Raw genomic sequence first — 72089 nt, forward strand, 5'->3', positions numbered from 1 at the left:
TTACAACCAAAAACTCCAAGGTAGTGTGCACAGGGTTTCTTTCCAGGCCACTTTTCAAGATGTATTATGTCTATTGCTTCGGAAGGTAGTCTGTTCTGTGGGTATTTGGCTGTTTCCCCAGGACTTCTTAGAGAGACCAGCATCAATCAGCAGGCTCATTGGCATTTCTATTAGTGAGCGATACTTTCTCTCAGAAATGCCTTTTTTTTTCTTTGGCAGGGGGCATATATGAAGCAGTGGTTTGATTCTGCATGCCATTCTCATTGAGAAAAATGCTCAACACTATGGTCAGTACCATCATCCACAATTTCACTTTTCTCAGGAACTGTTTGCTGGTAAATGCCGTGTACTTACTCAGTTTTTCTAAAGACTTCTGCTCTATTCTTAAGTAGGTAGACCACAGAAAAGAGACTGAAGTAGTAAATGAATATGTGGAAATATTTGTTTCCTCTGGGCGTAGGAGTTGACATTGGTCTGCACATGTCGCTGTGCACAAGCTCCAGAGGAGAAGATGCTCTGGCCTCACGGACCTTTGGAGAAGACTTGTGTGTTGCTTTAGCCTTGATGCAGGGAATGCACTTCATCTAAATATTGCAGGTCAACAATTGCAAGTCTCTTGTCACTTTAGACAGAGCCTGACTAAAATGTCTTTTTCCCCAGTATCAAGTAACAAATGGAACTATGAGAACATGCCTCATTTGAGTACAATCTTAAGGCTACTGTCCTAAGTAAACTAATTTAGAGTTAGTTTGATTGAAATTAGCAAGTATATCTTCAGAGTATATGTATTTCATTTTGGAGCCACACTCAATATTTTCCCAGTGGCTTCCCTTTCCCTAAGTTTCAAGAAGTTCTGCAGGAAGGAACATTGCTGGTTTCTCCTAAGGGTTCTAAAATGATCGCCATATGTGGCAAGCATATGGCATAGCTTTATAATAGCATTAAGTAGCTAGAACATGGCAGATTTTCATAGACACACCATTATGGGAGGAAGTTGCTTCAATATGACAAACAGCTGCTTCTATAAATGTTGTCCACAGTGAAAGTAAACACCGTTATTTATGATGTGGTTATATTTAGCAATATCAAAGTAAGTAAATTAATCAAGTACAACAGGCCTTGCTCATTTGGATAGTTGTCTGACATAAAACAAAAAATTAAAGAAAAGCTACACAGCACAATGCTTTAGTGAAACCTTTCACATATTTGCAGATTTTTAAAGCCTGGTATATGTGTTCAAATTAATGCATTAGGTTGCGTAAATGCTACCCTTGACACTGAAGTGTTATTTAAAATATATTACCTGCTGTTGTAAAATATGAAGATGCAAAAGTGATGCCAAATTATTACACATAATTATTAGGGCAAATGACCTTGGTGCACTGGATAACCAGGTCTGATAAATGAGAGAGTTTTTGCTATAGAGCTGCCTTTTCAGATGCTCTGGCTTTGAATGTTGAACAACATTCAACAGCAAATGAATTTTAGCACAACACCATTAGAACCTAAGACGTAACCAAGATGATAGGCAATTCCTGAATAGGCAAAATGGCACTTTTCTCTTTACAAATGATTCCATGGGTGAAGCTTCTCCCACTGTTGCACCTGAATTCCGGGAAACATTTCACCTGATGACATCTGCTTGGCACACATCACTTAAAACCAAGTGTTGGTATACTTAAGGACATGGTTGAAGTTTAGAGCTCCAAGGGATCCTTTGCTGGTTAAGCTATGCTATGCGAGTTTCAACAGCATGTGTTTCAATATGTCATTGAATCGCAGCCACTGTCTAAAAGGGCATCTTTCTGTCTGCAGAGCTAACAATGTAGTATTGTAGTATGTATGTAGTATGTAGTATCAGATGGATGTTGGTTTGTACTGATGTTTTTCCTTCTTAATAAAAAAGGGAGGCCTCTTGCAAGCCATCATTTCTTGTCAGCGAGCCTCCCTATCTCAGAGGAAATCATGTAACAATTTTACGACAAATTCTGAGTACAGAACAAGAGTCTCTCATATTATTAAGCTACAGAAATTTTGTGCGATGTGCAAGGCCAGCCCAAGATTGTTTGCTGCCTGAGCCAATGGACAATACGGTCCCTTCCCATCACTCCAAGTATAGAACCTGACTGGATTGATAGGTCAATATTAGTTCAGCACTGGTGATGGGACAGCCTTCTCTTCTGCACCCAAAGGTTGGCTATCTTACAGAATGCAGGTCAAGCCATGTGACACAGATAGCTGTGCTTTCTAACACCTAACTGCTGCTCCACACTTTCCATCTGAGGTGGTTAATGGTAGGGCAGGCCCTGGTGATGTTTGTCTGATTGCATCAAACAATTCTGTTAAATTTTGTTAAGGAAGCAAAGCATTCGAATGCTTTGCTATCTGAAAATGACTTATCTGTTTCAAAAAAAGAAAAGAAAAAGAAAATTCTTCTTGAGCTCTATCTCAGATCATTAAACAAGATTGCATGCACTCAGTGAACCTACAGTATTTGAAATCTGCTGCCATTCAAGCACAAGTTGGAAAAACTGTAGTGGTTTGATCAATCATCAAAAATGGTGTATTCACCATATAAATGGGGGTCTGGGGAATGAGGAAGCATTTTGAAACTCCCAAGAACTTTCCTGAATGCAAAAAGTACTCAAGTGTGGTATGCGCTCCTCCACGTAATTACAATCAACAGCTATTTCAGAGGAACAATCTCAACTTACACTTGCAAGATTTCTTTCCCCCTGAAAACTCCTGGCTTATTGCTTTTTACTCTTTAAATACCAGAACCTTGTTCTTTTCGTTTTGGCGGCTGGCAATAAGTATGTTTCAGCAGTTTCTGTGGGGATCCAGCTCTAATCCTATCTTGTCCTGCTCAAGCATTCTTTTTGATTAAAAGGGTTTCACAGGATTTAAAGCATTCTGCTGGAATTGTTTGAACTTCACCAAAGGCCAGGCTGGTGTCTTCACAGCTGTTTCATCACAACAGAATTTAAGCATGAGGTGGTTTCAGATAAATCATTGCAACACAGGAGGGGAAATGGGAATGGTAGGCTTGTGGAATTAATTTTCACATCAGAGTTGCTCTGTCATATTATAGCTACAAATAAAGTGAGAATACTATGCGGGTTACAGACATTTATAGCCGCTTCTAGGGCTTATTCTCAAACTCTACTTGTAGCATAGTTCTGAGGGTACCACGTGGTGAACCTGTTACTAGATGCCCAGCAAATCTTACACACTAACATAGACTATGTAAACATAGCATGTTAAAGCTGTCAGATTTATTGGGGAATTTTTCAGACATTGTGTTGGTCCGCTTCCCTCCCTGCTTTTATGGCTGTTGACATGAGCATCATCACATGCTACCTTGGAGTGCTCAAATTTTTGTCTCAGCTAGGAATAGTAGTTCCACTCCTACCAAATTCTGGGCAGGATGCATTTGAAAAGTTGATTCAGGACATCCTTGCAGGTTTTGAGCCTGTAGAGGAAATGTGTGTGTGTGTGTGAGAGAGAGAGAGAGAGAGAGAGAGAGAACTTAATGCTGAGGTGAGGATTTCCCCCTGATTCAGAGGTCTTTGTACACGTGAAGCTGATGCCAAGAACTCCCACTCAATACAGGTGTGCTGACCCCTGCATAAGAAAACTTCAGTGTTTCTCCCAGAAAATCATGGAAGGCTTTCAGTGAAGTTCAAATCCCATTTCTCCATATTTCAGTGGAATGGAGAAACTTTGCCCAATCACTATCATAACTATATATTAAAAATCATAATATTTATAGAAGGCATATATGCTGCATGTGCATGGAAGGACCATAGCTTAGTTGCAAAGCATCTGCCTTACATGCAGAATGTCCCAGGTTCAGTCCCTGGCAGCTCCAGCTGGTGCTAGCAAAAACTCCTTGACCGAAACCCTAGAGAGCCACTGCCAATCAGAGAAGGCAATTTTGGGCTAAGTCAACGAAATGAGTATGACTCAGTAAAAGACAGCTTCCTATGTTTCTGTATTCTGATGTTTCAAAAGTAGAGATTGACCCTGGATAAGAATTCACTTCCCCATCAGTGAAGCTGCAAATATGCATCTGAAACATTCATGGCTCCTTTGTGGAAAGGTACTGTATAAAAGCAAGGTGCTAGTAATGAAAAATGTGCATAGATTTTAATTATCTCCTCCACAGTCAATAGAACTAAGGTGAATCTGTACATCTGTGAAAACACTAAAAATGAAACATTTATTACTAAGTGCGATTTACAGCCAGCTACAATTGAGTTACGATAAATGGATTGGCAATTTAGGTCCTGACAGAATCCACTGTAGCGATCATTTTCCTTGTTCCAGGTTAGCACATAATATTTTGTGATGCTGTTCTGGCACAAGGTCCTCTTACAGAGGGCTGATGCACATTCAGCACTATACTTGCTCGCATGCCAACCGCTATGAGATAGATGCATAAATTGAGACTTCAAAGCAAGCTGTAAAACAAACAGTCCAATAGTAGCCATTAACCACATTGACTTAAAAAGCGAATGCCATTAAAATTAATACTAGAGTCCGCTGTTTCAATAAACTGCCAATGCTAATGCAATTCCCCCTGTGAGGATCATTATACAAGGATAGTTCTGTGGCATCATAGCCCTTTGCACTCTTGATCACAATAGGAAAACAATATACCTATAATTAAAAATCTCACAGTAGCGCTAATTAAGACACATACGAAACAAGCCATGTTCTAATGGAATCAAGTCCTTTCATTCTGTACTTAAACAGTGATGCTCTGTCTTAAATGTATGATCAGCTAATAGTATTTTCCTCCCCCTCCCCTTTAAGTCCTTTGACTTACTTGTCACATAGTAAATGTGGCTAGTAAAGAAATATTATTATTTATAATATTTTCATCCCTCCCTGTAACCAGAAAGGGGGGAAATGGCATCAGTAGCTCAAAGTGGCATTTGTGTCCTCCCATTTTCTGGATGCTTGGATACTTATGTATTGTAAGTACACAGAGGAAAGAGGCTGGCATTAATGGGTTGTACAGAACAGCAGAGTGGAAACTGTCCAAAGCCACTGTTCAGATCTGAATGTTTGTTTGTGTCCTTGGTCAGTTTTTATAAATGAGGTAGGCTCAGTTAAAATATAGTTACTCCTGCTAAATAGATGCCACAGATCCACTGACTGTCATGACTTTAGTATTTCCTTTCAAAGTGCTGTCTCGCCGGGTTCTTTGAAAGGGGCTTCTGGTAAAAAAGATAACCTCACCTCCCTTAACACACACACACACACACACACACACACAGAGAGAGAGAGAGAGAGAGAGAGAGAGAGATTGAGATTTTCTAGGTTTACAAAAGTACACGTATTGTCTCTCTTTTCAGGTTGTGTAATTCACTCTACGCGGGGCTGCCATTGAAGCTGTCCCAGAAACTCCAGTGGGTGCAGAATGCTGCAGCGAGGCTCCTCATGGGGTCTCTGCCATGGGAGCATATTCACCCAGTGCTTTTCCAGCTGCACTGGCTCCCGGTGGAGTACAAGGTCAGATTTAAGGTGCTGGTTTTTAACTTTAAAGCCCTTCATGGCCTAGGACCCTCGTACCTACGGGACTGCCTCTCCCGGTATGCCCCATGGAGGACCTTAAGGTCCTTAAATAGCAATACCCTAGAGGTCCTGGGTCCTAAGGAAGTTAGATTAGCCGCAACCAGAGCCAGGGCTTTTTCTTTTTTAAAAAAATAATTTTTATTAAGGTTTTCCAAATTAAAACAAATAAAATCCAATTCATAAACTTTTTCCAATATCCAGGACTTCCCCTCCCCACCCCCTCTTGTGTTCCAAATCTTCCAAAAAAGCAATAATATTCAACAAATTCTTATTCCCAAAATACACTCATCATCAATAACTCAATTTATCCAAATTTCCATCCCCTAAGGTCGACCTATTCCCTTCCACGAGTTCCCCCCTTTCAAATATAGTACAGATAAAAATAGAATAAAAACAAACAATAATTTTACAACCTTTGGATTCCAAATTTCCCTCCCCTCTTTCCCTGTTGCGTTCCTCCTATCCCTCCACTTCTAATGTCTTCCTGATGAACCCACATTTCACTAAACCCACATCCCTCTGGTTCTTTACCGGTCTTTTTTTTTAAATTACAGATGTCCAATCATAGAAGGAGTCTATCAAAGGGGGCCCATTTCTTCTATCCAGATTTTTATATCCAGGAGTATAAACTCCAATTTTATATCCATAAGCTTGTCAAATCTGGATATCCCAAATGTTCCCACTCCAGTTCTGTCCAGTTCTTGTTGTTTCCTTGTTCTTGTCAATCACTCTCCTCCTTTTTACTTCCCTGTTCCCTCACAGAAATGTTCTTTTTCCAAAGGCTTCTAGTGTCTCTACAGAGGCTTGTTATTCAGGAGCAAAACATTACATCATGTTCCTTTCATTTTTCAACAGATTAATCCATTGTTTCCAGTAAAGTGTAGGCCTCTGTAGACAAAATAATGTTCCATTTCTGCAGTTTCCCAGGAGATTAAAAGTTCTATCCAACTGTTCAAGTTTCCCGTCGAAAACACATGCAATGTCCCTCAGCTCCTCTAGGTGGATTACAATAACAAAGTTCCCTTCCAGATCACATCCGCCAGTCCAAATAACTTATAAATCCTTATTTGAAACAATTTATCTCCAATTTATAACAAATGTAACCGGCAAAGTCCTCATAACAAAGTCTCAATTTCATTCTTCCGTTTTGACAGCTCTTTGACAGCTGTCAAAACCTCCGTTATTCTTCTCCAGGCATTTTCACGAATCGCTCCAGGGATTCCGGGGGGGTTGCTTTTTAATCCGAATTCCACTTTTCTCCTCCAGCTCAATCGTATAAATTTCCCTCGCGAAGTTGCTAGTTCGGCAAGATAAGGTTCCTCTCGATCTTAGTTATCCAGTCCTTTGTTTTGGCTCTTCTACAATTTGGGGGGGGGGCTGACTTCCTTTTTTCCACCTCCCCCGTTCGCTCCAAATTCTAAAAATTTATCCCTCTTTTTAGTCCATATTCCAATTACTCACGGGTTCTTCTTTTGGGTCCAAATTTTCAATAGAAGAAGTCAGCGCTCTCCGCCGGATGGCATGCGGCTGCGCTCGGCAGGGATAGCAGAGGACTCAAAGCACCACGCTCCTCCCCGGCACCCGATCCGTAGCCTTTAAAAAGGCTCCTTCACGAATCGAGAGGGCGCTGACGGTGCCAGCCGAGTCTCCATGTCCACGGCCTCCGTGGCCGTGGTTTTTAAGGGTCCCCGCATCGCCGGTGCGGTAGGACCCAGCCCCTGCCGAGCAGGCTCCCTCCGGAGCTCGGAGGGAGCCCGCCATTCGGCGATGGCGCCGACCCGGAAGTCCCAGAGCCAGGGCTTTTTCAACACTGGCTCTGACCTGGTGCAACGCTCTGTCTCATGAGACCAGGGCCCTGCGGGATCTGATTTCTTTCCGCAGGGCCTGTAAGACAGAGTTGTTCTGCCTGGCCTTTGGCTTGGAGTCAATTTGATTCCCTCCCCTTCCTTCTTTTTTCCTTTCTCCTCCTGTGATGAAGCTGCATTTTAATGTTTTAATGTTGTATTTTAATCTTGTTTTTAAGTTGTATTCATTCAACTTGTTTTTATTATTGCTTGTTAGCTGCCTTGAGCCTGGGCTTGGCTGGGGAGGGCGGGGTATAAATAAAATTATTATTATTATTATTATTATTATTATTATTATTATTATTATTATTATTATTTATTATTATTATTACAGATCAATTACATTTATTGTGAGACATTCGTGTTGTATATAGTATAAGGTTGGAGAAAAAGAGTGGGGAGAGTGGGTGGTGTGGTTAAACTTATATTCTTTTACTTAGTGTATGTGCGGTGTTTTGTGTCAGCATCACTTGGGTAGGTTCTCTTTCTATTTGCTTATTATATTTCCTTGGTAGTGAGAGAGGTGGTGGTGGGGCAAGGTGTGGTTGGTTGTCTTTCAGTTGGCTGCAGTGAGATTTGTTTCCATGTGGGGAAGGAATTTTTGGGTCAAGATAGTCATATTGATTTGTATGCTGTCAGTATATTCTTGTTGTTGTCTTGTTGGGCTGTGTATTTAATAAAGGGGATCCATACCAGGGTGAAAGCATCCTCTTTTAGTTGTCCCCATGCCAGTTTCAGTCTATTGGTTAGCTTTTCTATTAAGTCTGTTTCCCATACAATTTGATACCAGTGGTCCATGTTTACTCCTGACAACCTGCCCTCCTTTTGACATCAGGCAATTGACGGGTGGGTGGATACAAACCACTTTTCAAATCTGGTCCAAAAGGATTTGGGAAAATAATGATCTGGCTCACCAGCCAGATCCAGTTCCTGACCTCTGAGATTCTCAGGACCTAGCTAGATGTGAGTGCAAAAAAAAAAAAAATGTAAAGGAATATTAGCCCAGGGGAAAGCCTGACTAGTATCAGAAGCACTGGCCGAGGGGGGGGGGGGACTGAATGGTTCCAACAAAAGTTCCCTTTCCAAAGCTACTATTTGCATTTTATAAGAAGCTTCAGTTGGTACTAATGTGGCATTCCCTTAAATTACAAATAGCCCATGTGGTTCTAAGGACGGCCAGTCTTCTCCTTGGGTGAGCAATTTACATAATAAAAATTGCACATTAATTGCATTTGCACAATTAACATGAAGTTCACTTTGGTACTCAATAAGGAGACATGCTAAATAAAGATTTGTATCAAACTAAATCATACTCAAACCCCTTGTAATCAGTGGACTCCAGAAAGTGTTATTGGTATTGACAAATTTGCTTCCTTTGTTCCTCACATGGCTACTCAGGACTCAGCTACTTCAGTAGCTTGTGGCAGATATTTCAGACTCAACCTGTGCATCTCATTCAATTTACATCATTTTCTTTGCTTTGAAAAAACTATGTAGGTTTTGAGTACACTAACTTGGTCATTTTCCATCTAAATGATTAGGTTCAATTCAAAATAGATTATATGGACTCATCAGTCAGCCAATACATGTCAACTGAATGGTGTATAGGCAACCAGAAATAACTCTAAATAACATTATTTTATCTGTGTATCCTGGTAGAAGGAAAACAGACCAAGATTGTTATTGGGTTTAATATGGTACAAGTAATTAAGGCCAATTGTGTCCCATATGCCCCTGTTATATATCAGAATTCCAGGTGGCATATATGCCTATCACAGGTACCTGGTTCTTGTTTTCAAGCCTTAAACCCTGACAGGTGAAATTGACCATTGAATTATTATTTTTCTGAGCAGTACTTTGTGATCATTCTTCTTCTTCTTCTTCTTCTTCTTCTTCTTCTTCTTCTTCTTCTTCTTCTTCTTCTTCTTCTTCTTCTTCTTCTTCCCTGCCCATCTAGCTGGGTTTTCCCAGCTACTCTGCACAGCTTACAGTGCCTATAAAACCATAGTAAAATGTCAAATATTAAAAACTTTCCAATACAGCCAACTTTCCAATACAGTCATTCCTTCAGATGTCTTCTAAAAGTTTTGTACTTCTTTATCTCCTTGGCATCTGATGAGAGGGTGTTCCACAGGGAGGGCACCACTGCCATGAAAGCGCTCTGCCTGGTTCCCTGTAACTTCATTTCTCACAGTGAGGGTACCAGCAGAAGACCCACAGAAGAGGACATCAGTGTCCGGTCTGATGGATGGGGTTGGAGATGCTCTTTCAGCTATACTGGGCCGAGGGCGCTTAGAGCTTTAAAGGTCAGCACCAACACTTTGAATTGTGCTCAGAAACATACTGGGAGCCAATGAAAGTCTTTCAGGACCGGTGTTATATGGTCTCGGCAGCCACGCCCAGTCACCAGTCTATCTACCACATTATGGATTAGTTGTATTTTGCATTTATTCTGTCCCTTTTCCTCAAGTGGAGCCCCTTTTTTCATCCAGTGTTAATAATTCTGCACAAAAAAAATGCTGTACATGTGCTCTTTAAATTCTTAAGCCTAGCACAAAAACCATCCTTATGGGGGTGGGGGAACAGTGCCATGTTTCCATGCCCTTACCTCACAACTGTAAAGCAAATGGCACTTCTTCTAAAAAGCACTTAGATATATTTTGTCCATTTGTCCTGTGAATTGAAAGTTTTAGCCTTCCTTCCAGATGCCTCCTGAAGAATGGAATCTTGTAAATTAAGCCACTTCCTTTCCAAGGAGAATCTGGTCAGCTCTATAGAAAGGAAAGATTTTGAAACTCCTGAAGCAGTTTGAAAACCACTACATGCAGTTTGTACACTACAAGTCACTCTTAATAGCTTTAATAGATTAAATAGATTAAATAGCTTTAGTCTGAAAATTGTGTCCCCGTCCCATTTTTAATGTAGAGATATTGAGGATTAGACTCATTTACACCTTTCTACACAGTTTTCATCCATGCATGTTTGGTGGAAAGGAGATTGAGTCCAATTCAATTTATCTGGGAGTCAGTATCATTGAATACAATGGAGATTACACACAAGTGGACATGAATAGGCTTGCACTGTCAGACAATAAGCATCACGTCATTCATATGACCTCCACATTTCCAGTTGTTCATTAATGACCACAACCAGGATTCTTATAACATCTGAGTTTCTGTCTAGGGGAAAGGACACAGGAGAGTCGATACATCATCCATAGAACTTTTTCTGTGAAGATGTCCTCTGTGAAAGGGCATAGTTCCTTGCCCATGCATAATGGGCAAAGATATTGGCCATGCTTTGAATCCTGTGCCAGGGTTATTTCCATTAAAGGCTGAGTTTTGGATAGATTTCAATCATCAGTACACAAGGAAGAGGACATAATATTTTGTTTACATTGGGGGGGGGAGGAGAGAGAGAAAATAATGGTTACTGACCCTCCAGCCTGTTTGTTTCATAATGTGCAGCAGGATGGAATAGGATATACAAAGGACAAATCCCTTTTGGCTAGATTTGTTCATGGGAGGAGAAGGATTCAGTTTTGAAGATGAGCCTTCAGAATCACTTTTAATAGCCTTCAGGAAGCATTTGAAATGCCATTGTGCTATGATATTTGGCCAGATATCATTCTGAGTGCATCTCGTCTGGGCTTTTTAATTCAAGCAAGACTGCTGAAAAATGACACCCTTAAAATCCAATCCAAAGCAACTGAAAGAGAGCTAATAGAATGGTTTTGCTACCATTTCAGTGCTTTCAGTAGCTGTCTGTTAGGAATAAATAGGGAACCAGACCCCAGAGCTTATAGTAATAAGATGCAATGTGCTCCAAACTTCACTTTGAAAAGGAAAGTATCTCAGCAAAATGCTTGGTTCCAGTACTATTTCTACTTCTATCACAGTAAAGCTGTTACTTCTATTTCAACTTCACAGCTACAAAGAAGTTGCTTCTCTACCTTTATTGCCTTTAACCTAGATTTCTGTGTAAAACTTTGGGTTCAGACCAGTGCCAATTTCATGCTAAAAACAGCATTTCCTCAGTCTGCCCATCTGTCACCAGATCAACTTCAGAAGCAAAGTTAAATGGAGAATGTTTTATTTCACAATCATTTCTTAAAATTGCCTGCAGGTGATGTCATTTATCTACAGACTGATACACAGGAATATGGGGAGAAACGAGAAGATGGAAAACATTTGTTATCTGTCGGAAAGTGCAGTCTCCCAGTCATTAAGCATAATAAGGTGGCTATTTCACATATGAAAGCGGTAGGGAATGTGTGACCCTTAAGATGTTGTTGGACTACAACTCCCTCAATCTGAGCCAGCATGGCCAATGGCTGGGGCTGGTGGGATTTGTAAATCACCAGAGGGATATTTGTGCATTTCAGTTCCTCTCAGTTTCTTGTTTCTCCAATTCTACAATTCTACTTCACTTAGCATTTTTTTAAAAAAAGTTTAAACAATTTTATGAAAATTCATCAGTATTTTAGTACGAATTTCTTCCAATACACACATTTTTGTATGCAGTTCTGCCTAATATCCCCCCTTTTGGAAAAGCATTGCACACTAATATAAATCATTTCTGCATGGTCTTTTCACTTATATTGAGCACTCACACTTTACACTGTGGGTGCCCTTTGTGGGATTGTGCGCGGCACTTTGGACCCCAGGGAACTTACTGGTTGCATGGGCTGGCCTGCCTCTCAGTGTTATTCTTTGGAGGTTCACACCCAGCCTCAGTTAGTCAATTTACACTGCTGAGAGGTGGGGCCAGTTGCATAAATAGGGGGTGAAGCCGGCAGCAGCCAGGCAGTTGGCTCAGGAGCTTCACCCACACACACACCCAACCCTCCCTTTGTTTAATGTTTCTTGTTTGCAGGTTAACCCTTTTCTTCTGTTTAGCGGGCACTGCTACAGTCTTTTGACTGGTTGCTGATGAAGAACCAGGAGGAAATTTTCCTGCATTGGCAGGTATTGTCTTCCCCGTAGCAATTCGTCACAACTTTGGCGGTTTAAGGCCTTGGGTGAAATCCTTTAGTCTTTTCTTCCCTATAATGGGTGTGTGTGTGAAGTGCTGACTCACCCTCTTCCGTGGTGGTGATTCCAGGGTCCCTACTTAAAGGAGTTGTAATATGGGTGTCACTGGCCATACATTGAAAGGTTGTCAGTGAACTACCCTGTGTGGGGGGATATGGGGTGGGCTGCCTGTGTACACATGAATCTTGCAGGGTACCCTCATATCCCATTGACCTTGATGTGCCCCAGTTCCTCCAGCTGGGGGACTGGGGGGGATACACACCCAATCCCTAAGCCAAGGTCTTCCTACATTTGAAAGTTTAATAAAGTTGTGGCCAAATTTTAAGTCCATAACACATTGTCATGAGTCTTTATTTCTTTCTGGTGGTTCCTGGGGGATGGGAGGGTTGCCACCCAGTCACGCAAATACATTTTATGCACATTTTACTGGAGACTATACATTTTTTGAACACATTAATTGGCTGGTGAACTGCATTGCAAAATTCAGAGAATTATGGATTTTGGCTGATAGCTGAGCTTTGGTTCCTATGTTGTTTGGTAAAGTGAGGATTAGGCAGTTTCACCCTTAGAAGCAAATTACACCATTTTTTCTCCCCAAATCTGGTCAAGGACTACAGGCTCTGTATCCTTGACATACAACCCATTGTTGCACTATGTCTATTGACAGAAAGGGAAAGTTATGTAAGGACATGAAAGTGAAAGAACACAGCATTACCAGGACAATTTGTTTGCCCATTTAACCCAGCATTGCCTGCTTTGATGGGTGGAGACATGGTCTCAGGCGTCACATCACTTGCTATTTGATCTTTTAAAATGGATTTGCCCTGGATTGAACCTAAGAGCTTCAGCATTTATAGTGTGTCCTCTACCACTGACCTATAGCCCCTCTCCAATGATACAGAGTCTTCCTTTGTTTCTAGTAGAAAGCAAATTGAAGTTTTCATGGGATAGTCTAGTAGGTAGCAAAGGGGACCATTCAGGGAAAGAGGGGACTTAGTAGGCCCACCAAATGAACAAAACCTATCATGCATCACTCCAAATCAAAGTCAAGGAATTTAAATTGTGAAATAAAGAGTTGCATTTATGTAGTACATTCCTTATATTTGTAAGGATAATCAAATCATAGTATATAATAAGTATAAATTACTTCTGGATTATATCACCTGAAGATGTTGATTGACCTGTTCAGTAATAGTCAAAATGTCATTTGGGCTTAACATCAGGATAGAGATGTCTTCATTTCCTTAGAAGCTTTCGAGTTTCCTAATCTCCATGGAGTAGTTTTGATATAGTCTTCAAAACTGAACACAGGGAACATGTGAGAAAAGTAGCAATCAAAAAGCTGTCTTTTTGTCCGTGACAAAGACTTAAGGGAGCTATAGGGTGTCAGAATAAAGAGTTTTGCTGGAAGTTTTCTGTTTTACAAAGTCTCCAGTCTCCCCAAAGTAGAAGTTATGCTTCAGAGAGTTCAAGAGATGAGCATTATTTTGTATCCACCTGTAAAATTTCTGAAGATTGTGTGACTAATCAGTTCTTTTGATTCCACCTCTTCCCTGTCAGCAAGTCAAATATTAAATATATACCTCTCATCTTTGAAACTAAAGCAACCAGAGAGAATTCATTACTGTCTAGATGTTTGAAAACCTCTAAATCCTCCAATTCCAGTGATAAATTGGGTTGCAATGGGACTAAAACTTCCATTTATCAAAAAATTCTATTCAGAGAGTAATCCCCAAACAGTTACAACTGGATACGGATTCAATGAAATATTATATCTTCAAGTAATGGAGGTGGTAAGATCAAATGCAGTGGAAACTGTCCCTCTTTTAAAGCTTTAGGCTGTGTTTCTATATTTACCTGGGAGTAAGCCCAATGAACTCAGTGGACATTTATAGGCTTGTGCTGGACTTGTGCTTAGGGAAGTTATGAGTTTATAGTCCAGACGAAGACAAACACAGTTTGGACTTTGCAGACTATGCCAGGAATATTCACTAATGTTTTGCAAGTGTGTGTGTGTGTGTTTATATATGAAACTGTTTTATGTGTTTTATTGTGGATGTTTTTATAGTCCTTATACTTTATTGCAAAATAGCTTTGATATCCTTCATAGGAGGTGAAATAAATGTAACAACTTGAGAGTATTCTTTCCTCACATTAAATTCATTTCAAGACTTTTACTTTCTTCAAATGCTTTGAGATTTCTTTGTCACTCCCTTTAAACCTAGACCTTGCAATAACGTATTAATCAGCTTTTATTTCTGAATATAACATCTAAAATAAAAGTCTTTCTTTTTATGCGTCTAATGCTGGTACTGCAAATAGGTAAAAATAGTTTGCCTTTCCTAGCATGTATGGTTGACTCCTGAATGTCCTCAACAGCCCCTATCTGTCTGCTTTCCTACTTACAACCAGTCCAGGGGGTGGCATCCAGGAGGATGAGGAGAAAAGCTGAAATAGTTGTCTCCACCTAAGATTGTTTTTAGCTCTATCAGTGATTCACTCTGGCACCTCTTACTGCCAGCTTCCCTGACTTCCATCCTACCAGTCTCAATGGGCACCAGCTTCCACTGACTACCACCAATCAGCGTTGGAAAAATTGTGAAGTGACCTGATATATAGAAGTTCCCCTGAAATTCTGGGGGGAAAGGGTAAAATACAATCAGCAACATCTCAGAGAGTACGGCCCTAGTCTGATTCAAAAAGCCCTTGACACACAGACATAAATCCTGTACACTGCTTAGCACTGGCCTGCCAACTGATGTGTCTTTTTTCTCCAACATTTTGTTTTGAAGCTGCATGAACCATGGCCTGTGAAGCTCCTTGGAGGAAAAGTAGGATATTATGATAAATCTAAAATGTAGTTATAAAGAAAAGGCTGGTTTTTTCCCCCTCCTTCCATAACCATTTTTTCCCTGATCACAAAAGGGGCTATCTGGATCCCTTGCCCAAAATATTTTGTTCTTATGCTTTACCCCAGTCTTGCTCTAACAAATATTTTATTTATTTATCTGTTTGTTTGTTTGTTTGTTTATGTCCCACCTTTCCATCAATGAGCTCCAGGTTGCATATATGGTTCTTCCACTCCTCATCTAATCCCCACAACAACGATGTGAGTTAGGTTAGGCTGAGATGCAGTATCTGGTCCAAGGTCACTATGTGAGCTTCATGACTGAGTGGGAACTTGAACCCGGGTCCCTCAGCTCATAGCATGACACTCTAACCACTATACCACCCTGGCTACTGGATAAGGGCATGTTGCATCTCTTACTTCTCAAAGAAGTGTGATGGTACTATACAATGGTACCTTGGGTTACATACGCTTCAGGTTACATACGCTTTAGGTTACACACTCCGCTAACCCAGAAATAGTGCTTCAGGTTAAGAACATTGCTTCAGGATAAGAACAGAAATCAGGCTCCGGCGGCGCAGTGGCAGCAGGAGGCCCCATTAGCGAAAGTGGTGCTTCAGGTTAAGAACAGTTTCAGGTTAAAAACGGAGCTCCGGAACGAATTAAGTACTTAACCCGAGGTACCACTGTGGTTGTATTATTATTTGCTGGCATGTTTTCACTATGGCATGATGTGGGAAAGCCTCTCCTCCTTCTGGAGGGGAGGGGTTGTGACTGGGAAACGATTCCCGCGTCATGCAGCCCCCTGCCCTCTCACGATCGCTGGTGTGCCACGCCCCCCCAGTTGGGCACCCAATTGGATGGCACTGAGGAGGCGTGGTTTAGCCGCTCAAATGCAGCCACGCCAGCTCTCCCTGCCATTCGCTCCCGATCTGCCATTGGAATGTGTTGTTGGTGTATGGAAGGGCAAGGTGTGGCCATCGCCTACCCCTTCACTTTTGGGTATTCCGTTAAAGGAATCCGGCGGTCGTGGATCCTGTCCGATGCCCTGTGTGGCGGGGGGCCATGGCATGACCCTCGGTGACATTAGAGGAGAGCTTATAGTTGTATTTGCATCAACAGTCTCCCCCTACTGGTGAATAACCCCTCAGCAGACTCACCCCTCTCTGAGTGGGTGGAGTCAAATTGCCCATGGTCCAATGCCTAAGCCAATACCTTCTCACATGCTGTAATCAATAAAGTTGTGCCCTTTACTTGCCCATTAACCTAATATACTGTGTCCATGTGTCTTCATTCCCCAAGCGGGGATCAGGTCCTCGAATCACAAGTAGTTATGGCAGCAGAGACAAATCTGCTCTTCCAACAGTTAATTGTACTAATTGGTAATAATATTGCCTCAAATATATTAGCTTAAAGGTAAAGGTAAAGGTACCCCTGCCCGTACGGGCCAGTCTTGACAGACTCTGGGGTTGTGCGCCCATCTCACTTAAGAGGCCAGGGGCCAGCACTGTCCGGAGACACTTCCGGGTCACATGGCCAGTGTGACATCGCTGCTCTGGCGAGCCAGAGCTGCACACGGAAACGCCGTTTACCTTCCCGCTGGTAAGCGGTCCCTATTTATCTACTTGCACCCGGAGGTGCTTTTGAACTGCTAGGTTGGCAGGCGCTGGGACCGAGCAGCGGGAGCGCACCCCGCCGCAGGGATTCGAACCGCCGACCTTTCGATCAGCAAATCCTAGGCGCTGAGGCTTTAACCCACAGCGCCACCTGTGTGCTTAATCCTGTGCTTAATCCTGTGCTTAATCCTGATATAAAAGCAATGTATTTAGAGCTGCCTTAAGCACATGCACACAAACACACACAAACAAACAATGTTTTGTTTTCTGTTGCATCATTTTTAATAAGTTGCTTATGATTTATTTATTTTTGTTTACAAGCATTAATTAAACCAGTGTTACACCAAGACACAGGTTTTTGAAACTGCTTCACAAAACAGCTTACAGTGCTTTGTAGGTTAAGCTTATAAGGTTTGTTTTGTTGTGTCATTTCATTGCAGCTTCTTCTATGGTGTTTATCACACTTGGGTTTGTTTGAAGTGAGTGTTCCTTTCTTAAAGCATTTAAGAAACCAATTTTATATCCCCAGGAATGCCTAACACTCCAAGTGAACTTCACCAATGAGCACATCAAGAAATAGGAACAGATTTAAGGAAGAAGCAGCCTTCAAGCAAACAAAATCTGTCTAAAAGTATCACATGCAACCTTACATTTCTGCATATGAACTTATCAAAAGCAGGAGTCTGTTCCCTTGTCCATGCTCACTAGCAAAGAGATTTTCATAGAACATGATGAGATATCATGACATGCACATGAAATGCGGCTTTTGTAAAGCTTGGTATGGCACTGGTTTTTAGGAGCAAGACCCACATTTCAGAAAGATTCCAGAGCAGTTAATCACCAGAGCAAGATTATTTTGAGAAATCAGAGGACAGATTTTGGCATAACACTAACAGCAACTGCATTTTATTTTGATAGGGTGCTTCTTCTTGTACCTGAGCACTTCAGCTGTGTTGTGGAAGCCAACAGATCTAGCACACAATTAAACATGTTGGGAATGATCTTCCAAGGCACATTTTTTTAATGAACTAGATTCCTGTGTTTCTGCACAGTGGCTCATTCCTAAATTATAAGATACCAGTCCTTATTCTAGTTGGGGATGTCACCAGAAAAAGATATAGAAGGATGTGGTTATAAGGAATATATACTCCAAACCCATTCAATCTAGCAGCATTCAGGAAGAAAAGTTTCCACATGCATTCTATAGGAAATGAGTTTCCTTCTGTGGTGTCACTGAACCAGTTAACAAGATTTCAGTCACATTTAGATTGACTTTAATTATTCTTATTTTTATTACTTTCACAACCAGCTGTTTCTGAAATTGATTATTTCTGCTTGCTGTTTCTAAACATGTTCAGTGTGAACCAACATATGTGGATCTGGATGGGTAATGTAAGTTTGATTATATGTTTTACACTTTATATGAGTATTAATTTTCTCTTGCCATATTCATAACTCAGTATGATGCTGTCGGCAGCTCCACCTTCTGTGCTGCAAATTAATTGGAACAGCCAATTCAAAATTGTTCATTATTTGGAAGCAAATTACATTTTGAATGCTCAGTTTAGCTATAAGTTATACATCTTGTATAGTTCTTATGGTGGCGGTGTGTGTGTGTAAATACTATGATCTGCTGACATCACTACTGCAATAAACACTTGGCTAAGAATTTCTGGACTTCCTCCATTTATATAATAGGGTTATGGCTATTTAGAAAGATGGGGAAAGATTGTGTTCTGTGAGGCTGAAGTATTTAAAGGCCAAGCAGATCTGCAGAAATATTTCATTGCCACTGGGAAAGGTATGCTACAAAAATTATAAAGAATTTACATTTTCATTGGAAACTTTTTAGTGAGATCTCCATAGTGAGCCCCATTAACTTCGCTGAAGGAGAATCACTGTGATTTAGTGGTTAGAAGGTAGGACTAGTACTTGAGTGACCCAGGTTCAATTTCTTGCTCAGCCAATATGCTCTGAGTAATACTGAGCCAGTTATGCACTGAATATCTGAAACCTGAAGAACTGCTACCTGTCAGAGTGGATGCGCTGGATGGTTCTATGGATAAGCATAAAGCAGTTTCATAAGAAGGTCATCAGATACACGACTATTTCAATGGACGGTAAAGTCCGGCTTTTTCAGAAAGGAATTCTCTTTGCATATAACCATTTTTGTTTTCATAAAAAGAAAATAAATATACAGTAAATAACCCCACAGAGAGGTTACAACTAGAAAATCTATTAAGACCCTTTCCATGCCCAATAAGCACGGAACACCTTTGCCCGGTGGTGCTGTGGCCCATAGATTGCAGCAAAATACTGGGCAAGGTTTTGTCCAGTATCTTCTCCGTGTGACGGGATCATGGGAAAAAGCTGTCCCACGAGCCCTTGCTGAAGAGGGGAGGGAAAAGACTTTATAAGGCTGCTTCTCATGGATCTCACAGGCATTTTGCTTTGCGGTCTTCCCACTTACCCACCCTCCCTCAGGCTAGAGCCTTCACTGAGCAATTTTGGTCACTGGCTGACAGGGCTGGAAAGCAGTGGCGTAGCGTGGGTTGTCAGCACCCGGGGCAAGGCAAGTAATTTGTGCCCCCTAACCCATGGATTTGCGCCCCCTAACCCGTGGATTTGCGCCCCCTAACCCATGGATTTGCGCCCCCTAACCCCCAGATGTTGCGCCCGGTGCGGCCGGCCCCCCCTGCACCCCCCACGCTACGCCACTGCCGGAAAGGAATTTTTCTCTCTCAACCTGATGGGCATTGGTTGAGTTTCCCCACTCCCACCTTTCCCTAAGTGAAATTACAAATTTCGTTTGTTAGGCGGAGGAACATTGTTTGTATGATGGCGGAAATGGCATTGGTCAGGATCAACATAATATGGGGGGTCCCCATAAGGGCCCGAGGGGAGAATTGACCACAGCAAACCCAATTGCGGGTTCAGTATCTGCTTGGTTGGAATCTGCACCCTGGTCCATCAGTGAGACCCCTGCTTGCTTGGCTTGCACCACGGCAAGGTTCAAGACTGGCCAACTCCCTTATACAGGTTTGGAGCAATCCAAACCCAGTGGAACCATTCCACTGTGGAATGATGAACTGATCCTGGGACTCAATGCCATGCTAACCCTTGCCCTGCCTGCTGCTGCTGTCAATAAAGATTTGCCCTGATTTTATCCCATCACCGTTGTATAGCTTGTTATTTGCTGCTTTCATGGGTCACATAATGTGCCTGCCTAGGCAAATAATATTTATTATTTTGTGGTGAATTCCTTAATATGATTTAATTATTTTCCAGTACAGCATAAAAGGGTTCCTAATTGTGTATAAGTATAGGCTGTCTATTTTCCCTACATCTTTTGTAATGCATAATTATCATCACCCAAGTTTGCCAGCCACTTGAAAGTTAATTGTCAACAGTAGAAAATTTGGTTTCTTCCAATATTTTGCATTGACTATACGAACTGTAATTAACAAATTGTAGCCCAAATAGCCCTAGGCACAAACCATCTGCCTTGTCCTTATTTGAATTTATTTGGGATTACCAGCTGCTATTCAACATTTTCTTTGTTGATTGACTTTGTTGGTATTTTTTCTTGTTTGTTTTTAATGTTCATATCTCAACCTTAGAAAAATTGCATGCAAAGTCTGGTTATAAATTATATAAACAAATGATGCACAAATAAAACAAAATGGTGAACCAATACATCAGTAGCCTCGTACTACTTCCTGTTGTAGGGGGAAAGACAATGGTGTCCAATTCCAGGTAACCCACAGGACCAGACATCTTGCTGGCTAAGGTGTCAAGGTGAATAGATTTTCACAACGTGGTCAGAGATAACTTCACATGCCCTTCCCTGGCAACTGTTGTTGTTGTTTAGTCATTTAGTCGTGTCTGACTCTTCGTGACCCCATGGACCAGAGCACCCCAGGCACCCCTGTCCTCCACCGCCTCCCGCAGTCTGGTCAAACTCATGCTGGTAGCTTCGAAGACACTATCCAACCATCTCATTCTCCGTCGTCCCCTTCTCCTTGTGCCCTCCATCTTTCCCAACATCAGGGCCTTTTCCAGTGAGTCTTCTCTTCTCATGAGGTGGCCAAAGTATTGGAGCCTCAGCTTCACGATTTGTCCTTCCAGTGAGCACTCAGGGCTGATTTCCTTAAGAATGGATATGCTTGATCTTCTTGCAGTCCATGGGACTCTCAAGAGTCTCCTCCAGCACCATAATTCAAAAGCATCAATTCTTCGGCGATCAGCCTTCTGGAAGGTCCAGCTCTCACTTCCATACATCACTACTGGGAAAACCATGGCTTTAACTATACTGACCTTTGTTGGTAAGGTGATGTCTCTGCTTTTTAAGATGCTGTCTAGGTTTTCCATCGCCTTTCTCCCAAGGAGCAGGCGTCTTTTAATTTCATGACTGCTGTCACCATCTGCAGTGATCATGGAGCCCAAGAAAATAAAATCTCTCACTGCCTCCATTTCTTCCCCTTCTATTTGCCAGGAGGTGATGGGACCAGTGGCCATGATCTTCGTTTTTTTAATGTTGAGCTTCAGACCATATTTTGCGCTCTCCTCTTTCACCCTCATTAAAAGGTTCTTTAATTCCTCCTCACTTTCTGCCATCAAGGTTGTGTCATCTGCATATCTGAGGCTGTTGATATTTATTCCGGAAATCTTAATTCCGGCTAGGGATTCATCCAGCCCAGCCTTTCGCATGATGAATTCTGCATATAAGTTAAATAAGCAGGGAGACAATATACAGCCTTTTCGTACTCCTTTCCCAATTTTGAACCAATCAGTTGTTCAATATCCAGTTCTAACTGTAGATTCTTGCCCCACATAGAGATTTCTCAGGAGACAGATGAGGTGATCAGGCACTCCCATTTCTTTAAGAACTTGCCATAGTTTGCTGTGGTCGACACAGTCAAAGGCACAGTCAATGAAGCAGAAGTAGATGTCTTTCTGGAACTCTCTAGCTTTCTCCATAATCCAGCGCATGTTTGCAATTTGGTCTCTGGTTCCTCTGCCTCTTCTAAATCCAGCTTGCACTTCTGGGAGTTCTCGGTCCACATACTGCTTAAGCCTGCCTTGTAGAATTTTAAGCATAACATTGCTAGCATGTGAAATGAGAGCAATTGTGTGGTAGTTGGAGCATTCTTTGGCACTTCCCTTCTTTGGGATTGGGATGTAGACTGATCTTCTCCAATCCTCTGGCCACTGCTGAGTTTTCCAAATTTGCTGGCATATTGAGTGTACCACCTTAACAGCATCATCTTTTAAAATTTTAAATAGTTCAGCTGGAATATCATCACTTCCACTGGCCTTGTTATTAGCAATGCTTTCTAATTCCCATTTGACTTCACTCTCCAGGATGTCTGGCTCAAGGTCAGCAACCACACTCCTTGTGTATACAAGACATCCATTTCTTTCTGGTATAGTTCCTCTGTGTATTCTTGCCACCTCTTCTTGATGTCTTCTGCTTCTGTTAGGTCCTTTCCACTTTTTTCTTTTATTATGGAAATCTTTGTATGAAATGTCCCTTTCATATCTCCAATTTTCTTGAACAGACCTCTGGTTCTTCCCATTCTGTTGTTTTCCTCTATTTCTTTGCATTGCTTGTTTAAGAAGGCCTTCTTGTTTCTCCTTGCTATTTTTTGGAAATCTGCATTCAATTTCCTGTATCTTTCACTATCTCCCTCACATTTTGCTTGCCTTCTCTCCTCCGCTATTTGTAAGGCCTCCTTGGACAGCCACTTTGCTTTCTTGCATTTCCTTTTCATTGGGATGTTTTTCGTTGCTGCCTCCTGTATAATGTTGCGAGCCTCCATCCATAGTTCTTCAGGCATTCTGTCCACCAAATCTAAATCCTTAAACCTGTTCTTCACTTCCACTGTGTATTCATAAGGGATTTGACTTAAATTGTATCTTACCGGCCCAGTGGTTTTTCCTACTTTCTTCAGTTTAAGCTTGAATTTTGCTATAAGAAGCTGATGATCTGAGCCACAGTCAGCTCCAGGTCTTGTTTTTGCTGACTGTATAGAGCTTCTCCATCTTTGGCTGCAGAGAATATAATCAATCTGATTTCGATGCTGCCCATCTGGTGATGTCCATGTGTAGAGTCGTCTCTTGTGTTGTTGGAAAAGAGTGTTTGTGATGACCAGCTTGTTCTCTTGGCAGAACTCTATTAGCCTTTGCCCTGCTTCGTTTTGAACTCCAAGGCCAAACATAGAATCATAGAGTTGGAAGAGACCACAAGGGCCATCGAGTCCAACCCCCTGCCAAGCAGGAAACACCATCAGAGCACTCCTGACATATGGTTGTCAAGCCTCTGCTTAAAGACCTCCAAAGAAGGAGACTCCACCACACTCCTTGGCAGCAAATTCCACTGTCAAGCAGCTCTTACTGTCAGGAAGTTCTTCCTAATGTTTAGGTGGAATCTTCTTTCTTGTAGTTTGGAACCATTGCTCCGTGTCCGCTTCTCTGGAGCAGCAGAAAACAACCTTTCTCCCTCCTCTATGTGACATCCTTTTATATATTTGAGCATGGCTGTCATATCACCCCTTAACCTCCTCTTCTCCAGGCTAAACATGCCCAGCTCCCTTAGCCGTTCCTCATAGAGCATCGTTTCCAGGCCTTTGACCATTTTGGTTGCCCTCCTCTGGACATGTTCCAGTTTGTCAGTGTCCTTCTTGAACTGTGGTGCCCAGAACTGGACACAGTACTCCAGGTGAGGTCTGACCAGAGCAGAATACAGTGGCACTATTACTTCCCTTGATCTAGATGCTATACTCCTATTGATGCAGCCCAGAATTGCATTGGCTTTTTTAGCTGCCGCGTCACACTGTTGGCTCATGTCAAGTTTGTGGTCAACCAAGACTCCTAGATCCTTTTCACATGTACTGCTCTCAAGCCAGGTGTCACCCATCTTGTATCTGTGCCTCTCATTTTTTTTGCCCAAGTGCAATACTTTACATTTCTCTCTGTTAAAATTCATCTTGTTTGTTTTGGCCCAGTTCTCTAATCTGTCAAGGTCATTTTGAAGTGTGATCCTGTCCTCTGGGGTGTTAGCCACCCCTCCCAGTTTGGTGTCATCTGCAAATTTGATCAGGATGCCCTTGAGTCCATCATCAACTTGCCAGTTGTTCCTTTTATCTCTTGGCTCCCTACTTTAGAATTCCAATCCCCTATAATGAGAAGAACATCCTTCTATGGTGTCATTTCTATAAGGTCTTTTAAGTCTTCATAGAATTGGTCAATTTCAGTTTCTTCAGCACCAGTAGTTGGTGCATAAACTTGGATTACTGTGATGTTAAAAGTTTTGCCTTGGATTCGTATCAAGATCATTCTATCATTTTTGAGATTACATCCCAGTACAGCTTTCGCTACTCTTTTGTTGACTATGTGGGCCACTCCATTTCTTTTACGGGTTTCTTGTCCACAGTAGTAGATATGATGGTCATCCGAACTGAATTCGCCCATTCCCGTCCATTTTAGTTCACTGATGCCCAGGATGTCAATATTTATTCTTGCCATCTCATTTTTGACCACATCCAACTTACCAAGGTTCATGGTTCTTACATTCCAGGTTCCTATGCAATATTTTTGTTTACAGCATTGCACTTTCCTTTCACTTCCAGGCATATCCGCAACTGAGCATCCTTTCGGTTTTGGCCCAGCTGCTTCTTCAGCTCTGAATCTACTTGTACTTCTCCTCCGCTCTTCCTCAGTAGCATGTTGGATGCCTTCCGACCTGAGGGGTTCATCTTCCAGCGTCATAACTTTTATATGCCTGTTGTCTTTGTCCATTGAGTTTTCTAGGCAGGGATACTGGAGTGGCTTGCCGGTTTCTGCTCCAGGTGGACCACGTTTGGTCAAAACTCTCCACTATGACCTGTCCATCTTGGGTGGCCCTGCACGGCATAGCTCATAGCTTCTCTGAGTTATTCAAGCCCCTTCGCCACACAAGGCAGTGATCCATGAAGGGGTCCCTGGCAATACTAACCACAATTATGCAAAACTATAGACACATTTGTTGCTCTTTCATGACAGAGGTGGGTCACCTCCTCCCATTAAGCCTTTTGATGTGATTTCACAACACAATGAAAACTTATACAAAACAATGGCATATATGCAAAAAGCAAAACAAAAATACTCATTCCCTGCCTGATGGTAGAGCTGGGCCTCGGGTAGCAAGCAGGTAGATTTCCAGAATTATCCTTAATACTCTTAGCCATCATGACCAAAGGTGAGGGATGGTGAAAGGTGTCTTTCACCAATTCCTGGAGAGCCACAAGTTACCCATTGCTTCTTTATAACACAGCAAAAGTAATCATTTTTCAGATCCCTTATATAAAGACTTATGGTGACTTCATTTGAATCTGGATCTTAGTATGTTGTGTGCCAAAGCACGATTGGAATTGTGAAACATGCTTCAACTTTAATCTGGTTTTTATGTGTTTTTATTTATTTTTTATTTTTGCTAATCCTGGTGAATGATTCAGGATGAATAAAAAACTTCATTTCCTAGAAACCAGTTTGGCAGCAACAGCTTAGATTTTAGTTACATCTTAGAAGCATCCTTTGCCTTTGATCTCAGCACCTGCTCTCTCCATTTTGTAAATGTTTAGCCTTGAGGAAGCTCCAAGACAAGTTTTAGCAGTTGTATAGTTGGAGACAAAAAGGGGCAAAAAGCAGAGTAAGTGCTCGGGAAGATGAGGTAGTTTATTTGGCCACTCAGTGAAGCAAGTTGTTTAGACTGGGGAGATAATGTGGATTCATCAGGCCAAGTGTGTCTCAAATTGGTTTGTGGAGTCAGCTGACTGTATTCAGGCTGGAAGAGCATTAGAGGATACCCTTGAATCAACAAGCCTTATCTACTTGTTTTGCTGAAGGACCAGAAAGTAAGTGGCACTTAAGATAGCTCAGGAACATAGGAAGCTGCCATACTTAGGCCATTAGGCCGCCTAGCTCATTATTGTTTATGCTGATGGGCAACAAGTCTCTGGGGTTTCAGACAGAGTTTTCTCTTGGAGGGCAAATTAAACTTGCGATCCTCCGCACACAAACTTTACACTCTGCCACTAAGTCATGCATGGGCTATCCCAGGAGGCTTGGTTCCCAAAGACTCATGTTTAAGTTACACATACACACCCCTCACTTCACAATATTATGTTTATTGTTGTTGTTCTGACCATCATGGTCATATCAACTACAGGGGTTGCTCCGGTTTGAACATATCACACCAATCCTGGTCTGACTGCAGTGGCTACCAATTAGTTTCCAGGCCCAATTCAAAGTTTTCACTTACAAAGCCTTAAATGGCTCAGCACCACAATACCTCAAGGACTGCCCCTTTCCATATGAACCTACTGGGACCCTGAGATCATCTTCTAAGGCCCTTCTTCATGTGCCTCTTCCTCAAGAGGTCTGAAGGGTGGCAACACAAGAATGGGCCTTCTCTGCAGTGGCTCCCCGTCTGTGGAATGCTCTCCCTAGGGAAGTTTGCCTGACACCTTCATTATACACCTTTAGGTGCCAGGCAAAAATGTTCCCTTTTAACTAGGCCTTTGGTTGATTTGATTTACACCCTATACCCTTTTAAAGTGTGTATGTGTGTTGGCGGAATTATTGGGTTGTCATTTTTGTTTTTATTATGTACTTTGTGATTTTTTATTTTGATTTTATTCTGTGAACTGTCCTGAGACCACCGGGTATAGGGCATTATATAAAATAAATAAATAGCAGCAGCAGCAGCAACAACAACAACAACAACAACAACAACAAGTCAACAACAACAACAAGTCTACCTTAAAATATACCAGAATAATACTACTATTAATAATATACAATATACAAAAGGTTAGAACATTTTGCAATATATTTGCAAACATGTGAGAACAGGAAAAGGAAAAAAGTAGGTCTGGGATTAAACTATTAAAAGCCAAGGGGAAATTAAGAAGACGATGGGCTTTGTTCATAACAATTTGAGGATTTCTGAAACACACACATTCCAAAATAGCTTGCCCTGCCTAACTTCTCCATCTGTCGTTGGTGGGACCATGTATACTGAGAAATGCAATAATTATCATGATGTAACAGCCTTTGCTGGTTCCTTCACTTCCTTGACTTTAGCCTTCTGTAGCTAGGCATGAAATTTTAATCTAAACCTTTGTAAATAAAAAGACTAGGACTGTCCTACCCTTTCACAAGCCAAAAATGAAGTGTTTCATCATTGGCAAAAGCTGGAACTTCAGGCAATATTTATTTTCCCTCCCTCCCTCCCTCTCCCTCCACCACTGACATAAAACTACACTGCCGCTAATGTCTTTGTTGGAAGCAAGCTCTCAAACTAATTTTTAAGTGATCGCATCAAAACCCAACTTAGAAACAATTAATTTGTGGTGGATGGGCTGTCACCGACAGCCGTCAGCTGTGTCAGTCACCCGTGTTGTTAATGAGAAATTAGCATTCTTTTTTTATTTAAAACGCCCTTACAGAGTATAGTGTAGCAAAGGCTTCTTTTCTGTGTGAGCTTGATACAACAAACACTTTGCATTAGTCATGGGCACATACTCCTATATAATAAAGGAGGCTCAGGTGCTTGTTGCTTAATATTGACAGAATTTTGGCACGGAACGGGAAATCAGTGAAAGCTTTTATGAGAGTCTGAAAAGCTGCCGTCTTTTCAAGTCTCATTCAAGACATGAAGCTTACAGGAAATAAGCTAGAAGATGACAAAAGAGCAGACCAGGAGAAAGAAGAATGTGTTGGCTTGAAGCTTGATTAATGGGATCCTTCTTAGTTCTTCCCCTGTTGTATTGCAGTGGGCAGGGTACCATTACAACCTGAAACCCCCTTCTGGCAGTTTAACATGCCATTTTATAATAACAGGAAACAAGCCATTTACAAAGGAGATGCAGGAAGGCCAATCATATCTGGCACATTTTTCCATATACTTATCCCATCAAAATGCAAAATGTTCTGCAAAAATGAAGCATGAGCAACAAATACCATTCATTTTGTGGTGCCCAACAAATTATGGCGCTGCCACCCATTCCTCTCCAGTACTTAGCTTTTATGTCTAATTACTGCCTCAACACACAGCAACCTGTACCAGAAATGGCTTTTTGAAATGATATGGCTATGTTCAACAGAGGTTCATCTTGCCCCCCCCCCACCTTAGTTTTTTAATGTATCAATTTCCCACTTGCTAAATTGACCAGCATGTTGTGGTCCCCTGAAGATGGGGGGGGGGGTGTCGGTTTGTGTGAGTGTTACAGTCTACAGTCAGTGCTAGAAAAACAATACCTGCAAATTCAGTGCATTGTTTTGAGGCGTCACCTCTTTTCAGCAGGAAAAGTATCTCCCATTAGCAGAAGAATAAGAAAATATCAAAAGTTGTTATACAAGAGGGATTTTATTATCAGAAAATGACCCATCATTTTGAACATTAGAGTCTTCTTGGCCCCCTTTCAGATGTGGTCTTCTTATTTTTGCCATGAATGTGTGTTACTCCCTCGTTTCTGAAGCATTTCCATCTATCCAATGTAGTGATATGCTATCCTGTTGAAATTTTGTATGTCTGTTACAGACACATAGGTATGTACACCAAGAAGGAACGGGAGATAAGAATCCTGCAGTTTCTAGTACTTCCAGTTCTTTATTTATTTTAAGCTTTGAAAAAGAAACATCAAATCTCTTTTGTAGCCATGTTCCAGGATGGCCTCTGTAACAGAAGCATTTTAACAATGTCTAAAATCTGTTTAAGTTGTATAGCTTGGCTGCCTGGCAAGCATAAAAAAAACTGTATACTCTGGCCCTGCCATCACTGGGTGTCAAGGGAAAAAATGTGATTGGATATTGTTATTTTGGGGGCGGAGGCATTGTCCTGTACTTGAACTATAGTAAGAATGAGAATTTAATGAGGACCATTGTAACAGATTGAGGTAGTTAATGGATTTCTTCCCATCCTACCAGATTTTAGAACAGAACCAGTTCTGTTCTGCCTAGTTTTATGTTAAATTAGAGTTGATTGTACTGTTCGAAGTGGGACACCACAAGGGAAGCTCCAGTGTCTTAAAACATCTTGTTGGATTGGTTGATAAATGTCACTGTAATTACCACAGAGACAGTAACATGGGCTCCAAAATTCTCAAAACAGCTTGGTAAGTGGCATGTCTTATTTCACAATTAGCTGCAAGTGGAAGTGCCTCTGTGTCTCTAAAACTGTAAGGTGGCCATGCCCCGCTTCCATTTGCATAAATAAGATTATTGGTTTTGGTACATCGTGCACTAGCAGGTGAGAACACAGGTAGGGAGGGGTTTCAAATGGATTGCACCCAGGTGAAATATATCAGACTCTGCCAGATAGTTAGTGAGACATTAGATAGATAGATGATAGATGATAGATAGATAGATAGATAGATAGATAGATAGATGATAGATGATATAGATAGATAGATAGATAGATAGATGATAGATGATATAGATAGATAGATGATAGATAGATAGATAGATAGATAGATAGATGATAGATAGATTATAGATAGATAGATGATAGATAGATGATAGATAGATAGATAGATAGATAGATAGATAGATAGATAGATGATAGATAGATAGATAGATAGATAGATAGATGATAGATAGATAGATGATATAGATAGATGATATATGGTAGATGATAGATAGGTGGTTTTCCACAGTTAACTTTTAACTATGATATAGATTTCTGTGAGGCTCAGATTCAAACACTTTCTTTCCTCTCACCAAACCTCCTCCTGCATTGCCACAATGAAATAAAAAGCTTTAACTTCCTTCGTTAGCTAATCACAGTTTATCATTATGTCCAAGCCCAGACAAATTGTGGTCAGTCACTCTTAACTTTGGTTTCTTGTGAAACAAGCCAATCTTATACTAGAGCTTGTGAAATTAGGTTGTTTCAATAAGCTGTAGTTGAAATCAAAGGCAGAGTGAGGAATCTAACACCAAAATATTGTTAACTGAAAATAGAAATAAAAGCTTCTGATCTCCTTTTTGTAGCAGTGCAAAAAGGAGGAAGGAAGAAGGGAAAGAGCACATGACCAAGGCATATGCTCATGATTCTAAACCGTAGTTTGGTGTTACAGCCAAAGCAAGCCATTACTTCCTCATATCCTTTTATGTAGATTATTTTCCTTTTTATGTGTGCCTGTTTTCTTTAGGGTCCCTTTTGAACCGAAAAGGCAGAGTCCACCTATTTTTATGGCTCTAATGTTCTGAAACATACCTGTTCTCTTTACCAGTTGCTGGTTCTTTATTTAACCAAAGGAATTTCCTGTAATAAATAAGGCCTGTAAGTGTTTGTCTCAATTATTTTTTAATTTTTTTAAGCCAGGAGAGTATAAGACAGTGGAACATAGGGATAAATTCTAAAAAAATGAGTAGGAAAGGTCCTCTTTTCTAATCTCTTTTATTCTTCCAGAAAGCAGTTTTGTCAAGCAGAAATGTAATATAGTGATTGTTGTAAGGAACATGGCCTCAAGTGTTTCCTCTCCACTCCATTAACCAGAAGGGGCAGAGGGGAGAAACGTAACAAATGTACATTTCACACTTTAAAAGTGATAGAGGACATTTACTTTTTATGTCTTCCTCTTTGTCTAAAGCCCAAGTATTCTGTTTTTGTGGGTTTTTTCTTCATTTCCCTCCACTTTTCTTTGTAATCATTATACCATATCTCTGATGTAAGAAACTTGCCTCTCCTGGACAAATAGATTGAAGTTTCAATCTCAGGCCAAGAGGCTTTGCCACCATCACCATGGATCAATAGAATATATGGGCCTTCAAGAACCCTTTGCATGGTATCCAAACCGTTGGCGCTTTGATTTATTATTGCTATTTTTACAAAACTCTCCTTGCAAACCTTGTATGAATGACTGTTTAGAACCCCCTTTGGATTCTGCAGTATAAATTGGATGAACTGAACTAGTATTGTGGACTCCAATGGAAAATGGTCATGGGCTGGAGAATTACATCTTGTCTGATTTCGTGTTGAAATAAAGCAAAATATCAAGACCTTTTTTGTCAGCTGAGTATTTTTTTTACAGCTGAAGTAACTCTGTATCTAGGGATAGGGCAATTTTTCATTTAATCATTATTTTTAGGTGAATCAGCCTAATTTACATCTCCTGGAATAATACACAGATTGGAACATAGTTATTCATAGAGTTTCACACTTCTCTGGGTTTTACAATAGTTCTTAGCTTGGAAAATGTGACAAAATGCATAAGAATTTTGAGGAGAAATTTATTTTAGAAATGTGAACACAGATACAAAATACAGATTTAAGTATAGATTTTCCTTCAAATAAGTTAGCAAATGATTTATTTTTTTTACTTCACAAGAGTAATGCAGAAATGTGAATAAATATATTTACAAACAAACACATGTGAAACTGACATAGACTGGAATTAGACTTATCTATCAATTCCTAACTATATGAATCACTAATGCGTAAAAATTGTGATCTGGTCCCTAAATCTGACTTTAAAATATTGTGATAAGTTTTAAATTCTTTGAGGGAGGCTACATAGTGCTCAAGCAGTCTAATACTTATTATTATTATTATTATTATTTAGCTGAATGCTATGGATTGGTTCATAAGATGCTGAACTAACTTTGCAACAATATTTGTGCAGTAAATGATCTTCCAGAACAGACCTTAAGAAGCAAATCTGCTTGTTACCACATTCTGTGAAATTCTGTTATTATTTCATTTAAGCTTTTATTATTTCAGCATGTGGCAACTTATGGTTGCATCACATGGAGATTACTGCACAAGACCACTTCATTATGTGGAAATTAATTTTGAAAAGCCCCCTTCAATGTAAAATTAACATTCTATATGTAATTGTTGTATGAAAATTCATTCGATGTATTATTTTATTTATTTTTGGCATTTATATCCCTCCTTTCATCAGTCGGCCTCAGGCTGAGAATGCATACATAAGTTAAAATAAGAAAAAATCAGTACCTCCAAACTGCAACTACAATAAAGTAACTAAAACCAATAATTTAAAACAACCAGGGATAGCATTGCTCAGAAGCAAAGGACTACTCTTTAAATTAAACAGCTCATAAATTAAATTAAGGCACTTACACAGTTACAGAACCTCACACTGTCTCAAGGCCTGGTCAAAAACTAATGTCACTTTTCTACCTCATAAATAGTCACATGGCTCAACCCTAAGGTTAACTCAGTTCAAATAAAAGCTGGTGAATATATGCTACATATTTTCTGCATCTACCACAATCTGTTCCCCTGTCTGTTTTGCTCTACTGTCGCTAGCTTCTAGTCTTTCCTATACCTTTTCTCATTGTCATCACATCACTACCATCAAAAAGCATAATTTTCAGGCTGTCTCAGAATATTTCACCTTAACATATCATATTCCAGCTCTGCCTCAGTTTTTGATAAGCTCTAGTTCTCATATACTTGGAAGTAAGCTTCATCAAGTTCAATGAGACTTACCCCCCAGTAACCTTGTGGAGGACTGCAGCCTCATGATCTGTTAATTTCCTTATACAGCTGGTTTATATTCTATTCCGTTCCGATCAATCCTTCTTTCTGGGGCTATTTGAAAAAGCAAGTCTGCCAATGGTGCTATGCTTACAACATGTAAACATTGTTTACATGTTTCCCAAGCATTGGGAACCCCTGAATCAAATATGGAACATAAGATGGGGACACAACATTTTGAGGGGCTCAAGTTCGGATGTCGAGCAGGCTTTTGACCATTTGACTAATTATGAAGATCTAATAGGGTTAAGTTCAAAATGGAGTCTTGGTAACTGGTAACATCCCCAGTCAGCATGGGCGAGGGTCACAGATGATGAGCATGATAGTCCAGTAACATCTGGGAGCTCAAGGTTGGGAGAGGATAAGAGTTAAAAGTCATCCACATATGGTTCTGAGAGAGAGAAGCACATTGGTTCAATAGCATCAACTTCTGGATCTCCAAAAACCATTTTTTTAATTTTAAAAAAAATCCTTTGTGGTATATTATATGAAATGCATGTGGGTAGTAAATGTTATTCTCCTCACAACCTTTTCTTTTTTTAATAAAAGAAAAAGATGGGGTGTTGAAAGAAAGAATTGGAACATGCTACTGCTGTTTCTTCCAGTTTGTCTCCTTTTCCCCTCTCCTTTGTCTTTTATGTACTTTTTCATTCTGGGGAAAGAAGTCTCCCAGGGCATTGACACTTTTGGATTAAAAAGCACTCGGCAAATATAGAAAGCTATAAGATCCAGAACCCTCTCACTGTAAAGTTCAGGTTCTGACTATAACTTTTGACTTGTATCCCCACTAGAGTTCCAACACAGTTCAATCTTGAGGGTACAAAGGAATAGACTCTGGGGGAAAGCTTGTGTCTCAAATTATATAGCTTGTTTCCTTAGAGGATTTGAAGTAGGAAGAGTTGAAGACTTGGAAGATGGAATAACAAACTTAGTGGCATGATTGTGCTTTGTTAACAGCTTGTTAGTGAGCCTCACATTGAATTCACAAACAACCTATGTCTAGGATTGTGTGAAGCCTGAAGAGAACAAGCACTGGTCTTCTAAATGCATTCTCTGTAAGTAGAGTGGTGGAAGCCAAAGGCCCACTGCTGCTTTCATTCCACACCACGAAAGCTAGCGCCAGTGGCTTTATAAAGAGGTACCAAAAAAGCATTCCAAGGAAAAGAAAGAGAAAAGGTATTTTAAAAACACTCCTGTTAGAATGGTAAGTCACACCCGCTTGAAAGGTTGTTGTTGTTTTTATGGTAGTTGAATCATGACATACACACACACAAATTTGGAACTGAAATGGCCACAAAATGGAACCAAAATGAAAATGGAACTGAAATAGCCAGCATCAATTTGCCCCCAGAGAGTGGGGTGATGAAATGGGGATGGCTATTTCATCCCACCACTACTTTGATAAAGACAATACAGAGGAATGTGTATCTTAAACTTTGCTTTTTGAAAAAGGCCCCAGAGCCAGAGCCTTGCCTTCTCTTACCGCAGAGAGAGGTGGTGGATGGTTGGTTCCATTTTGCTCTTCAGGCACAGAAAATCTAGATCATCTCATACTGCAAGTTATGTGTTTTGTTTACGTTTTATAGTATATTCCCCCCTCACCTTCCTTTGTGCAACAGTGCACTAGCAGTCCTCAACATGCCTTACACCAACTTTATCCAATGTTGCTGAACAACTGAAATTGCCCCCAGTGCTCTTCTACCAGAAAGATGGTTTATCTTTAGTAGGCTGTCCCCCCAGAAGGAAGAGGGTTGTTAAGTCCCACCTTCAGATTCAGGAATGGTTCTGCCTCCAGCTTTGGCTTTGTATTCATCATTGTCTGTACCCAGACACCAGCACTGACCTCTGCCTCCTCTCCATGCTACTGCTCCTTAGTTTTATGTGAGGCAGCAAGGACAGCATGGGGCCACTGACTAGACACCTGCTGCTGGCCTGAGCTTCTTTGCATCCATGCAATCGGGCCAAAGCACAAAGCAGTCACAGGCCCTAATCACATCTGTGTCCCCACAATGTAATAGCTAAAAGTCATGTTAAATCTATTGACCAGTTTCCCAAGGGAATGATTTAGTGCATGGGTGGGGGGACCTATTGCCTTCCAGGTGTTGTTGGTCTACAATTTCCATCAGCCCAGGCCTATGGGCATGGATATTGGAAACTGTGGTCCAAAAGCATCTGGAGGACCACACGTTATTGATGCCTGATTTGGTGCTACAGCATTAAACCAGCAGTAGGGAGAAGGACAACAATAAATGGATTGTAGCATGTAGTGGAGACGGAAAATTGTTGCTGCTGCAGCAGTCTTTGGGATATGTACATGTGCTCATCCTTCTCATCCTTGTTCTGCTATTTGGACTAAATATGATGGAGATTGGCATACTCCGTGAGTGGTGTATAGCATCAGCCATATTGAATTAGTGTTCAAGGACCATCAGACAAACAAAATCAATCTCCCACCTTGAAGCATTATACCTTATTTAATCCCTCATTTATTTTGATATTTTTCCCTTTAATGATTGCTCACCTAAAGATTGCAACATCCTAGTGCTGGTTGTTGCACATGTGAAACCTGGAATTACCCAACCTGGAGTAATTTTACCTTTCATTTCATTTTCTTTTAAACACCAGACAATTATTTGCACTCTCTTTATTAAGACCATTTGTTCAGTGTGAGAGCTCACAAGGGAAGATGTCTGTTTTATGTATGCTTTTAATTAATAGTGGCTATGGGCAGCAGGGAGTCAAAAAAGATTGTTTGTGATGTACCAAACAATGTACTCAATTATCATAAGTATTTGCAGAAGGCACTTTGAAATCAAAAGACAGGTTACAATAAAAGAAAAAAGGAGAATGTTTTGATAAGACATAAATCATGTGGAAGGGAAAAAAATCTACCTACACATTTATGTATACATGTTAAGTATGCTTACATGCTATAGATCACTGTCATAATAACTTAATTAGAACAGACAGTCACCCTATGCGGATGTTTGTTTGTTCAAGTCTATTTTTAACCATCTTTCATCTTTGATACCAGGGAGGTTGACAACATATGCACAATAACCATAAAGGTACTTATAAAGAGCATTAAAAAGATAATTAAAAATAAAACCATATCAATATATAGGATAGCTCAGTTGGTAGAGCACAATACTCCTAATCTCAGGGTTGAGGATTTGAGCCCAATGCTGGGAACAGATTACAGTGCTACCTCGGGTTAAGAACTTAATTTGTTCCGGAGGTCCGTTCTTAACCTGAGGTACCACTTTAGCTAATGGGGCCTCCCGCTGCCGCCACGAGTGCAATTTCTGTTCTCATCCTGAAGCAAAGTTCTTAACCTGAGGTACTATTTCTGGGTCAGCAGAGTCTGTAACCTGAAGCATCTGTAACCCAAGGTACCACTGTACTGCACTGCAGGGGCTTGGCCTAGATGACCCTCTTGGTTTCTTCCACCTCTAGAATTCTTTGGTTCTATGATTCAAGACAGAGACTCACCTGATCATTTATAACCAGCCTTATATAACCGACTAATAGACCTTAGCAAATCAGTTTCCCCCAAAGATAGAGTTGCCATATTTCCAGAGGTAAAAATCAGACATGTTGCCAATTTTTGAAAATTCCCCCCAATGGTAATTTCCCTGCCTGTCAGCTCTGCAAACTGCCCGTCCCTCCTGCTTGCGGGAGGGAAAGGGCAGCTTAGTGGATGGGCAGAGCAGACACGCAGGTAAGATGCTTTCCTGGCCGTGAGCTCTGCTAGCTGCCCTGACTCTCCTGCTTGTGTGCACCGAGCCGGCCGCACCCGAACCAAAGTCAGGACCAGAGCCTGAACCTGAGCTGCCAGTACACACACACGCACAAAATTAAACCCCGCACAAACCTGGGCATTTGCTTCTAAATTTAACCCCCCCCCCCAGATGGGCATGTAGGCCCCCGAAAGAGGACATGTCTGGGATTTCCCAGACGTATGGCAACCCTACAAAAGGCTTACATGAAAATGTGTCTTTTTAAGTGGAAGGAGGAATCAGATATCAATGGCACTGCACTGCACTGTAGAGGGAGGGAGGCAATTTCATAAAGCCATCCCCATCCTGAATTACCACACCAGAGGCAACATCTATCCATAGAACAAGAAGAGACTATCCTGTAATCTTAAAACCTGGGCTGTCTCATATAAGGAGCCCATGAACTTGGGGTTTGAAGTCCAGCAAAACTGGGGACTCTAGATTGAGAAATGCTGCTCTGACCACTACACCACACTGACTCACTTGGCGTTAGGTGATAGGTCAAAATAATGTTTTAATTCAATCTTGATTAATTAGAACTGCTGATTTTTAATTCTTATTGTGGCTTATATTTTTGCTGTCTTTGTTTTTGTTTTCTGTATAGATATCATGTTGTCCTAATAATATCTATTTCTTTAATTTGTGAATTGCTTTAAGCATTTGTATCAAGGTGAGGTAAATGGATAAAGATATGGAAATGCTTTCTATATGTTTTCAGTATAAATGGAGGTTACTAATGTAGCAATGTGTCCATTGACCTTGAATGTGTTCTTTTGTTTATTGCATGTCAGTATCATTGCTGAAGGTACATAGTGCCTACTAAAGAGGAAGAAAAATTGCTAGGAATCTGAATAATGAATACAAATGGAAAAGCACAGACAAAAGGAAATGAGATGGGCTACTCTCTATATAGAGAAGAACCCTTCAAACAACGCTTTGTAAGTGCAACACTGGCTTAACATTTTTCTTTAAAAAGTTCTAAACAAACCTTATTAAGAACGACAAGTTCTAGCTCTAGCCCAGGAATAGGAAAATCTATGGCTCTCCAGATATTGCTGGACTACAGGGACCATCATTCCTGACCATTGGTCTTGCTGTTTGGAAGTAAAGGTACCCTGGATGGTTAAGTCCAGTCAAAGGTGACTATGGGGTGCGGCACTCAGCTCAATTTTCAGGCCAAGGACCAGGGGAGAGAGACAGCGGAAGAAGATTGGAAGAAATTTAAGGACTATCTCAAGAAATATTGTAAAGTTAATGAATGTTAGAATGACGTTGGTTTAGAAACTGTGTGGTTTCCAGCCGGATTTGATAAGTTGTAAGAAAAGAAGGGTTAAAAACTAAATGAAAATAAGGGAAAGGATTTGCTGAATTAATAAAATAGAAATTGGAATACAGAGGGGGGTATGGGGAAGTCGGGAAAGTAAGGTATAAGAAAATAAGGGAATGAAATTATACTTGTTTTTTGTTTGTTTGTTTGTGTTTGTTTGTATTGTTGTTATGTTTTGTTTTTAATATAATTTTTAAAACCTTAATAAATATCTATTAAAAAAAAAAAAAATTCAGGCCAAGGGAGCCAGCGTTCGTCTACAGACAGCTTTCCAGGTCATGACTAAACTGCTTCTGGTGCAACGGGACACCGTGACAGAAGCCAGAGTACACAAAAACATTGTTTACCTTCCTGCCACAGTGGTACCTATTTATCTACTCACACTGATATGCTTTCAAACTGCAAGGTTGGCAGAAACAGGGAGCAATGGGAGCTCACCTCATCACACGGATTTGAACTGCCACCCTTCTGACTGGCAAGCCCAAGAGGCTCAGTGGTTTAGACCACAGTGCCACCCACGTTTTACTAATGTGCAGAAGCACACGTTTGGATACATTAAAAACTGCACAGAATTGGTCTCCCTGCAATCATATGTGTAAGCACATCAACAGCAAGTTCACCTCTGCTACAGTCTTTTGTCAATGGGCATGTGCACATAGATATCCAATGTGCAAACACACTGAAGAAACACAAAGATGTCCTTACATGTTTCTAGAGTTTTAGAAAGCATCTGAGTTAAATCAGAATTAAGTAGGAGAAAAACCAGGGGCACAGTGAGTATGTGGATGAGATACAGCCACGGAATGTGGGTGGGATCTGATCGTCCATCTAGAAAAACACAGTGTCTGAAGCAACCTTATATTTCACGTGAATAATTTACATGGGTGTAAACTCACTTCTGAGTAAGCATGCAGCCTATAACTCTCTCTTCCTGGCGGGGTTTCATCATTAAGGAGCATAAGACAAGAGACATTTTATTTATTGTTTTGGATTTCCTCCAAGCAGAATGTATTGTTTTCATTGGGGAAGAAGAAATGAAAACTATGACTTCAGCATCCCATAAATCTTTTGTCCATTTTGTTCCTAAGATAGAAAGCATCAAGGAAAAGCAAGAAAAGAGCTGCTTGAATGTGGACATAATGAATTCAATATTAGTTATTGGTTTGTTTTTGTTTTGTTATGTATTTTGTGTTCTCATTTGGTATTTTTATATTGTGACCTGCCCTTTGATCTTTTGATGAAGGGCAGTATACAATTATATATATATGGAAGATTTTTACAGCCAGATTATCAATCAATATATCCATTTACATTTCCCCTCCTTTTTTAAAGAGACGGTGGATCAGCCTATTTCCATTCCATGCCTGCTTCACATATATTCATTTCTAAGCCCATTGTGTTCCATTTTCCGTGGATTTTTTGTTAACATGAATAAAATTTGTGCATTTAAATTATATTTAATTTTATATGCTCTTTTCTCCTAAAATAGCTTTTTTGGGGGTAAGGTTTTGTGTGCATTTATCCTCTAAAATATGCATTATGTATGCATTTTCCCATTAAAAAACATTTCAATGCATTCTAAGAAACAGAACTGCATCCCAAAATTCAGAGAAGTATATATTCTGATTGTTAACTCTTTTATGATCCACATATGAGTCCAGGAACTGTAAATTAGGAAATTGAAAATAAGAATAAAGCAAAATTCTCTTCCATTCCTAACTGTGTAGTCACAAAGTTAGCTCACAAAGAACAGACCTTGCACTTTAATATACCACCTCTAAGTATGTCTAAGTCTGGAGAAACCCATTGACCAGACTAAGCCAGATTTTAGGCAGTGTCCCTTTGTATGCAAGAATACATTGCCCTCTCCTCGCCAGCCCAGGTGTTTTGCAGGCAAAGAATCTGGAAAATTACCACTCATATGAGCTAAGGAGAGGGCCTTCAGAGAATGTTCCTTTCCTGCCATTGCAGGAGCTTACAGTTTAATGCTTTAATAGGTGATTCCAAATCCTGATTTAGTTTCCTGTGACATATATTTTTATTTCAACACTGTTGACCACTCACAAAATCCATGCTTATATATGGTACAATATGTCAATCATCTGGCAACTATGAAAAGTTAAAGCCAAATAAATTATTGTTAGGAGATCTTATGTGGATTCCACAAACAGGTCCATTTATGTTTCTCTGTCTGCTTTTGCATCTGGCTCCACCCACTGACATATGGCTTCCAAAAGGTTGACTATGACCAAATGTGGCCTTCAGGCTGAAAAACAGGTCCCTGCCTCTGCCCCAACCCCCTTGAACCACAGCTGCATTTCATTTTTCTTTCTTCCGATAGATGCTTAAAATCTCAAAGGCATATGGTGGAACTAGCTGTTTCTATAGGGAACTATTTAAATGCTGCTTTGCACTTCTTATTTGTCCTTTCTACAGGGAATAGAAGAGCAAGCAGAAAGAACAATGAACAAACACATGCACAAGGAAATTCCCTATGGAGGAAACAAATACAATTCGGTATGGAGGACTGTCATCCAGATGACAAGCAGAGACATCGCAAGCATGGGAGAATTCCTTAAGGTGAATTTGAGGTCTGTACGTAGGATGCCAGTAAGGACCTCTGTGCCAATGAACTGTCATTTAATCTTTATGCATCAGTGTCAGCACTGCTTTAATTTCAAATCTGAGTTGTACACAATGTCATTCAGCATGGAAGAGCCTTCACAAAAGAGCTGAGGGTGCTGATTCTGCTTTTTGGCTTAGGAACCTATAGATGACATAGCGAGGGAACTGTGTGAGGGGGGGGAGTGGGCAAGTTGATTGCAACAGCAATATAAATGCTTAGTTGCTTTCCCACTCATTGGGGTAAATATGGGGATGGGTCAGTGCTCCTGGTATAAACACTTAAATGGGTGGTTGTTGTTACTCAAAGAAATCATGGTGGTGTACATAGATGCTTTCCCATTTCATTCTTTTTTTAAAAAAAAAATTGTTTAATCATTTTTTCAATACAAACATCAACTGCAAAAGACACATACAACAAAAACCATAACAACAATAATAACACAATTTGACACTTCAGATTTGAATACACTGATATACCTACGGCTACACCTTTTTAAACAATATTTTCCCACCTCTCTCTCCTCCTCCTACTTCCCATTTCATCCTTGAAACAAGCTTGTGAGGCTCAGAGACAGTGACTGGCCCAAAGGCACCAAGTGAGCTTCATGTCTGAGTGTGGATTTCAAATCCTTTCTGCTCAAAAATGTGTGTGTGTGTGTGTGTTGTAGTCATTATGAGGTATTAATAAATAATAGCAACAAGTGAATATATTGTTTGCTTTTCAACTATTTAAAACTTGAGTTTATCCAGATAGGAGCATCTGGACAGAATTCTGTAGATCTTAAATCACTTTTGACCCTTTCCAACTGAAATGCCAACCGTCATCTTGCACTGAATGTAGCATTGGCAACCTAAAATCAGCTGGTGAAAGACCTGCAATTCATGAAACTTGACTTCTCCATATGGTTTAGGGTTGGCACCAGGCATTCATACCTTTAGCAGCCATGTGTCAGCCAGATAATAAACAGAGTAAGTCTCTTCTGGGTTGGAATTACAGTTATGGAGCCGATATTCTGTCTGTTGGAAATTGCTTAGTTGTAAGCAAGCACAGTTTGTGACATTGCACAGTAACCTTACAGGGCTTTTCTGTTAGGGCATCCTTAGAAACAGCAAAACAAAATATACCACAAAATGCAGCTTTAAAATTATTAAGAACAAATGAAAATTTCATCTTAAAAATTTGTATGTTGCTGTGAGAAAAGGAAGTGAGGGTGAAGGCAGTCACATGCTGCTTGCTGACTAAATTTGCTCAGTTGTGCTATTCCAATTACTGCAGAGAGAAAGCTAATCCATTTTAATGAAATTATTTTCAGGAGCAACTTGCCTGCTTGTATTTGAACTCATTTTTTAAAAGTGGAAATTGAGAAAACAAAACAAACGTGGATACTTTTATAAAAAAGAGATAGAGCAATGAAGTCCAAGATGATGGCTATAAAGATATCAAATAGACGAACAATGTCCTCATTACCTACCACGAACTGAGCTTCAAATAACCATAATTAATAGTTGTGCAATTGCTCTCAATCATTTTTACACTTCACAATTTCAATATGAAAAGCTGACTTTCTTGAAGGATAATGCTGGTCATTGTAAATTGCCAATTAGGATGCAATCCTGAATACACCCTCTCTCTTTTTCTAAATTGAACAATATTTGCAAATCAGTACTGCTAAAATATAAAGTATGTTCTCCTTTGTATTTATTTATTTATTTATTAAAATAAACATGGACATGATCTACATTTTATGCAAGCAAAACTATTCCCAAACATAGTGAGCAAATAGGCTTTTGGTCATATGCCATGTTTTTATTTTTTAAAAAATTCAGAATTAGAACATAATTTCTATATGTTATAACAAAGAAGGGTGCTTCTATATGGCTGTTGTTATTATCATTGCATTGTTCAGCCTGCCCAAGTACATTCAACCTTTTTACAAGAAGCAAAGCTTACTTGTAGCATCAAAATATGGTGGCATTAATGGGCCATCCAAGGTTGTGTATTCCATTATAACCACAATCATGTATTAATTTTCCAGTTTAATCCTTTTGTTAATATTCTCTTTATCAATTAATTTTTCTTTCTTGGAAACAAAATGTCAAAGCCATTCTGACCCCCCTCCCCTCGCCATACCTGCTTTGGCCCTCCATTTAAAACATCCCTTCCTTTCTTTCAGATTTGAGAAACCTCTTGTGGAAACAAATGCAGGATAATGCATGAATAAATCTGAGTGAACGTTTAATATTGTAATGTGTAAACTTATGTGTAAATTTATGCAAAACTGGAATGAGTAACTTATCCAACAAAAAATGGGCATGCATTTTTCACCTATACTATGTTATACTATATATGTACAAAGAGATGTTCAACTCTGTGCTGGCACCCCAGCTCTGATACCTTCCTTGCTGCTGTCATTTTAGCACTAGGTTAAAACCTTTAGGTTTTGTGTTTTTTAAAAAGAATGTTATGTTAGATTTCAAATGTTTATGTCCATAACCCTGAAAGACATTTTTGTACAGAAGTGTGATATATAAATTCTGAAAATAAATAAATAAAATAAACCTCCTCTCTTAACATTTTACCCCACGATGCAGCAAGCATACTTTCAGAATCCGAGTTAAGAGGAAGAGGTTTCAAGGTGATGGATAGATGGATGGATGGATGGATCGATGGGGGAGGGCTTAAGCAATTGTTAAGCAACCTCTTCCTTTCATTGTTTTCTGCTTCAAGCTGCACTTCCCTTCCCTCACTTCTTGCAATGAGGGAACCGCCAGAAGGCCCTCGGCGCTAGACTTCAGTGTCTGGGGTAAACTGGGCAGAACGATGTGGGTGAAGATGCTCCTTCAGGTATACTGGGCCGAGGCCATTGAGGGCTTTAAAGGTCAACACCAACACTTTGAATTGTGCTCAGAAATGTACTGGGAGCCAATGTAGGTCTTTCAGGACCAGTGTTATATGGTCTTGGCAGCCACTCCCAGGCACCAGTCTAACTGCCGCATTCTGGATTAGTTGTAGTTTCCGGGTACTGCTGGTGAAGGGCAAGTAATAGATTTTATTAATATTATTCTACACAGCAATATAGGATGGCTTTACCCAATGCCAATGCTTTCACACCTTGGCTAGAGATGTATTAGGAATGGCTTAGGACTCCCACCATGAGAAGCTGCATTCAGAACACATCAAACAGTAATATCTTATAACAATTACAATATATATATATATGCACTTTGGATAACATCATGTGAACACACAATTAAAAACCCAGCCCTGGAAATGCAATGAGCAAATGGCAGTGTAAACAGAGCCCAGGATCCTTAGACCCAGACTTGCCAGGGGACATCTAGTTTAATCCTAATGTGCAGGAAAGAAGCTTATATCAAAGGAGGGCTAGGAAGAGAGAGAGAGTAGGGGGCAACAGGATCAAAGAGATGACAAGATGGAAGTGTAAAGAGAGGTATCTGAGTTGGACAGCAGGATGGTGAACAAAAATAACCCTTGCAGAGAGTAAGTCACAGGGAGAAGAAGACTTGAGAGGATTGAGACTACAGACAAACAGAAAGAGTACGAGCACTCACAGTCAGGGTGATTGCTGAGGGCATAGAAAACTTAGAAGGAAAAATGGAAGATTCTCTTATATTGCACATCAAGCCGCCTTTGGATTCCCAGAAGTCTTGATGACCTGGAGAACAAGCTCCTTTCTCAAAGTATAAGGTTTGGTGTAGTATAAGACAAATAGAAAAGTCTTCCAGAATATAAAAACTACTAGAGACACATCTCGTAGGCTGTCACTTTTTAGTGATTTTGTGGCACATGGATTTAATTCATTGAATTCATAGCCATTTATAATGGATCAATAATTAGTCCTAGAATCCAAAATTCTACCTTTGGAGAAATAATAGGTTTTTTGTTTTTTTCTCTAACGTAGTGAGCACTATAATTACAAATTATCAGAAGTGCTGTTGAATTATGTACTGAGTGTTACAGTGAGATGAAAGGTGGTTAATTCAATGTGATCAAAGTGCCTTAAAGAACAATGGAATGGAATGGAACTTCATGAAATGCTGAACAAAGCTGTGATCAGAGCACTCCGAGACCATCTAGTAAAAGCATTCTCTTCTAAAGTAGGGGTTCTATTGTTATATCCTTGGGAGTATGTTTCATTGAACTCAGTTAAACGTGTTCTAAATAAACATGCATAGGATTTTGCTATGTCTAAATCACTTTTATGATGATAATGACACCTCAAAAATATCTAGTAAAAGTTTATAAATAGTATTCTCATCTGTTTGATGTTTGATTAATGAGAAGTTATGTTCTCCCTCTTAATACTACAAAATAAGAATAGGGCTTTGGGGTTAATTGATAATGAGATTTTGTTCACAGGATTTATTTTAATTTCTCTTAAGAGTGCTTATGATAGAACTGATTCATGCTGCGATTATTTTGTTTGCTCATCACCAAGTGTTGTTAGAATAAGAAATCCAACCTAAATGTGAGTCCATTTCAACTTTTTTGGTCATTAATTTAACAAATATTGAAAGTTAACCCTCTTTCAGAGAAGGAGAATTCACATTAATTGCTAAAAGCTGAATAACAGCCAATGGCAGGGGGTGCTGGTTTACTTAATACAAGATTAAATAAAATGAATAATTAGGAAAGGGACATAATCATGCTGCCTACACTTTTTGCTTTGGCCATGCATTGAGGAAATGCGCAGAATTATGAAATGAAGCCACCTCAACACTTTCCAGAACCTTATGTTCTATAGTAACTAGCTGTTTTCATGGTAATGGTTGATAATTGACTATAATTCAAAGTGTGAGTGTACTAATTCATGTTTATTAGAAAATAGCTTGAGAGGTTATAAAGACAGTGAAAGAGCCACGGCCTAATTTGAGTTCAGCCTAATTTAAAACTAAATAAAACCCATTTTACCCACCTCCACTTTGGGCACTTGCCACTTTGTCCCTGAATAAGATGCAGCCACAGAGAAGCAGCTTTAGCATCTACCCAAAGAATGAAAATAACTGGCATTTAGGCAAACAATGTACAGCATAAGCTTTTAAATGCCTGCCTGATCAAGAACACCTCTGTGCTGGGTAGCTCAGTCAGAGCTGTCCAGCACAGAGCATGAGACACTTAATCCAAGGGTCACAGGTTTGAGCCCCATGTTAGGCAAAAGATTCCTGCATTGCAGGGGGTTGGACTAGATGACCCTCGGGGTCCCTTCCAACTCTACAATTCTATGATTCTATGTGTTCCATCCAGACACGTGTTCACAGGACTTCAGCCTAACAGCACAATCCTAATATTCCATGTGGCACAGACCCTGAGCTACACCCCAGTTAGCTGCTGCCACCAGTTCTCATATAGGGAGCTCAGCATAGAAAGTCCCGAAAAAGGGTTTTCAGGGTTATTGCACTTCTGGGTCACTGACAGCTTTGGATTCACTATCTCCAAAGCCCTGTGAGTCCATGGAGGGACCTGATCCTTCAGTTACCCTCTGGAGTTGCTGCAGCAATTGTTGCATATAATGAGACATTGAATATAAACAAATAGATTTTTTCCCAAGGTCACATCTGTGGACCAAAGCAACTTCATTTGAAAACAACAACCATTTTAAATTGCATATGTGATTCATAGCAAATACTTCCATGCTACACCATTCCTGTATAACATGAAGTAAACTAAACAGAATGCTAAGACTTACATGGGCCTAAGACATTTTGAATGCAATGGGAGTTACTTCTGACTTACAGATTACCTCTGTAAGGGCAATATCTTATGGCAGGGATGTCTAACTCCCAAGAGACTGTGATCTAGTCCGGGGGGGGGGGCAGCAGTGATCTACCCATGGGGGGGAGCCAAAGTTGTTGAGCTTTTTTGTAGGGGGCACCATGGTTCTGTTGCTTTTTTGGGGGACGCGCCATAAAACACTGCCCAAGTACTAAACCCAGCAGCGGTAGCTCCATCTTCAGTATTTGCCTTCGTGTGCGATTGAACGACAGAGCAAGGGAGCGGCGTTGGATGCTCCTTCCCCCCCACGGAGGAAAATGAGACTGTGATCAACCACGATCGACTGCTAGCACCCGGGGGTCATCCTGTCGTTCGCGGTCAACTGGTTGAACATCCCTGTCCTATGGTACCCACCCACTTGTAAAATGGATATTCAGCTGTGAAATGCAACCAAGTTTCTCTCCTTCTTTCTCCGTGCAGCTCCTCATAGGCCTCCATCTGTTCTGGAGGGTCTTCCAATTGCCTACCCATGCTGCATCGGTCCTCGTCTTAAGATTCTTTTGTAAAGTAAAGGCCACTAGAAATCATATTTGCAATAATTTGTAACAGCAATATAGTGTAATCCTCCTGAATCCTCTCTATTTGAATTACTAGTTTGAATTACAACGTGGGCAGATTGAGCCCACGTTGATTTCTTTCAAAGCTTATAATAATCAATAGATAAAATAACATACCTTACATTGCCATATTCAAATCCCAATTATTTCGGAATCAAAAGGATGCTGGTGGGTAGTACTCAGTGAAACATTTCAGTATAAAGAGTAGCATCCTCATTGTTATCCTGATTCAGCTTCCTCTGCTGAGTGCAAGAGTTCATTTGAATATCAAACATAAGGGGCATTGCACTGTGCTTAAGTATAATATGTCACAGTTTGCTTTAATATTCAAAATATTATATGACATCTCAAGTAAGTGTATCATAAATTGCCAACAAATCCACACCACCTACTTTTCTGATGTAGTGAAATTTCTCCTCTGGCATGTTTCTAGTTGCCCAGGCAGGCACATTATGTGATCCATGAGAGCAGCAAAATAACCAGACTGTACCATGGTGATGGGATAAAATCAGGGCAAATCTTCATTGACAGCAGCAGCAGGCAGGGCAAGGGTTGGCGTGGCATTGGCGTGGAATCAGTTCATCATTCCACAAGCCCCAAGTTGATGGAAGGGATCCACTGGGTTTGGATCACTCTAAACCTGTACAATGGGAGCCAGCCAGTTGGCCAGGCTCTAACCTCAAGATAAGTGGGCAGGAAGCTCTCAAAGCAAAATGGCTGTGAGATCCAGGGAAAGCAGCCTTATATAAGCTTTCTCCTCCCCTCTTCAGCAAGGGCTCATGGGACAGCTTTTTCCTATGAGCCCATCACACAGAGAAGATACTGGACAAAACCTTGCCCAGTATTTTGCTGCAATCTAAGGGTTACAGCACTGCCGGGCAAAGGCACCCCATGCTTATTGGGCATGGAACAGAGCTTATTGTAAGAATTCCAGAAATAAGCTCTCCAGCCCAGCAGGGTTTGCTTTATGCAAATACAAAAGCCTTGCACATGCATTGCCACTGTGGATGCAAATGTGAATCTGACATGCTTGTTGCAAGACTTCTTGAACTGCATTTCATGATAAGGGTAGTGACATGAAAATGCACTGGAAAGACTTGTGTTGATGCAGTGTCATCTGAGCTCCCTGTGAACAAATCAGTGTGGATGCTTATAAAATGGCAAGTGTTGTCTAATTTCCCTGCAAACTAATCCTGGTGAATGCTCAATAAACAGGTTATCAGGAAGTCCGTACAGATGGGAGGGAGGGGAGGAACTACATGGTTGAACTTGGATGGTTAAACTTACAAAAGACTCATTTTGTGATCCTTCAAGACAGAATTCCAAGAAAGGATTAACACTTTGCTTGCTTACCAAGTGGTGTGACATACATCATTTTCAATAATTGAACATTTAAAGTAGTGACCCTTTAATTTTGTGGTCCTCCATAGAGTGTTGGACTACAACTCCCATCATTCCTAACCCGTGGCTGAGACTGGCAGGAATTGGAGTCCAATCACATCTGGCAGGGCACAGGTTATCCTTTGCTGCTGTAAAGAGGCCCAATTTCTCATTCATCTTCAGCATAGGTACAGCTCCAGAGGCCTTGCTTCCATTTTGCTTTAAATCTCACCAAGAAAGCACGTCCACCAGAAAATTAGAACCTAAAGGCACACAAGCTGACAATTTATCACCATCCTGAAACAGAATGCCTATTATCTATGTGTTTGCCTATAAGGCATGTAGCAGGCTAGGTGAAAATCAGAACATAAGTCTCACTTAAAGAATTCCCAGAGTTGCAATATGCAAGCCTTCTGTTCTCTCCAGAGGAACTGGGAAGTTAAAACAATGTTATGTGGCCTTTTTAATGTCTTAAGATATTTCACTGGTGACAAACTTTTGATGTGACAAATATGGCATTGTTTTTCCAGACCATTTTTATTTGATATAGAGACTTCCAACTGAAAGGACTGATAGCATAATCCTTGTGGAGTTACTATAAGAAAGCAATTCTGCATGGCTGACTGATCTGTGATGTTCAGGTTTGACTACTGGAAGTAGCTGGGGAGGTATATTTTGCCGAGAAGTGACAGCATATGCTACTGAATGTAGCGCTTCATATTAGGCATGGATTTAATTCAAAAAAGATTAGGTGATTGCCTTGGGTCAGGATTGGGGGATCTGTGGGCCTCTAGATGTTGCTAGACTACAACTCCCACCATCCTGAAGATTGGCCATGCTGGTTGGAGCTGATGAGAGTTGGACTCCCAACAAAACCTGGAAGATCACTGGTACCTCACTCCAGCCATAAAACAACAAAATGCATCGAGACAACCCAATTTTTCTATCATGTGGTGGCATTTGCAATTTCCACATAGTGGCATCCTATGGATCGAAAGGAGACAAAGTATGCTAAGTACTGAATACCATGTGTTAAGCATTTTTAGAAAATCTAGCTTGATGAAACCACGACTACTGAGGAGTCTGTTGTACACATCAGGCACTGAAGTTCTAGAGAGACCCTGTTATCTGAAGATTGTAGAAGTAACTGCATGCGTGAGAAACATTTTTCCTTGGATTTGCTCGGAATGGTTTATGTATATTTTAGCATTTTTAGCTCACAACTATTCATTTAATGTAGGGAAAGCACAACACAGACCACACCTTGAATCTTGATACAGTACTGTGAGCAATCTCTTTTGCAGTGTTGTGTATATGCAGAGGGAAGTAAAAACATGATTGAACTGAAGGAAGTATAAGCTGTTTCTAAAAAGAGCAAATAAACCAACAACACCTGAGCTTGAAAAACACTCAACAATATTTGTAAAATTGGGAGAGGAGTGAAAATTTTCTAATGCATCAGTTTCATTTGGAGTTTCAAAATTTGCAGATGAATTTTTTTGTACTGTGTGACTATCACTTCATGGTGGCATTGAGACTCTTTTACTTCAATTTCTGGAAAGAAAAATGAAGGTGATTGTTGTAGAAGTAAATATGGAGGTCCCTCTGCCTATATGGAGATAGGCAGATATCTGTCTAGGATACCAACTCACCTTATCATTTCTTTGGAAGAAGCCTATTCATAGATACATAAATTTGCATATGTGGGCCATGGCCTCCCCTTGTACTAATGGGGACTGTGGTATGAAGAAAATATATTTGTGTAGTGTCAGCATGAAAGTCTAGACAGGGGAAAACTATTTGTGTTTCTGATCATCATGCACCCCTTTATTCGGATCTCTAAAGCATCTACAGTTTAAAATTACACAGTGATTTAACTGTACTCTCTGAACAAGGTTTGTTTGAAGCAGTATGTGCAGTTTGAGTCACAATATTAGTGAAAGTACATTGGAAATATTGGACAAAACGTGCCGCAGAAGACAACAGAAATTACTTTGGGATCTGGGGGATTTGAGCTGTGATAAGAGCTCAGTCAGGCATAGTTTCCATTGCTTGCAAACATAAGATGGTGGAAGAAACTGATGAAGTATATACAATATGCTGTAGGAAAGGCTATATAACCAACTTTCTATCTGAAATAATACTAAACTAAGAGACAAAAACACACTGATGATTTTGGAAGACAATAAAAGCTAAATTACTCAGTTATGTTGAGCACATTCCCCTTGAAACTGTCATTGTTTTCTCCCTTCTGAGCTGTTACAGAAAAAGAGAGAGAAAGAGAAAACAAACGGGGAGGAGGGACTCAAGCAGATTGAACTGGAAATAAATCTTACTGAACTCCATGGAACTTACTTCTGAATAAATATGATTAGGATGAGGATATTTGGTTCATTCTCCCCTCTCCTCTCCACTGAGACGCGGCATATTGCAATCACTTCAATGCCGAAATCTATGGATGGAGGCTGTGTACACATTCCTGTTTTAAAATGCAGTAAGGTGGTTCCTTTTCACTGTCTTTCAAACTCCATTTGCTTAGTTTGATGTGGATACTGTATGCCCACATCCATGGGCTGAGACTGGGAGTGGACATCTTTACCCAAGAGGCAGATCAAGATTTGGATCAAAGCTAGGTAAAGGTAAAGGGACCTCTAACCATTAGGTCCAGTCGTGACCGACTCTGGGGTTGTGGCGCTCATCTCGCTTTTTTGGCCGAGCGAGCTGGCGTACAACTTCTGGGTCATGTGGCCAGCATGACTAAGCCACTTCTGGTGAACCAGAACAGCACACGGAAATGCTGTTTACATTCCCGCCGGAGCGGTACCTATTTATCTACTTGCACCGCGTGCTTTCGAACTGCTAGGTTGGCAGGAGCAGGGACCGAGCAACAGGAGCTTACCCCATCATGGGGATTCAAACTGCCAACCTTCTGACCGGCAAGCCCTAGGCTCTGTGGTTTAACCCACAGTGCCACCCTCGTCTAGTCTGGGGTAAAACACACTTTCACAAGAAACTACAGAACAGATGTGTGTTGTGGCTAACATATTATGTGCATGGCTTCTCAAGCAAGTGGTGGCATGTAGAGTACATTTCATGACCATGGAGGAGGACCAGACACAAGACGGCTACTTTCAGTGAAATCCCCATGTGTTCAGTAATCTCTATTTCTGCCATCAGTGGCTCAGAAATATTAGTTCAGAAAGAGCATATTCTTTCACAAACGTTTAGAGTTGGGAAACTGGCTATTTTCAGAAGACAAGTTTGATCAGAGCTTGTGAAAACAAAGAGCTTGTATACCTTAGAATTCCAGGTATACATTCATGTGTAAATATGTTGGTTAAATGAACCTTGATTCAAACAGAAGTGTGTGTTAATTGACTACAGAATGTGATGAAATAAAGATTAGCATATCTTCAGAAACAGGCCCTCAATTAAAAGCTGCTGGAATTCACAAGAATTGTTACCCCAAACAATTATTCAAGCACTTTAGTCTCTCTGTGAATTCTTAGGAGGATGTGCTTGTGATTCTGAAGTGTGGTAAAAGAAAGAAAAATACATCTCTTGCTGTAATTTTAACTAATGACATTTTCTGAAAGTGTTAGGATTGTACCCAACAATTTGCTCCGAAAATTAAGTCACTGTTTATGCAGTGCTAGGGTAACTGTTACATCAATGAGCTGGAATTGAGATAACACTTGCTTTATCTTTACTGTTATATAGTTCAAGATTAGACCAACTTTAAAGTGATGAAAGCAAACAGATATAATGTTAGTTTTTAAATTAAAATATTAGTCATGAAATTAAGATGGTGTCAACAGCAATGAAGTTGTTTTGTCCTTTAATTATCTTTCTCACCTTGGGAAATGAAAAAAACAAACAACAACAAAAACAACATTGTAAAGAGGAAGCAATACAGAGGATGTATGACAATAGCACTTTGAAGAAAAAACAAGTTATGGAAGGAACAAACAATGCAGCATATTGCTGCATGCCATGCAGAACTGAAGCTAAACAGTGCCTGAGACCTGATTCAGCAGTTCATGGTATGGCAAGCCAAGGGGGCCTCTCCTTCCCCCAGCTCTCATAGTCCTGAAAATGCCAGGGATGAGCTTTTATGCTGGCCAATTGACAGCAGTTTCATGTTGGAGTTGGTGGTTCATTTGGTTCTGGTTCATGTTGTCAAGGTCCAGACATGAATACTTTTGAATGGCTTCTGGAGCATCTAGTGACTTTTGTCTCTTGCAACTTCATCATCCCCAGCATGCCCAGAGAGAACAGGTGGAACTGGAATTATCCCTCTCATCTGAGCCACATGTTGATGCAACATATGGCCATTGGGAGTTTGAGTCCTGCAGGACAATGGTCCTATAGCTTGGGTTATGTTGGCAGGATTCCGTGTAATGTTAGGACTTACACAGTAAGTTCCTAACTTACACAGGGTCTTCTGGGACAAACACATGGGCAAGTCTTTGAACTACAGCTCACTCCCTTGGGCAGTCAGGTCAGGGTGTATATAGTCAAACAGAGCTGTTAGCTGTGAGTTCATCAATAATTTAGCAGGGCTCATTTCAGTTGCACAGCAAGGTGTGGTGTGGTGTGTCAGGAGGAAGTTTGTAAGGTGATGGTCGCAGTCACCATCAATAATCCATTTCAATGCATGTTTTGTTGTCCTGGCCATTCATTTCTGGATGAAAATGGGTTGAAATGACATATTGATCAGTCTATTGTGCAGGAACCCCCCCCCCCATTTTCTGATACCATGGTACTTTGGCAGCCTGTGTGTTGCACAAAATATGCTTAAGGCTTTGATAACAAGGGGTGTTATTGCTGAAAAACTACTTCCAAACAGTAATCAAAATGGTCTATCCCTTCAAAGGGCCAGCAAAGTCAATATGAAGTTGTGACCATGGTGTACTGGGGCATACCATTGTGTTGGTAGTGAAATCTTACACTTGTCACACCTTTTGACACATTCTTCAATTTCACTGTTCACATAGCTGTCTATGCCCAAGTACACCAGGTTGTCCAGCATAGAGCCCCAACACACAATCTCTCAGAAAAAGTGGGAATAACAACTCTATTTCCCCACAGGAGGTATCCTTTGTGCACTGATAGTTCACATTGTTTGGATACAAATGGTCTGATTTGCTGCTCAAGCTACCCTGATGACCATCCACTCTACAATCAAATGAAAACTTGGGCAAGAACCATTAACAAAATACAGTTCTCAGGATTCTTTGGTAGAAGCCAGGCCTGTTTAAAGTTGTATGGTACTGCTTTAAATGCATGGTACTGATGTGGGCCAAGTCTGGAAAGTTTTGGCATCCTCTAATATTCTTAAGTTAAGGTAGAAATGGAAGTAGTCATAGATATTATCTGCAGTGGACTCAAATACTATAAAAAAGGGAGGAAAAATAAGTCCAAAATCATTTGATATTATTGTCAATACTGTCATAAAGTAGTAATAACCTCTTGTAGTTAATGTTCTCTAGCAGAAGCAAAAATGTCACACTGACAGTACAAAAGTAATGAGCTGTCCTCACCTGATTCTTTGTCTTGTTTAGACAAGTTTTTATTGACTTTTGATAACACATAAAAGAAAACAGCTTTATCAACATTTTACGTAACGGTTTGTAGGGGTTGTTTCATTTTCTTCTTATCTTGTTTCATTGACCTCCAAAATAATAATGTTAAGTCAAATGTGTTGAAATATTTAGAGCTAAATAACACTTTCAGATTCTATTGACATGCTTTACTTTGTCATTTTGGTTAACAGAGATAACTTATTTCTTATTTAAAACAACAACAACAACACAATTTTTCTAAAAAAAGGAGAGGTGCCAGAACTTACAATGATTGCCTCCCTTGTTGTCTTATAATGACAATGGTGCCTACTTGAATGGTGCTGGAACTGAGTTTCAACAAGTTCTTGCTGAAAAAGAGCTGAAAAACAGTTGGGATAAGGTTTATCATAGATAGATAGATAGATGATAGATAGATAGATAGATAGATGATAGATAGATAGATAGATAGATAGATAGATAGATAGATGATAGATAGATGATAGATAGATAGATAGATAGATAGATAGATAGATAGATGATAGATAGATAGATAGATGATAGATAGATAGATAGATAGATAGATAGATAGATAGATAGATAGATAGATAGATAGATGATAGATAGATAGATATAGAATATAGGACCATGCAGGAAAACATTCTATGTTTAGCACATGACTAAATTCCTACTTTTGTATAGGGGTGCAGAATTGTCAGTATATTTTAATAACTAGAAATGATGATGTGGTCCTAGGAAGCTTGCACACAAAGAGGGCAGGTTTGAGAGATCCATTTCCTACTGTTTGCTCCCAGCACCTGATGATCACAGATGTACTGACTATACCAGAGGCTGTACAGTAATCTGTTTACAGAGTTTATCCCAGTGAATTGCCTTTTAAAATCTCCAAATCTAGTTCCCACTTCCACATCTTGTACAGTGGTGCCTCGCAAGACGAAATTAATTCGTTCCGCAAGTCTTTTCGTCTTGCGAGTTTTTCGTCTTGCGAAGCACGGTTTCCCATAGGAATGAATTGAAAATCAATCAATGCGTTCCTATGGAAACCGCCTTCAGACCAGGTCCGGGGACAGTCTGTCCCCCGACCTCTTCTGAAGGCCGGCGGGGGGCGAAAGTCTTTGCTCCCCCCCCTGCCTTCCCGGGACAGCGGAGACTTCTCCGCTGTCCCGGGGCGATCTTAAAATGCTGGCAGGCGGCAGCGAAGCCTTCACTGCTGCCCACCAGCATTTTAAAAAACCCCGGGACAGCGGAGGACTTAAAAGCCCCTGGGATTTAAAAGCCCCTGGGAAGGCAGGCAGGGGGGACAAAGACTTTTGCCCCCCGCCAGCCTTCAGGAGAGGTCCTGGACCTCTTCTGAAGGCCGGCGGGGGGCGAAAGTCTTTGCTCCCCCCCCCGCCTGCCTTCAAAAGCCGTCCGGGATAGCGGGAAGCGCTTCCCTGCTATCCCGGACTGCTTTTAAAATGCTGGCGGTGGGGAGCAAAGCCTTTCGGCCCCTGCTGGCCTACTTGGACCTCTTCTGAAGGCCGGAGGGGAGCGAAAGGCTTTGCTCCCCACCGCCAGCATTTAAAAAAGGTCCCCGGAGATTTCCCTATGGGCTTTCTTCTTGCGAAGCAAGCCCATAGGGAAATTCGTCTTGTGGAACGACTCAAAAACGAAAAACTCTTTCGTCTTGCGAGTTTTTCGTTTTGCGAGGCGTTCGTCTTGCGGGGCACCACTGTAATAGAGAATTGCACAGAATGAAGAAATGCTTCCTTTCCCTGAACTTACTTCCCATCAATTACTGTGCCATCCAACAGTACCTCTGTTTGTCCTGCATATTTCTAGCTTTCACCTTTGCACATATTTTTATTACTAGCTTTTTATAGCCAGAATCCTGCACAGTGCTGATTTCAATTTCTCTTAAGTGCCTATCACTGTGCACTGGGTTGTGGGTTATATGTTTACCTTCTTGGCTGATATTAATGTAGATTTTTATGCGTTTTGCCACTCTCTCTGTGTGTATGTGTGTGCCTTTGATTTTCTTCATTTGAGCAACAATTCCAAATTTAAAAGGGGCAAAAACTATGTCTATTAAGCATGAAAGATTTCCTAGTTTCAGTGGCCAGCTTGATTTTCTTTTTTTAAAAAAATTAACTGGCATCCTTCAGGGCATGTTTATGTCTTTTCTAATCTGCAGTATAAATTTTATTTGAGCTTTTATTATAGTGGTTTGAAAACTTTGTGAAGTGATTAAAGTGCCTTAACTATACCTTCAGCTCATTTCCTTCCTTTTTAAGAAGTATGTCTGTTGTTATTCAGACTCTCCTTTCAATGTTACCCTCATTGCCCTTTATTTTGTATGCTTCTGTCCTTCACCCTGGTTTAATGTGGTGATATTAGATTACTATTTCCCTATTTTGTTTTGTTTTTTACATTATAGTGAAAGCACTCTGTGGAAGCAATCTGAATGTACTAACTAGAGGATGCAGTGGGAACTGGGAAAGGTACATTGCACATAGGGAGTATCTTAAATTTGGTGGTGTTTTGGTCACATTTTCTCAGTGTTCTGCTCTTGTTGCAAGGAACAGATCTGTGGAGCATTGTGGTGCAAAGTGGCAAGGCAGGTCAGCTGCGTCAGCACCAAGGAGAGCTCCTAATGAGCAACTTGCTCTGACAAGGACTGGGCATGAATGGAGTCCTTTTGAGTCTGTGCTTCCACCCCACTTCCCGTATACAGTACTCTACTCCATTTGTTTGAGATCCAAAGAGAACCAAACACTTCTGCTGAATATGAGTGCATCCCTTTCAGGCCTCCTGCCAGGCATACTCTCTTCACCATTGGATAGGACATAGTGTATAGTATGGGAGGCGCAGGATTCATTGAGTACAGAGAAAGGTACCTGTAGGAATCCCAGCTTTGGTTCTTTGGGCTCCAGTGCTGTGGGATCGGGTCTCATTTGGCTTCCGCCTGCCAGCTTCAGATGCATTGAGTTTGCCAGCATCCAGCTCAGAGTCAAGAACATGGTTTAGCTCCTCAGCTGGTGCCCTATAGCCTCTGACTCAGTATCATGGTCACCACTAGATTCTAGATATTCAGATGTTTGGTAAGGTTTAGTGTAAAAGATTCTTAATGTCACATAAGATTAAATCAAAAGCCACTTGTCCAGTATTGTATGCCAAATAACAACCATTTATTTAATCTAGCAATATTTGTATATTTCTTATGACCCAAGTTTGTAAGTACCCTGCCAATGTAAGGGGACTTCAGGTGCTATTTATTATACTCTGTACATTCTCTGATTTACATTTTCTGTTTAAGTCTTCCTAAAGATAGAGGCAATGCTTCTGAATATGTTAGTTAATATTCTATTATTACAATTTGATCACTCCCAATGTGTATTTTCTTCTTCCTATTCATATGGAATTAGAACAGGGATTCTTAGATTAGAACACTAATCACAGAGGCTTATGTAAAAGAAACTGAATCCATCTATGCTTCTAAGCAGGAAGAGTTGATTCCTTCTCATCCCATGTTGAGCATTATGCTAAATAACAGCTTGAAACTAACTTGGTAAATTCTCTGAAATGATTCAGATATTATGAATATTTAGAGGAGCATGCAAGGGTGACGGAACATCACACAGAAAACCATGGGCATGACAAGTTTGTAGATAGGAGGATTTTTTTACTGCAGATACTGCAAGCAATATAACTATGTGTACCATTTTGACATCTGCAACAGTTTCTTGGAACTGGCTAAGGAAATGATTACTGTTTAACACTTTAAATTTAGGGACAGACTTTAATAATGAAGTGAAATTTTAAGTGCCAGGGGGGAAGTAAGTTAAGACAGACAATGTAATTGATTTGTGATATATTTAGGGCAGGCAAAATGATTTGTGCAACCCACAATATTTATGTATTTAAATATTTGTAATCCACCCTTTACCTGAAGGCTCCATGGTGAAAATACATAAACCTCGAAAATCAAATGCAACAATAAAACTGAAAACAAAAAAAAAAGCAAAATGCAGATGTTAAGAGGCAGCAGCAGCATCCAAAACATTCAGATCCCTAATGCACCTCACCTTGTCTCATCAAACGCCAGGCAAATGTGTGTGCCTTCACCTGCTACCAAAATGAAAGTGATATGATGACAGGATGCACCTCAGAGATGCACACAGGATGTAGTGATGGGAACCAGCTCATGTTGGGTTTAAAAGAAAAGAAAGGCTACTTCAGAGCACCACTTGCTAAGAAAAGGGGAGAGCAAATGCCTCCATCCCATACTTAAACTTCACAGAAGCATCTCACCTGTCACTGTGGAAAACAGGGTGCTGGGGCTCCATGTTTCACATTTTGCAATACTGTTAAAATCAGGGACCTTAGAAACAATGGGTGGAGAAGCTATAGAAGCAGAAGAGGGACAAACATTTCATGTTAGAGAGAAGCAGCAAGAGTTCAAGTAACTTGTATGTTTAATTCTCTCCTGGCTTTAGTTGCCTTTCTTTGTTTATTAGCACTCCTTGCTAGTTTTCTTTTTTCCTGTTTCTTTTTTTAAAAAAATCCTTATTATTATATTATTATATTCATATTTCCTGTGCTTTTTTGTGACAGTACTCACCAGTAATGAGTACATCACATCTTTGTTTTGCTGCCACTGGCAGCTGTTTTGTCCTGGTACCCAAATCACTTTTATGAAAATATGCATACCAGCACCTAATCTTTTGCAAAACAAAACAAAACATATTTAAATATAAATATGTAGTGTTTTATTTATATCCTGTTTTAAATAACTTAATATTCCAAGCTTAAGAATCACCCTTCTATCTTATGCCATTTTCCTGGCATAAGTGTAATATGGATCACTCAGTCCTTTTGCCCAGGAAAGGTTGCCTCACATTGAGGGAAAGTAGCCATTACACCTTTGATACTTAGTCATTTACCTACCTCAATCCACTCTTTTCCCTTCATAAAATAAAATAATAATAATTTGACCTTGCTCTAATTGACACAGTTCTCTCTAAAGCATGAATCTCGCCACACCTTGACCGGGGTCACTACTCAATCATTCTTTCCTTAATTCATTTCAATGACTACACAATCCATTAAATTACAGGGGGGAAATGGAGATATGTACAATACTGATGAGTTGTGCTTTCATGTTCTAATAGGTATCATTATATTAGATTATGATGCATTATGTCATGTTCCTCATTACATTTTCATTGTGAGTTTCTAATTATAATGGTACTTGTTAATTCATCTATGCAAGAGCATGGACTAGCATTTCAATATAAAGTCCCAAACTGCAGCTAGGTCAGGGGAGTTAGGCTTAGAGTATTTTTTTTGTTACTGGAAAATCTGCTTCAGCGCTGCTGTAATCTTCTAACTACTTGCTTTAGTTAAGCCTAAAATAATCCCATCAGTTTAATGGGACTAGAAGAGAGTCAGATAACATGAAATGTTTAACCCAAGGGGCAAAATCACTGATAGCTTGGAGTAGACAAGCACTATAAATGCTTATGAGACTATATTGCATATACTTGGATCTGAATGTGCCTGCGCAGGTCAAACTGCTGTAGAGCCATATGAATGCAGGAGATACCATGAGTAACAAGACCCAGCAAGGAGATCTCGTTGTTGGGGGTAATGGAGTATCTGTTCTGCAAGGGGAATGGCAAGGGGAATCAGCACAAAAGGAAAACAAAACACAATAGTTCTCTCATTGCTCCTGAGAAAATCTGACATTTTACAAGGGAAATCTTGTCTTCTTGGTGGAATGATTTGATGACTAGCAATCAAGTCTATTCCCCAATCCTATGGATCATCTTCAGGTTATTTCCCAAATGAGAGCTTTTTACGGAAACATGTTGGATTTTTTTCAGAAACACTGAGACTTATTTTGTATCATCTTTCATCTTTTACTTTACTTATTTATTTAAATGGCTCTATTCCACTCTTTATTGCAAAAACAACAACAACTTACAATCAATAGCAAAGTTCATATACATAAAAACAACAGCAGAAAACAGGAGCAAATAAAATTGCAATCAAATAGCAATGTTCAAACATCTAATCTGACAGCTTTTACCCCATGGTTCATTTATTCCAAAACACTTCTTCCACACTCTTTGTTGGGGGGGGGGGGAGGCAATTCCAAAGTGGATAAAAATCAAGAGTAAAATTCATATACATAAAAACAACAACAGAAAAGCATATAACTTTTCAACCAAATAACAGCGGAGAGCAATCAAATCTGACACTAAATTCCAACAAAAGCCTGGGAGAATGCCCAGGTTTTTACCTGGCACTGAATGCCAGCAATGTTGGAGCCAGTTATTTTTCAGAGTGGCGGAGTTCCAAAGCTGGAACACCATCACTAAAAATATTCCCTCCTAAAATACTATCAAATGAACTACATCAAAAGGTTGTATCACCAAGAGTGCTGTTGTGTGTGTTAGTTGGTGCTATCCTAGTACAGAGGCTGTAAAACTGTAGGCAAGAGTGCTTTATTCTAGATTGTTGTAATGGGATTAGGGAATTGTTATATTGAGACCAGGGATTATTTAAGCATTCAATACGGACACTTGAAAAGTTAATTCTTTGTTGCCATTCCCACCTTTCCTGTGAGTCTTTCCATCATCCAAGTTATGAAAGCCTCATCTTGGAGAAAGTGACAAGGCAGCAAATTGTTTAGACCACAGCAGACTTCTCCTCTGTAAATGATACAAAGACCATCCCTTTATAATGGGTGTAGTTAGAAAATGTAGTTAGAAATTCTGAAAGGGCAAGGGATGGGATGGGAAGGTCAAAACAAGGAAAGTTGATTTATTATTAATTTTCATCAATATGCCACCTTTTCCTTCAAGGAGTTCAAGGTATACATGGCTATCTTCTTCCCCATTTTATCTCCACAGGAATCCTGTGAAGTAGGTAAGACTGAGAGGCAATGACTGGTCCAAGGTCACCCAGTGAGATTCATGGCTGAGTGTAAATTCGAACCCTGGTCTCTCAGGTAATAGTCCAACACTATAGGTAAAAGGTAAAGGTAAAGGACCCCTGGATAGTTAAGTCCAGTCAAAAGCAACTATGGGGTGTGGCATTCACTCACTTTTCAGGTGGAGGGAGCACAACAGGACACTGTGATGAGTGCAAGAGCGCATGGAAATGCCATTTAACTTCCCGCCACAGCGGTACCTATTTATCTACTTCCACTGGTGTGCTTTCGAACTGCTAGGTTGGCAGGAGCTGGAGCACATTCCAACACTATAACCCAGGGGTCAGCAAACTTTTTCAGCAGGGGGCCGGTCCACTGTCCCTCAGACTTTGGGGGGGGGGCTGGACTATTTTTTTAAAAAATGAACAAATTCCTATGCCCCACAAATAATCCAGAAATGCATTTTAAATAAAAGGACACATTCTACTCATGTAAAAACACACTGATTCCCGGACCGTCCATGGGCCGGATTTAGAAGGCGATTGGGCCCCTGGGCCTTAGTTTGCTTACCCATGCTATAACCTCTACCCCACACTGTATTGTGTGTCCAGTTCTCTGCCCCACTTTCTACCTCAGGAAAATCCTCTGGCTTCTCCTGAGGTTTTAAGAAGTTGTGATGCATAACAGTGATGGTTCACTCTGCAAAGGGCTACAGCTTCATAAGTACTGAATTTCATAAGCTACCTATAGGAGATTCCTGATCAATTCTAGCCCACATGTGTCTGAATATATGTTGTGATCATTGAGCTGCCTTGACAGCAGACGTTCCTATCACGTCAAAGAGCCTTGAGGCAGTTAGAGGGAAAAGACTCATAGCAAGAAAAATATAAAAAACCCCTCAACAAATACAGTAATTGGAAAAATATTGTGAAGAGAGAAAGTGAGAATATAATGTGTCCAATGTTTCAATTTAATGCTTTAATATTAATTTTTGGGGCATTACCTAAGGCTGCTGTTTTGAGTGTTCTTGCAGACAGAGTGAGACAATTCTTTTCACTTTGCATTATCTACCTCTCTTTGCCTAGAGGAAAACATTACACTGAAAAAGTGTGGCCGTATCCATCAGTTTAGCAGAGAATATGCCATTACTTCACTCCTGCAGTGGGTGAAAATAAGCTATCTGGTTAAAAACAATGTGGCGAACTATGAATACTGCTTCACTGTATCAGCTAGGACATGAATGGGTGTGTGTGTGAATGAATCAAAGTGCATCTAATCAGCTGTACATTATAGTAATTTGACTAAATATAGACACATTTGCAGAATATAGACATCTTTTGCAGATTTTCCTGAAAAATATAAAATAAACCAGCCCTTGTTAGCAAAGCCACTGAAATAATGCAGATGGAATTCAGAGTGAAAAGAAAACACTTTACTCGAGAAACTGTGTATAAATTGAGTAGAAATAGCAGTGAGCTTTTATCTTTCTTACGACCAGACTTTTAGAAGACATCTGAAGGAAGCCCTGTTTAAGGAAGCTTTTAATGTTTAACAGAACACTATATTTCAATACTTTGTTGGAAGCTACCCAGAGTGGCTGGGGAAACCCAGCCAGATGGGCAAGGTATAAATAATAACTTCTTCTTCCCTTTCTTCTTATTATTATTCAGGCCTTGCACACAGCAAGGATCTTTCAGTTTGTAACTCAAGGGTTAACTCTGTTACTGTTAAAAAGGGGGACAGGTAGAGATGTTAACAACCAGGCAAAGTTCCATGATGTTCACTGAGGTAATTATGCTGTGATTGGCTGTGCAGGTCTGAGGCAGTTTTCCTTTGTATGTTTGTTGAATTATCTCCCTGCTATGTACAACGTAAAGGTGAAGGTAAAGGACTCCTGGATGGTTCAGTCAAATTTGACTATGGGGTGCAGCATGCATCTCCGCTTTCAGGTCGAGGGAGCCAGCATTTGTCTGCAGACAGCTTTCCAGGTTATGTGGCCAGCATGACCAAACCACTTCTGGCGCATGGAACAAGAGCTTGAAAGGAGGGGTGCAAGGAGACTTGGAATGACTGTCCTGTGTTAATCTGTGTTGAAAGGATCAGTGCTGCACAAATATTTCATGCACCCCTGCACACCTCCTTTGGATTTCCAAGCCTCCATATGACTTGCAAAGTCTGCCTAGTGCTGATCCTTTCAAACTTGGATATGGATGACCACAGGATGGTCTTTGCAAGGTGTGGGGATGCCTGGAAATCAAGAGGGAGGCTGACACCTATCTTTAGGTGCCAGGCTAAACCGTTTCTCTATAACCAGGCCTTTAGCTAACATTCTATGGCCTGTTTGTGGGAGGGGGCTATTGGTTGGTTTTTGTTTTTGCTTCATTATGTATTTTGTGTTCTCATTTTGTATTCTTGTGAACTGCCCTGTGATCTCAAGATGCAGGGTGGTATACAAAGAATAATAATAATAATAATAATAATAATAATAATAATAATAATAATGAGTATGGCGTGCTCCTGGAGTGTGGAAGAATTCTCCCTTTCACCCTACATCAAAGCCAGCATTTTAAAATGCAGTTCTTTCCGCTGACACTTACTACCACAGTGGAGACCATCCACTTGCTCTGATGCCACTTTCTGCTTAAACTTCCCATTCCAAGACAAATGTCAAGGTGTTGTTGTTGTATAGGTTCATGGACAGAGGGATTTGTTGATTCAAGGTGAGGGGGTTCTCTGCCACATCCCTCCCAGCACTGTTTGTTGTGTGTTTTAGAGGAATGTTATGGGGGTGGGGCTTGCGTCTGAACACCCACTTCATACTGGTGATCTCAAAGCACTCTGGACTAATGTGTAGCTGTTCCTGGTTGGAAAGAAAAGTGCCCCCCTAGAATTTTGTTCTTTTCTGTGTGGCATGAGATACCAAACATTGATATGTCATTTATTGCCCAAAATGTGTTGCTTGGAGTTCACAATCAGCAAGTAGAGGCGGCACTGCAGACTTTTGCCTCCCACCCATAGCAAAGCTTGTAGATGTAGAATGCTGACCTGGGTTCTTCCAATGAGATGCTTCTAGGTGTCCCACAGCCTTGTGACAACCAGGACATTTTTTGTTGCCTATAGAACTGACTCCACCATAAGATAAGACAAGTACCTACTGTTCTTGGTTTCCAATGCTTGCTAAAACCTTTGCAGCATTAATATCAGCATGAGGACGTTTTTCTTGATTTTGTTGCTGCTCTATTTCTTGTTTTTCTTGTATTTTTCTTGTTCTGTTGTGAACGTCCTTGAGATATTTGTATGAAAGTGTTTTAAACAATTAATAAAATAAACTGAAATAGTCTCATCAAGAATATATCCTGTCACACTGTTGGTATCAAGGCAAAAGAAGTAGTTTTTCAAAGAGGGCTTTGTCAATTGAAAGCTCATAGCACAGAAGTGTTTTCATACTTTTCCATCTTAAGTTTTCTGAGCTGTTCCATTGCCAAAGTATTACATTTCACAAGAAGATATAATCAATATCCACTTCATACCCTAGAGATAACTTCAGCTCTCATTTATGTTTATTTGCAAATATATTAGAGTATATATCATTCCACATGCACTATATTTGCTTGAAAGATTTTTAATAAAGAACACAAAAGTGATGCTTTGAACGTGATTATCTTGTGCCAAAAGATGAATAAGCTAATAATAAACTATCATATGTGGAATAAGCCTTACAATAATGTTTTCAAGGCTCACAAATCTAGGCAGGTTATGGGTAAATTTCTAAAAGTTGTTCAGTTGAAGAATAGGCATTGAAATAACAGGTGAAATCCAATGTTTAATAGGATGACATTTTGTAAGTAATGAATAATGTTTCTTGGAAAATAGCCCTCACAATATAGTTAGATATGGTTTGATTTTAAAATGGGTAGCGCTGTTCAAAGAATAAGAATTCTGAAAGCATCTGTTCAGTCCTTTGTAGGTTCTAGATAATATTTGGGATCATTAGTGAAAGATGGGGTACTATAGAAGGAATAATGAAATATAATACATCCACGCTATGCATTTAAAGCACATTCTAGCATTATGTGTGAACCAGGATGTTCTGTGTTATTATCTTTTTCTCTAAAGATTCCAAAGCAGATTGTTGTAAGCAATGTATTTGAAATATTGAATTGATACTTTTAAAAAAAAACTAAAATACTTTGCTTTTGTCACACGTGGCGGCATCATGTAGTCATACATAGTATCATACCACTCAAGCTTATTGCAAGCAGGGGGATAGTGCTAGGGCAATCCTTAGAGCTGGTTTTAGGAATCTGGAACTGTCCAGATATAGCTGGACTGCAACTCCCATGGTAGCTGGAGCTGTGTGAGGAGGGCTGCACTGAGGAGGAATGGTGGGAGCCTCCCTCTCCCCCTGCTCCTGCTCCTGAATCTTCCCAGGAGCAGGAGGACAGTATAGATTTGGAACAGTGGTTTGCAGAGGGACATAGTTCAGAAGGCGGAAGCTGGGAAATACTGGATGGGGAACAGCTAGGAGAAGAAGCATTGGGAGAGAGTTAACAAATTATTGTCTCTGGAAAGCATTCGTCCACTTTCCCCAATGTCAAGAAGAGCTGAGAAAGTGGCAGAACAGAAGGTACAGGGGTTACAAGCTCAGGTTACATGGCGTAGGAGTGACGTGGGTGACTAAGGAGGTAAGGGAGAGGGAATTCCTAACTGAGAGCACAGCCATTCCTAGGAAATGGGTTCTTTGTTTTCTCCCTGTGATCATTAAAGTTTCTAACTGGTAAGAAGACTCCCTTTCCTTTGTTCTGCTTATCTACTGCCAAGGGGAGGGAGGAAGCCTGACAGACTTATGGGAATTACGCCCAATAACATCTGGAAGGCCACCTCTGCCTTATAGCTCTGCTGTGACTCTTGGTTGAGAAGGCACTCCAGAAATAGTTTGAATCATCTAATAAGATCTTTCACTTTGATCACTGATTATCCAAGAAGAGAACAGAGTATTGTTGTTGAAGCTGTTTGACTCACTTCTTCAGTTTCTGCTGTGTATCACAACCTGGTATCATTATATAATATTCACCAAAATTTGTGATTTACATTGTTATTTCCATTTGTCTCAGGTTTCATCTCTTTCCTTTTGCCTCCTGTCTAGTCAATGGATGTGACAATCTTGGTTGTAAACTTAACAAAAGAGTATGTTATATTTGACATGTAGGGCAGAAAGTCATGAGGAAACATAATTTTACCACAACAAGCTAAAATAGGCCAACATTCTGCTATAATCCTTGTTTTTTGGGGGGAGGGGTAGTGGCCAGGGATAACATGCTAAAATTAAAATAAATGATGAATAAATCATTTGATATATCCTTTAAAAAATCAGCATTTGAATCATTTGCTTTATAAACTTTGATGACTATGATCACAAAGTGAATATTCATTGCAAATCTGGTATGGTAAAGTTTGATGATAAAATTTTGAGACGTTGTGTGATATGGGAATATCAGTATTTATCAAGACAGAACTGGAGATCATCTAGCTCAGTATCGTCTACAGGGGTGGGGTACAGGATATGTTCAGTGGGTCAGAATGGTATCATCCCCACCCTACTCCTGCAGGTCACATTTAATAGGTGGCTGGGACTGCCAACTGTCAATCACCTGGCAGCACAATAATGTGAGGTGACCCATTTTTGCTTGCACAATTTGAAATCAAATGGTGTGGGCAAATACACAGTCTAGAGTGTTTATAATCAGTTCCTCACTGGGGTTTGCAAAACTCAGTGTACAGAGCTTTGTATAGGGATTTGCATGTGACTGTATACCCTTTTATGGCTGAACCAGCCCTAAGAATGGAAGGACCATTTTGGTTCTCCCAGTTTCTAAATTTTCTAATCCCAAACTCAGTTCTCCACATTTCTGCAGCACTTTTCAACTTTTAATAATAAAAATCCTCATGACATCCTGTATTTTAGTGCATATTTTTCCTAACAGACACATTTTTGTATACGATTTTGACTAATGCACACATTTTTGCAAGTAAGTTCAAATCCAATACATTTTGGTAAGCTATTTTCACGAATATATTAGTTTTTCTGCACATTTTTACCTAATATGTACATTTTCTAGTTAACATAGGTTGGTTGGAGAAATGAACTGCAAAATTGTTGCAATTTTTGAAAGATTCCTCTAGTTGGAAAGTGCAAAAGATAGATTTGCCTTTAAATGTGCACAGAATCTAATTTCTCCTACAGCCCCACATGTGAAGGAAGCCAGGCCTTACGTTCAGATACGAAGGTCTATGCTCCATGCTTTACAAGATCCATTAATCAGTTAATTGTTGGAGCACATAGCACTTTGCAATCCCCCCTTTTGGCTAGGCCAGGTCTTTACCTGCCTCACACATGCGGTATAGGGCAGATATCCATGGTCTGCCCAAAATGGCCTCCCAGTTGGGGAAGCCTGGAGTTGCAAGAAAGACTCTCCTCCTGCAAAAGAGGGGAGTGGTTGTGGGTGGGAGCCAGTCTCCACCTCAAGCAGGGAGCGTTAGCCCCCTGCCTCCCACTCACCTGGCTGTCACCACGCTCACGGGCAGGCACCCAACCAGGTGCCTTTGAAGGGGCATGGACAGCAGCGTAAATCGCTGCTGTGCCAGCCATGCAGCCTCATTCTTCGTCGTCCCGTCGCAAGTCACCCAGCCTCCACTCCCTTAGAGCTCAGGGTCTCAGTTTTCTTTTGGCCTTGCTATGGACCTTAGGTTGTTCGCCCTGGTTGTCCGGGGGGCCTGGTAGGAATTTTTCCATTCGGCATTAGGCTTTGTGCTTTTTTCGCCTACCTCGTAGCAATCATCACAACTTTCGTGGTATTGGTGGGTAGGTTAGGCATTGGAATAAAGTGTTGTGCTGTGTGGAAGGGCTAGGTGTGGCCATCGCCTACGCCTTCAATTTTTGGGTATTCCGTTAAAGGAATCCGGCGGTCGTGTACTCTGTCTGATGCTTGCGTGGCAGGGGGGCATGGCATGACCCTCGGTGACATCAGGGGAGAGCTTATAGTTGGATTAGCATCAATAGGCTCCACCTACTGGTGAATAACCCCCCCCCCCATTCAGTCTCACCCCTCTCCGAGTGGGTGAAGTCAACTGATGTAATCCAATGCCTAAGCCAATACCTTTTCACTTGCTGTAATCAATAAAGTTGTGGCCTTTTCTTGCCCATTAACCTTATATCATGTGTCCATGTGTTTTCATTCCACTATGCGGGGATCGGGTCCTCAAACCACAACTGGCAGTTAGGCCTAAATGCATGTTAGAAGCTGGAACCATACTTTTAAGACCTATTTAGCCATTCATATGCTTTCCTTTACCTATGCATAACTAAATAAATAAACCACGCAGCACAATTAATATGCATAAGATACAAGAATACAAAAATGTATATATTCTTGAACACAGAGCTTCTTAAAAGGTAACACCCCCAAAATCTTGAACACCCCAATTTCCCTGCCCACAAGTAGGGTGAAATTTGAGAGGTCATTTTTGTACAGCTGTATTCAAAAACCAGACACATTGTTGTAGCTGATAAACTTCAGACAGCAGTCACTGCCCACGTTTTGCCACTGTAAGGTTCAGAACGATATACTATATTCACTGTAAGTTTCAGAACAATAATCAAGTGTCAGGATATGAGAAATATCACATAGCTGACAACAGGAAACAAGGCTTTGCAAAATGTGAAATATACAATTCATTGACATGACCTAAATATGCCAGCAAAGAATTCCATGTTGCTTTCTCCTTCAACAAAAAAAGGAATTATTTTTAAACATGACTCATGCCCAACAGATTCCTCATTTCACACAAAGAACAATGGACTAGTTGAACTTTCAGCAATCTGTCAAACTGATCTTAAAAACTCAATTCCTGACAAAAAGAAATTTTACTGAACTTGATGACGCCCTTATTAAAAGAATAGCCTTTTTAATACGAAAGGTATGAGAACTACTACAATGTTGCTTTATCATTGCCAGAATCGTTCAGGATTGACATCAGTGGAAAAGATCCAACTACATAAAACACTCATTCTAAAAATGGACATATCTTTTAAGTGGGTTGCTGGATAAGGGTAGAAGTGGGGCAAAGTAGAAATGTTTTCTTGACAAAGCAGGAACTGGTTGATCTAAAACTACTGAATTGAGTTCTGGAAATAGAGCCACTTAATAGAACCACACAGGAACTAGAAGCCAGGATGGTGGTTAGGACATGGGTATGGGGGGAATGGGGCTAGGCTTTGCCTTGATTTGTCCATTTTCGGCCATTAGAGGCCCACAAGAAGAAGTAAGTTGCAATGTCCCTCTCCCATAATTGTTTCCCAGAAACAGGTTTTCAAAGTTACGGTACCCCTGATTCATAGAGATATAATGGTGAATTACCATTGATCTCTTTGTGTTCCACAAATTTTACTAATCTCATTTAAACCTGTAGAAATTCATGCATCTTGAGGAAACAAATTCCACAGTTTAGCTTTGCACTTTGTGAAGATGTACTTCCATTGAAATATTTGATGTTGGACAATCACAAGCCTAGTTTTCTACATGACTGAGACTGAAATACATATCCAACAGAATATCCTAACACTCCTCATACGAGTATTGACCTCATGGGAAAAGGTTTATTATAAAGCACTCTGCCATTACATTTTCTGAGGTTCACCCCTCATTAGTGATAATTAATTTTTAATAAAAATTGCCAGAGAAAACTGATTACAAGGAACTGATCAACTATACTGTAATGTATCAGTTGGTAATGGATATGAAGAAGTCATTATAAGCTAGTATGTTAATGACCCACAAACCAAAGAATACATCAGGAGGTCTTGAAGTTATTACCATTTATCATACCAAAGAGTTCGTGCTGTTTGGAATTTTTAATTTAATGAATGAACTGTTTCAAATTATCTTTTATTCTGGAAGGCAAAAAAGAAGTGTAAATAAGATTTTTTAAAATCTCTAATTATTCTTGTAACAGATATTACAATATCATTTTGTATGGTAATAAATTCCCTCTATAAAGCACAATGTTGTTGTTTATATTTCTGTTAATAAATTTCCAAATGGTATCATATTACTTTGAAGTATAGCCCTATAAATACTTCATTTTTGTAATAGTTAATCCCGAATAACAACAAAAATTAAAAGAAGAGCGATAAAATAGAGTCTGGTCTGCAAGTCACTTACCGTATTTTTCGCTCTATAGCACGCACCCGACCAAAACACGCACATAGTTTTTAGAGGAGGAAAACAAGAAAAAAACCCTAAACGAAACAGTGGACATATGATTTTTTGTGGTTCATGCTGTGGCTACAGAAATGTGATCTTATGGTGAGTTTGGGGTAGCCCAATGCAAAAATCCTGAGGATCCATGTGGATCCATGCTTTGTAACCACATTTTTGCACCACTGCAGCCCCAGGCAACAGTGGGTGCGTGCTTTTTTTGGTGCAAGCTGTAGCCATGGACATGCTATGTGATCTGATGGTGAATTTGGGGTGACCCAGTGCAAAAATCCTGAGGATCCATGTGGATCCGTGCTTTGTAACCACGTTTTAGGTGGGGAGGGAAGGAAAAGCACTCAAGGGACAAGGAGCACGCATGGGGTGTGTGGAGAAGGATGCTGCTAATAATGCAGAATAGGGGTATAAGAGGAGAAGGAACACGCGTGGGGTGTGTGGAGAAGAATGCTGCTAATAATGCAGAAGAGGGGTATAAGAGGAGAAGGAACACGCGTGGGGTGTGTGGAGAGGGATGCTGCTAATAATGCAGAAGAGGGGTATAAGAGGAGAAGGCTCCTCTCCTCTCCCTCTTTGCTCCTTTGAAGCAAGCAGGCTCTGCTTCTCTCCCACCTCCCTGGCTTAGCGCTTAGTGATCTGAAAAACCTCGCTGCTATTTAGCGAGCTGAGTGGGGAGGAGAGAGGGACATGGTTGCTTTAAAGGAGCCAACCGGACAGGAGCGGCTTACACTCGTGTAAGCCGCTCCTCTCCTCTCCCGCATTGCTACTTTGAAGCAAGCAGGCTCTGCTTCTCTCCCTCCCCCACTCAGCGGCTCTTCTCCCGCTTTGTTGTTTCAAAGCGAGCCACAGAGGAGGGAAGGAAGGGGAACCATGGATCCTCTGCTCACGACTGCAGCAGATCCGCAGCAGATCCCCCTGCCATCTGTAGGCATTCGCTCCATAACACGCACAGACATTTCCACTTACTTTCTAGGAGGAAAAACGTGGGTCTTATGGTGCGAAACGTACGGTATGCACTTGGATCTAAACTGCATTTTGGTCTAGTTTTAAGCCCAAAGTGATGGGTGAGCTTTCCCAGGCGGGTTTCAACTTGAGCTAACCGAAGCATTAGTCAATCGCCGGCCTGAAACCCTAGTTCTTTTTAAACCTAAAGTTCATCAGGAGTTTGATGAGATCTGGTGTCCTCCTACCTCCATTCTGCTCATAAATTGGTCCCCACATGGAAACAGGATGTCTTTCCCATTTCCTCAATAGCATTTCTGATGGTACTGGTGATGAGAACAATGGCTCCTGTACCCTTGAGCAATGCAAGAAGGAATCACACACCCTGTAAATATGCCTTGGTGTTTATACTGCCACTAAAGGGCCTAACAAAGGCCACAGAAAAAGTACTTTTCATAGTTGCTGCTGTCAATGAAGTTTCAGTATTGAAGGAAGGCGGTGGTGGGTCAAAGGGTATGCTGGAGTTGGCTGATGTTCCCCCAATGCATCCTGAACAAAACAGAGAAAATACTCAGCTCTTGAGCGGGTGGGCTTATTTTCTCTCTAGCTGCCCCCCTCTCATCTTCTGCCTTGGTAGGCATAAGACTGGCAAGACCAAAAATATATCTGAGTTTCCTTAAATATTGTTGTAGAATTAAAGTACTGTGTCAAATGATGAAGCAAACTCAGGTGGCTTCAACAGACTTGTCAGAGAGTGTCCTTAATACAAGGGATTGCCATAGAACCATAGAAAACAATGGGAAACAAGTTCTGGCCTGAAACACCAATGGATTTATGAAAATAATAATACTAATAATGAGATTCCTTATTGCAAGCATGGGCAATCTTCCCCAGCCAACGTGACCAACCATCAGAAATCATGGGAGTTGGGGTCCAAAACATGACCAGTATGCTTCACTAGAATGCTAATAAAGAATTGTAACCTGTTTTAAACCTGAGTAAATTATGATCACTGCTAATAATCCAGCAATGATTTATCCTTAGTTTAAGTGTTTAGACATTCATGAGGGCTTAAAGAATTAAGAAACTCCAATCCCAAATACTGCAGAAATGTCAAATCAAATTGCATTTAACGGGAGCAACCCATGATATCATAAATATTTCAAGAGAATTTTCCTTGTGAGGAAGTGTCTTTTACTGAAAATGTCTTACTTTGTGTATTAACTGCATTACATGCCACTCAGCATCCTGCAATATGCTGATAATTTACCACCCCACCCTTTAGTCGTTTGGGGCATGTTGATTGTTTCAGAATACTATTGGCAATCTGAAATTACAGTACTAATCTGAAAATACAATACTAAAAATAACTGGAACAAGGTTGTGATTTCTTAATTCTAGAAGTCCTTTACAATTTTTTTTTTAATGGGAGTGAATCATT

General features: G+C 40.4%; 1 long non-coding RNA gene across 2 annotated transcripts; it reads left to right on the forward strand.

The window, feature by feature from the left end:
• Positions 1-35491: 35491 nt before the first annotated feature.
• Positions 35492-41905, forward strand: LOC309367704. 2 transcript variants are annotated; one of them, XR_014167295.1, is made up of 4 exons: positions 35492-35542; positions 37045-37191; positions 40017-40171; positions 41519-41905. It is a non-coding gene; the product is annotated as an uncharacterized lncRNA (long non-coding RNA). The 2 variants fall into 2 exon arrangements; XR_014167296.1 differs by lacking the exon at positions 41519-41905 and having other exon boundaries at positions 40017-40346.
• Positions 41906-72089: the final 30184 nt, after the last annotated feature.

The sequence above is a fragment of the Podarcis melisellensis genome, assembly GCF_964234715.1.
Source record: "Podarcis melisellensis genome assembly, chromosome: 4".
In the NCBI taxonomy this organism is placed as follows: domain Eukaryota; kingdom Metazoa; phylum Chordata; class Lepidosauria; order Squamata; family Lacertidae; genus Podarcis; species Podarcis melisellensis.